At 45.1% G+C, this 72,089-nt stretch overlaps 1 long non-coding RNA gene across 1 annotated transcript; it reads right to left on the minus strand.

The window, feature by feature from the left end:
- Positions 1-22,910: 22,910 nt before the first annotated feature.
- Positions 22,911-52,945, minus strand: LOC121817988 (uncharacterized). Its single transcript, XR_006058093.2, has 4 exons — positions 52,881-52,945; positions 52,658-52,701; positions 24,621-24,700; positions 22,911-23,333 (listed from the first exon to the last, which is right to left on the minus strand). It is a non-coding gene; the product is annotated as an uncharacterized LOC121817988 (long non-coding RNA).
- Between the last annotated feature and the right edge of the window lie 19,144 nt (positions 52,946-72,089).

Consider the following 72,089-nt stretch of genomic DNA (forward strand, 5'->3'; position numbering starts at 1 on the left):
CTTTTCTCCTTTGCTTTTCACTTCTCTTCTTTTCACAAAGGCTTCCCTGGTGGCTCAGATGGTAAAGCGTCTGCCTGCAATGCGGGAGACTGGGGTTCGATTCCTGGGTTGGGACAATGCCCTGGAGAAGGAAATGGCAATCCACTCCAGCACCCTTGCCTGGAAAATCCCATGGACGGAGGAGCCTGATAGGCTACAGTCCATGGGGTTGCAAAGAGTTGGACATGACTAAGTGACTTCACTTTCTTTTACTTTCTCTTCTTTTCACAGCTATTTGTAAGGCCTCCTCAGACAGCCATTTTGCTTTTTTTGCTTTTCTTTTACATGGGGATGGTCTTGATCCCTGTCTCCTGTACAATGTCATGAGCCTCTGTCCATAGCTCATCAGGCACTCTATCTATCAGATCTAGTCCCTTAAATCTATTTCTCACTTCCACTGTATAATCATAAGGGATTTGATTTAGGTCATACCTTAATGGTCTAGTGATTTTCCCTACTTTTTTAAATTTAAGTCTGAATTTGGCAATAAGGAGTTCATGATCTGAGCCACAGTCAGCTCTCGGTCTTGTCTTTGCTGACTGTATAGAGCTTTTCCATTTTTGGCCACAAAGAATATAATCTGTCTGATTTTGGTGTTGACCATCTGGTGATGTCCACATGTAGAGTCTTTTCTTGTGTTGTTGGAAGAGGGTGTTTGCTATGACCAGTGTGTTCTCTTGGTAAAACTCTATTAGCCTTTGACCTGCTTCATTCCATATTCCAAGGCCAAATTTGCCTGTTACTCCAGGTATTTCTTGACTAAATCACTGCAGATGGTGATTGCAGCCATGAAATTAAAAGATGCTTGCTCCTTGGACGAAAAGTTATGATCAACCTAGACAGCATATTAAAAAGCAGAGATATTACTTTGCCAACAAAGATCCGTCTAGTCAAGGCTATGGTTTTTCCAGTGGTCATGTATGGATGTGAGAGTTGGACTGTGAAGAAAGCTGAGCACCAAAGAATTGATGCTTTTGAACTGTGGTGTTAGAGAAGACTCTTGAGAGTCCCTTGGACTGCAAGGAGATCCAACCAGTCCATCCTAAAAGAGACCAGTCCTGGGTGTTCATTGGAAGGACTGATGCTGAGGCTGAAACTCCAATACTTTGGCCACCTCATGCGAAGAGTTGACTCACTGGAAAAGAGTGATGCTGGGAAGGATTGGGGACAGGAGGAGAAGGGGACAACAGAGGATGAGATGGCTGGATGGCATCACTGACTCAATGCACATGAGTTTGCGTGAACTCCGGGAGTTGGTGATGGACAGGGAGGCCTAGCGTGCTGCAATTCATGGGGTCGCAAAGAGTTGGACACGACTGAGGGACTGAACTAACTGAACTGAACATCATATTGAGTTTACAACAATGCATTGCCTTTGGTTAGACACTATTGTAGTTTGGATTGTACTATTGTAGCTCTACAGACTTTTAATGCCTATTCAGTCGTTAGCTGTGTCTGTCATCTATTAATGTCTCTCTATATCTATCCATCTATCTTCATATCTATAGAATATATATGCTCGTCTGTAATTTGCTCTGAAATGATATACTTTCATATAAAACATAGTTATGCAATCTATAAGAAAGTTGAAGATTACACAGACTTACAGCCATGAGCCCTAAATTTAAGAATCTCTGAACCAACAAAATCTCCCACAGACTAAGTACCATAGAAACAACAGCATGGCTATGGGCCCAGCGTGCCCGCCCCAGCAAGTGTTGTCCTGGCCATTCTCCAAGTAGTTGCCAGACTACGACACACTGGAAGCTTTGCACAACCTGTGTTTTCTCACAGTAGAATCTGCACTGCAAGAGTCTAAGTGTGCCTGAAATGTAGCCGACCCACTGCTAACAAACCAACAAACAAAAAAGAAAAAAGAAGAAGAAAGCTCAAAAATCTAATCAGTGGAGAATAGCAATGATTCATAACCTACATAATTTTAGTTCTCAGTGATTCTACTGCAAGTGTGAATTGGACATTGTGATCCTACTCATCAAAAATAAGTAGAAGGACCTTGGGGACATTGTGCTAAGTTAAATAAGCCCGGTCACAAAAAATTAACAACACTACGTGATGTCAGTTACCTAGCTCATCCAGACTCACAGAGATAGAAGGCGGAGTGGGGGCTTCTGGGGGCTGAGGGAGGGGTCGGTACTTGCTGTTTCCTGGGTGTGCAGCTTCAGTTTTGCAAGATGAAACAAGTTTTGGAGACGGTATGCTCCAGAATGTAAATGTGCTCAACAGTACTGAACTGTATGCTTTCCAGTGTATGAGAGAGTAAATTTTATGTTATGTATGGTTTACCACCGTGAAGAAAAAGTTTTAATTAACACAAAGAGAATAACTGAAAGAGAAATAAATATTCCTTGCATGTTATGCTTCTCCGTATTTTCACTTGCCCATAGTTAGGATTACCATTTATCCCAGTTTTCTGAAGACAGTCCGGGTTCAGTCGTGTCCTTGTGCAATTAATTATTCATAGGTCTCCCTTTCTCCCTTGAAAGTGTTGTGGGTGAAAATTATTGCGCTTCTCTTATGCAGTATGCCTTTGGCAGCAGAGGACAGCCAGGGAGCTGGGAACTAGAAAGCCAGCACCTCCCTTTATCCATTTATTCCATTGCTCACTTTCATCAGAAAGACCTCTGCACCTTCCACCTGTTATCAGACTGGACCCTACATTTGTGTTCAGGTAACTTCCTTCCCAGATAGGCTGTAGGCTCCTCGAGGACAGGACGTATACCTAATTCACCCAGTGTCTCTTATCCCAGCCCAGTGCCGGGCACACATCGGGTTCCTAGCTGATGCTGGCCGAATTGCAAGATGTCCTGGTTCCAGCTGAAAGACAGCCGTGAGGAGCGTTGGCCTTCATTAGTGCTGAACCTCCAAACGAGCCTTTGTTCTGCGCTTGTTGGGGTGGTCCTGAAGGGTCTCCTTGGCTAGGTAGACAAGGGGAGGGCAAGAGCCTCAGCAGAAGTTTCTTTCTCACACGCTTCCCACTTTCAAGTGCCTTGATAGGGTGCTGTGCTTCCGGATCGTGCTGGCTTGCTTTCTCTCTTTCTTCAAAAAAACCCAAAAACTAGGAAGCATCTCCACTTGTCCTGAGACAGATGCTCACAGAACGCCAGTGCGTGCTCCATAAAGCTTGCACGTGTCCCTTCACTGTAAGCATTTATCTGTAAAGCCAAGCTTTGAAATTCTGCAGTGGCTCAGCGAGTCGGGCTAACTCTCTCAGCTCAGCGGCGAGCTTCGTAAAGCGGCTCTTAGTTTCTTCTTTCAAAGGCAGCACCGTCCTCAAGGTGCGTCTCAGCCAGCCACATCGCCTCCTCGAATGCCACGCGTCCGTCTCCAAGCGTGGGGTTAAGTTACACTCCTTGTTTGAGGTTTTTTTTTTTTTTTTTGGCTCTTCTCTGATCTCTAATGATCCGTGGCCATTTAGGGACTCAGGATTAGTGCCTCTATCTTCCAAGCTGCTGAAGATCTCCGATTCCAAGAAAGAATACGGTTTCACCTGCTTCACTCCTGTAGTTTCCTCCTCCTCCTCCTCAGGACACTGGATTTGAGGGCCTGTGACCCAGGGCCGTGGGAGGAGAGCCCTGGACAAGAGTGCTGAGTAAATGGTAATGGATCAGCAGGTTCAGGCTGCAATGCCTTTTAGGGATTTAAGACTTGTTTTCATAAAATCAGCCCAACATCTGGATGGCATTTGGCTTAAGAACCACCAAGAGCTTCCCACTTATCCCTGATCAATCTTTCCCGGTGTGCATCATTTTTTATTAGTCTTTTCCAAACAACTTTGATTTCATTATCCTCTTTAGCGTAATTTTTTTCTGTTTTATTACTTTCTGTTCTTCTCTTATTATTTCCTTCCTTCTACAAATGTTCCCAACTTACTACGAGACTTAGCTCCTTAAACCACGACTTTCTGGGATGTGTTTTTTCCCTTTCTTGGTGACTGCCATATTCATTAGTGTCTTTATTTATTTATTTTTGACACAATACATGGTCGTGTCTTGTGTACAATTGGCTGATGACTTAAAGATGAGATAATTAACCCCTGGTCTCAAGAGGGTTCTATTTAAGGACGGAGATAAGAAAGTACATGTTAAGTGACAAATTAATATCACCGTAGCACCAACCATGAGGTTTCAGCGTAATGCTTATCGGTGACAGTTGTGAGGAGGAGTAAGGGGACTAAGCTCAGACCCTGCAGGACAGGGTGGACAGGGAGTAGCTCAGAGGAAGCCCACCAAGGACAGTTTCATGATTTAGGGAAAGGGCACTCCCAAGGCACAGAGGCTGTGAGGTAAAAGGCCAGAGAAAGCAGTCAGGAGCATGGTGCATAGGACCCAGGGCATATTGACTCCCTGGAGCATTGTCTGTGCAGCAAGGAAACCTGGGATTGTCTCAGCAGCAACACTGTGGTCATCTAAGAGGACTTAGATGCTCTTAGTGGAGAGACAGTAGAAGCAGGGGACTGCACGAGGGAGGAATGGCTGGCAATGGCAAGATGGAAGAACTTTCCACCTGAGCTCCCGGGTGCGGGGGAGCTGGGGTGAGCAGGCGTCATTTGTGAAGCTCCTCCAAGTCAGACACAGAGAGGCCCACGTGTCAAAGAACACGTTGTCAACAAAGCCATGAGCCCCACTTTAGATGCGACGGAGGTGAGGCTTTGCCGGAGCTGTGGGCTCAAACCGGGCTGCACTGTTGCCTCTCGGCAGCCAGTGCTTGTTCTGGCAGCTGCCACCTCCTTCCGGGGTCTTTCGGCAGTAGCGGACAGGTATAATTGGGGCCTGTGTGGGTGGTGGGCTTGGCCTTCCTCCTCCCAGGTGCTTCTGATCCTGGCACTACCCTAAGCAGGTGGGTATGGTCCCCACGAAAGCAGATCCCAGGAGGAAAGTTCAAGGGTCACATCACTATGCTCAGCCTCCCCCTTTCCGAGAAAAACTTCTCACATGCCAGGCACAGGAGGGGACACACAGGGCAGTACCTTTCCTTGGGTTTCAGGGCACTGCCACCCTGCAGCCTCAGAACAGACCTTTAACGGCAGCACTTTTAAAATGCTGAGTCCTAGCAGGGGCTCGACCTGGGCAGGTGCATGTTGCCTGCGGAGAGCACAGTGCCCTCTTGTGCTGATGGGGGGTTGGCCAGGCTTCGACGTCCTGAGAAAAAAGAGCCCTTTCCTAGTGAGTCCTTAGGTGCAGCCCATCCCGCAGCCCCACCCTTCACAGCCAACCTCCAACCCTCATGCAGGGTAGGCAAAGAGCTTCCACTTCCAAGCTTGAGAACTTCCAGAAGATTCCTAGTCCCAAGGAAATGATATAGCTGTTTCCAGAATGTAAATGCTCAGGAAGCTCATCCACAGAAAAGGCACCTGCCTGACCCTCCCACAAACACCACATCTGACCTCTAATTTCCCGTCCACAAGCTCTGAGGTTTTCCCACACATCGCCGCCTCCTCCAGGATTCACTCCATTCCCCAGAGCTCATCTCCACCAAAATCAGAGTTTCTCTCAAGCCGACACAGGCATTTTGCCAGGAATTCACTCATTCATTCACCTACTCCCAAAGGACATGTTCCATTTGCACTGAACACCACAGAGGGAGCTGACACGTGAAACAATTGACTCAGCTCCTGCCTCATACATGAAGCTGACCCCATGCACCTTCCAGGACACTGCCCTCCCTCTGCTCAGCAGCAGATCCGCCCCAGCCGGGGGCCAAGCTTGTGGACCTTTGTCTCAGGGAGTCTCTCCAGGGCCCCATCTCTGCTTAGGAAGCGCTATGCAGTCTTGGATCATTTAGCCTCCAAGAGTATCTTTCAGGTAAAATTGTCATGTCTTCTAGTAAGTGCCTGGGATTTAAGGTGCCTTTGAAGGCCCTCCTGATTTGGGGTGCTAGAGACTCATCAGATGTAAGCTGATATGTTCCACTGTTTATGTTATATAGGCTGCTCCTCATTATTACTGAGTTCCGTTGGACTATTGTAATATTTACTTTGCCTTAGAAATTAAATCTGCTTAGTCCTGCTGGCAAGTACTATGGGGAAGAAAGAGGACTGCGGGTCCTTAGCCAGCACATACTGCGCCCATTGGCTTCATGATCGAAATGTGGTTTGGGTGGGTCTCAACAAGGCAGGCTGTGCAGCCTGGAGAAAGCTGAGGGCCCGCAGGCGCGTCTGTGTTGGGCCCGCAGGCGCGTCTGTGTTGGGCCCGCAGGCGCGTCTGTGTTGAACCGTGGAGCTTGGGCTCGTGGAGATCTTCTCTGACAACCAATCTTAAGCAGTCCCTTCACCTCGACCACTTTAGGTCATGTCATCTACTTTCTTTAGAGAAATTATCACGAACTGAGATTGTTTTATTTGCCCACGAGTTTGCAGTCTCTCTCAATTACAAGGTGGGCTACCCAAGGTGAATCACCAGAGCAATAATATAATAGTGTGCCTGGGGCAGAGGGGCCTTGAGGCACCGTTATGGAAATGAATAGACCCACCTTTACCCTCAGTGTCATTTGTCACTTTGGACCCAGGCTGCTGCTCTCGAGGGGCGCCGGCACGTTTCTGAAACACAGTGCTGTGAAGAGGAGAGGTGAGCTCAGTCTAGAGTCAGCCGCATATGGATTTTAAGATGGCTTCTGAGCAGTGGGAGAAAATTTCCCTCTTCAAAACAATACTGGGTGACTAAAACTCTTCTCAGCTGAGGGTTCTAGGTACAAAGCCTTCCCTGTTCTGGTGTAGTTTAGAAGTTACAGATGTCTATTTGTTACCAGCTGCACCTTGGTACCTCATCACTCTGAAAGAGGTAGGCAAACCCACACACAATGCTGGCATCCTGCGGAGCCGTGGGCCACCAGAACCAGTGATGCCAGCTGGCCCGACTCCAGCACCGTCACTCTCGTGACCTGGGGGACATTATCTAAGCTCTGTAGAAATGAATCTCTCATCTGAAACTCTGAGGAATATTAGCCTACTTCATAAGATCGTTTAAATGGCTGAATAAGGCAAGCCGTGCAAAACGCCGAGCATGCAGTGAGCGCTCAGTAAGGACCAGCTCTCCCTCTTTCTTCTCCTTCTTCCCCTTACTCTCTGCTTTTTCTCCCCCCTCCTTTCTCGTCCATCCTCCTGTTCCTCCCCCTTCTTAATGATAGTCTGAATAATTAATACACATCCTCCTACAATATAGGAAAGCCACAGTGTATGAGCCAAGAAGTGGTGTGCATAGGAGATGAGATAGTTTTTATATTAGCTCATCCATTTGAGCCACCTGGTACTCATAGGCCAGGCTTCCTTCCTAAAATGTGGGTACCAGGACTAAAGCATCTGCTGTGTGCTGAGTTGCTTCAGTTGTGTCCAGCTCTTTGCAACCCCATGGACTATAGTCCATCAGACTCCTCTGTCCATGAGATTCTCCAGGCAAGAATACTGGAGTGGGTGGCTGTGCCCTCCTTCAGGGATCTTTCTGATCCAAGGGTCAATATCCAGAACAGGAGAGACTACAGCATCACCCACTCGCCCAGGACCTACACCAGTTTTCCTGTAGAGTAACCCCAAATAGCATGCATGGGGGCATGTCTCAAGATCACTGGTTGACTCATACTGAGCCTCTTGAAAACCTATGTAATAATATGAATTATTCTAAAATAAAGAATAGAGATCAAGGCTGCAGAGGTCATGTTGCGCTAGCAAACCACCTCCATGACAAGGGGAAGGTCAAAAGCAGTTCCTATGGCAAATATTTGCCTGGTTTGTGCTCTTACCTCAAATCTTGCTTTGTTTATCTGGAGATCACGGAGCCTTTCAAGTTCCCATTTGACAAGCGGCTGGAGGCCTGGGCGGGCGACCACACAGCTTGGCAGATGTTAGGAAACTGGTCTGAGACACATTAGTTAGAGTGTCTGAGTAGATTCCCCAGAGCCAGGGTCTGGGAGGGAAGCAGCAAACTGCTTTTGAGACAGCTTGCCTTCTCTGCCCAGTCCCCAGTGCACAGCCCGCCATTGCCCACTGTGGCTGCCGTCTCCATGTGAGGCTCAAGTCATTGACCAGCTGTAGGACAGCAAGGCCTAGAACTATTTTGCTGGTAAGTGGGCACAGTTTCATAGTCAGCATCAATATTTTGTTCTGAAAATGCTATATTGCTCTATTTGTTCCCAGCAATATTTTGCAATATTTCTGGCTGGGATGAGAATGTAGCATTGGCCACATTTGCTGTGTGTTTTAATTCAAGGTCTGAGTGTTACCTCCGTACTGTAGGAGAGGATGCCCATAGCCTGTAGAACTACTGTAAATCTGAAAAGTACCACAGTTTTGTCTGGTGGAAGTGAGATCTCATGACAGTTGAACTCTTCCCAGAGCACCTTTCTAAGGGACATGGGGAATATGAAGAGAAGGAGGGAAGGGAAAGGTGCTGGTTTCTCAGTCGTGTCTGACTCTTTGCAGCCCCATAGACTCTAGCCCACCAGGCTCCTCTGGCCATGGAATTGTCCAGGCGAGAATACTGAAGTGGGTTGCCATTTCCTTCTCCAGGGGATCTTCCAGACGCAGGGATTGAACCTGGGTCTCAATCCTGCCTGCATTGCAGGCAGATTCTTTACCGTTAGAGCTGCCACAATCTGACTCTTCACAGAGAAGTGTTTCTAAGGAATATGGGGAATATGAAGAGAAGGAGGGAAGTAGCAACTTGACCCTGACCAACGTGAAGTTCAGTTTCCTTGTTTGTAATCTGGAGATAGTAACATAGATGAGATAGAAAGGATTCCAAGGGAGCTTACCAGCCCAGTAGAACCCAGGACTACCAGCGAAGATAAGAACAGTGAGTTAGGCTTCCGGGCAAGAATAGCCCCGAGGGAACAGGTGTCTGGATGGAGCGCCCTCTAGCGATATGCCTGCGGGTGGTGATCGGTCTCCAGCTGGGATGACAGAGTCCGGCCCTTCCTTGACTGCAGGTGTTGTACGTGACAAAGCAGAGTCAAAGCCAAGTGAGACCAGGCCGAACTTAGACCAGCACCAAACCCTGAGCCTGGAAGAAGAGCTGCTCCCAGTCTGGCCCTCTGCCGCACGCACACATAAGGGCCCCTTGCGGGTCTCAAGCCTCTCCACCCTCAACAAAGAAGAGTAAGGCCCTACGGGAGTGAGAGCTCTCCCCCAGCAGTTGCTGGAGTGACGAGTGATAAGGGATAAGCCTCCAGCAGCTGCAGTTACAGTTTGGAATTAATTTTCTTTTCTTTTTTAAAAAATCCATTTAAATCTGTGTAGGGGTAACCATCATGGAAGTCAAATAAGCCATCGCTGGCTAATATTGCTCATTAAATCCTTTGCATTTATTTCTGTGTTTTTATGTATCTTTACGCCACCGTTCAGAAAAATGAGACTGAGGCTGTTAGGCTGTCAAAATAAATTTGGTTCAGTTTGTAATGTGCTCACAAATTTTTTGGACTTTAATATTTTCTAATTTCAATCAGAACGTGCCACAACACAAATGAAGTCTGGGCATTTGTGTCTTTTGTGATGAAAATGCTATGATTGGCATGTAATCGTATTTAGCATCATTTCTTCCCTCTTTTTAATCAATGTTCACTCTTCGGTGAGCCCCAGCCAGGCATGACTGTGTAGTATTTTAGACACTTGAGATTTTATTAATAGATGTGTTTTTGCTGAAAATGTCCTAATCGTTTTGACTTACTCCCCCTCCTTCCGCGTGTCCCTTAGTATCATCCTCGTAAATAAATTACGCACAGAAACAGCGGGAGTTTTGTTTTCTTTATTCACACCTTTGGCCTCCCTGGGGGCTCAGAGGGTAAGGAGTCTGCCTGCAACGCGGGAGACCCGGGTTTGATCCCTGGGTTGGGAAGGTCCCCTGGAGAAGGAAATGGCGACCCACTGCAGTATTCTTGCCTGGAAATTCCCATGGACGGAGGAGCCTGGCGGGCTACAAATTCATGGGGTTGCAAAGAGTTGGACACGACTGAGTGACTTCACTTCTTCACTTTGTTTCCAGACCTCCAGGAAAGGAATATGTTCCAGGAAAAGTATATATAACACTTCGGCGCTAGGCATTGTAAGAAACACTTTTAGGTATTAAACTCTTCGAATTTTCATAACATTGAAGTAGGTTCTTTTATCTTTCCAATTTTACAGATGATAAAACAGACAATGAAGTTAAGTAACTTGTCCAAGTTTGCAAATTCTAAATGACTGTAACAAGCCCCAGGGCCAGAGTCAAGTTCCTGAATACTTATACCATTGCAAATTAGGGAAATTTTTAGCCACTCTTTCTTCAAATATTTTTTCTGGCCCTTTTTCTCTTACTGGGACCCCCATAATGGAAATGTTATTATGCTTGATGTTGTTCCAGAAGTTCCTCACGGCATCTCCACTCTTAAAGAGTCTTCTTTCATTTGCTCCTGTCTGGGTGAGTTCTCTTGTTCAGTCTTCCAGCTCTCTGATTAATTCTGCTGCCTCCTCCAGCCTGCTGTTGAACCTCTCTAGTGTATTTTGCATTTCAGTTGTAACTTCTTTTGGGTACTCTAAAAAATATTTTCCATTATTCTCTTGTGTTCAGTGAGTATTTGCAACCATTACTTTGAACTCTTTATCAGGCAGATTCTTTTTTTTAAATTTTTAATATAAATTTATTTATTTTAATTGGAGGCTAATTACTTTACAATATTGTATTGGTTTTTCCATACATTGACGTGAATCCGCCACAGGTGTACACCTGTTCCCCATCCTGAACCCCCTTCCCACTTCCCTCCCCATCCCACCCCTCTGGGTCATCCCAGTGCTCCAGCCCCGAGCACCCTGTCTCACGCATCGGACCTGGACTGGCAATCTGTTTCACATATGATAATATGTATGTTTCAATGCCATTCTCCCACACGCAGATTCGAATCTCTGTTTCATTTTTTTTTTTAAGTTTTGTCTTGTCATATCTATTGGAACATAATTTTCTCTTCCTCATTTTGCCTAATTTTCTGTATTTTTTTTCTTAGATATTAAGTAAATCAGCTATCTCTCCCAATCTTGAAAGTGTTATCATATTTAGGAGATATTCTGTGCAGCTCAGAGGCACCGTCCCACCTGGGCACGAAGTCAGGCGCTCCTGTGTGGGCTGAGCGGGCTGTGTGGACTCTCCTGTTGTGACGCGGCTGCGGCTTTCAGCTGCAGCATGCTAGAGGCTGGGGTTCTCTCTCCGCCAGTGGAGAGATATGGAGCCACGCCCAGCCAAGCTGCAAGGACAAGCTGAGCTCTTAGCAGTGCATACCTTCTGACACTAACACGTTAGAAAGGAGTTTAAAAAATGGCACCTGCCAGCAGGGCATTAGCAAAGTAATGACTCTCACCAGTGTCTCAGTCCCCAGAGGGGATCCCCAATTGTCCTGCCTCGACTGCAGCTCTGTCAAGATTAGTAAGGGGTCCCCTTCACCCATGGTCTGGTCCTTTTTATTCCAGTGTTTTTTGTACTGGTTTTCAGGTTGATGAGTTGGTATGTGGGTCCTCTAAGAGTGGCCATGCCTGGTGATTTTTTCCCTCTGACTCCTTCCAAGATTTTTTCTTTATCCTTGATTTTTTGTAGTTTGAAAATGGTGTCCCTTGGTGGAATTTTCGTTTGCTCATTTGTTTGCTTGTTTCCTTCATCACTTATCCTGCTCGGTGTTTTCTGAGGTTCCTGAAGCTGTGGTTTGGTGTCTGACATTAATTTGGGGGAAATCTCATTCGTTATTGTTTCCAGCATGCTCTCTATTCCTTTATCTCTTCCTTCTCCTCGGATATTCCCCTTACACATGTATTCTGCCTTTTGCAGTTGCTGCGCCGTTCTTGGATATGCTATTCTTTTTACTTTAGCTTTTATCCTCTTTGCATTTGGTTTCGAAAAGTTCTATTGATATTCCCTCTAGCACAGAGATTCTTTCTTCAGTCATGGCTGGTCTACTAATAATCCTGTCAAAGGCGATCTTCATTTGGGTTACAGTGATTTTGATCTCTAGCATTTCCTTTTGGTTCTTTCTTGGGATTTCCACCTTGCTGCTTGCATCTAGTCACGCTTGCTGTCTACCGAGCCATTAGAGTCCTCAGCATAGTAATCTTGGTTGCTTTAAATTTCTGATCTGATCAGTGTCTCCGCCAAGTCTGGCTCTCTTGCTGGGGAAGGGGAGGCCTTCTATAGCCCTGGCACTGAGGCCTTTGTGTTTAGTGAGCCTGCGCCTCCGTGAACTTCACAAGGCTTCTCGGTTCTATATCCTGGTTGAGATAGGATGACTGGAGTGGGCTGGAGCTGGGTATTCACCTTCTCCAGGCCAGTTAATTCTTGATAATACCCCAGCAGGTTAAGCTCTGGTTAACTAATCTCCCTGGAGGTGAACGTGAAAGTCGCTCAGTCCTGTCCGACTCTTTGCAACTGTATAGTCCATGGAATTCTCCAGGCCAGAATTCTGGAGTGGGTAGTCTTTCCCTTCTCCAGGGGATCTTCCCAACCCAGGGGTCAGACCCAGGTCTCCTGCACTGCAGGCAGATTCTTTACCAGCTGAGGCACAAGAGAAGCCCCAGAATAGTGGGGTGGGTAGCCTATCTCTTCTCCAGTGGGTCTTTCTGACCCAGGAATCGAACCAGGGTCTCCTGCATTGCAGGTGGATTCTTTACCAACTGAGCTATCAGGGAAGCTTCCTCCCTGGAGGTGATGCTTTATTAAAAGAACAAAGTGCTCTGGTATATTCCCAAAATGGCTCATTTTCCCCTTTCCTCTGCCAGAAGCATGAGATTTTTCTCTGATTTACGGTGGGAACTTGGGCAAGCTCCTGGAGGTAAATCTCACAATGTTATGGGAGTCCTCCTATGTCTGGGTACTCCAGGAGTTTTTTTAGCTTGCAGGCTTGTCTGCACTGAGCCTGTAGCAATTCATCAACTACAGTTAGATTTTCCTAGCCCACCACTAGTTCCCAAGGCTGCTGCCTCTTGCGAGTCTCGGCTTTGGTCGGCTGTGCCTCTATATCAGGCTGTTTGTCTCTCCAGCCCTAGGAGCAGTGATTTGCCCCGTGTCCTTGACTCTTTTATGGATCAAGAAGAGTTGTTGATTTTTCAGTTTATTTAGCTTCCCCTCCCTTCCCATTATTGCTTTGGCAAATACTTCGAGGGAAACCCACCGAGTGTTGAGCTTATTCGATGTGGTTTACCTCTCTCAGGCATTTTTGCCACTTAATTCATAGCCATGCTGGTATCTATTCAATGTTCTCAATAACTGTTTATTTTGCATTATATCTGGATTTTAAAATTTTTCTTGGCAGAAGTGTTGGTCTACTTCAAGCTACTCTATTTTGGTCAGACCTCGAAACCCCTTCACATTTTTACTTTATGAGAGACAGGCTAACACATAGCCACAGCTCTAGAAATAGGGAGGTCTGTGACCCATTTTTGGCTCTGTTATTCACTAATTTTGAGAACTGGAACCTGTTTCTTAACCTCTTAGTGACCAAATTTACAAAGTCATGATTTTCTTTAACGGAGCTTACTTTTTAATGGAGGAAAATAATTAATAAGAATAAAATATAATTAATGGTGTAAAAAAGTATAATTATATATCATTCAGTTCAGTTCAGTTCAGTCACCCAGTTGTGTCCGACTCTTTGCGACCCCATGAATCGCAGCACGCAAGGCCTCCCTGTCCATCACCATCTCCCGGAGTTCACTCAGACTCATGTCCAGAGTCCACGATGCCATCCAGCCATCTCATCCTCTGTCGTCCCCTTCTCCTCCTGTGCCCAATCCCTCCCAGCATCAGAGTCTTTTCCAATGAGTCAACTCTTCGCATGAGGTGGCCAAAGTACTGGAGTTTCAGCTTTAGCATCATTCCTTCCAAAGAAATCCTAGGATTGATCTCCTTCAGAATGGACTGGTTGGATCTCCTTGCAGTCCAAGGGACTCTCAAGAGTCTCCTCCAACACCACAGTTCAAAAGCATCAATTCTTCAGCGCTCAGCCTTCTTCACAGTCCAACTCTCACATCCATACACGACCACAGGAAAAACCATAGCCTTGACTAGACGGACCTTAGTTGGCAAAGTAATGTCTCTGCTTTTTAATATACTATCTAGGTTGCTCATAACTTTCTTCCAAGGAGTAAGCGTCTTTTAATTTCATGGCTGGAATCACCATCTGCAGTGATTTTGGAGCCCAAGAAAATAAAGTCTGCCACTGTTTCCACTGTTTCCCCATCTATTTCCCATGAAGTGATGGGACCGGATGCCATGATCTTAGTTTTCTGAATGTTGAGCTTTTAGCCAACTTTTTCATTCTCCTCTTTCACTTTCATCAAGAGGCTTTTTAGTTCTTCACTTTCTGCCATGAGGGTGGTGTCATCTGCATATCTGAGGTTATTGATATTTCTCCTGGCCCTATAAATATTAGTTGATGATATGGGACTGGATAGCATCCTTTATGGAAACAGGATAAAGGAGCAAAGATATTCCAAAATAAAGTTCTGAGTAATTATATCAACATTTTAAAATTGGGTAGAGAAAGAAATTTGAGAATAAATAGTAGGTGAAAAATTGTGGGTATGTTTCATCACAAAAGATGGGCGAGGAATGTTGCGAGCATAAGAGGCAGACAGCGCTGTCGAACACTGCTGTGGTGTAAAGTAGGATGAGGGCAAAACCCCGGTCACTGTATTTGATATGTGAAAATTGTCGGAAACTTTACCAAGAGCTATTTCAATAGATTTTTGTAGACAAAACCAGAGAGAGATGAGCTGGAAAATAAAGCAGAGGTTTAAACAAGATGGACAGCCTGTTTAGACAACTTTGTCAAGAAGTTTAGTTTGAAGAGAAGGCAGGTCGTGGAGTTACACTTATAAAATCTCGGTAGAGGGCTTTTTAAGATCCACCCCTTTTCATCTCATGTAGAACTCAGCCTTGGTACTGGTTTGTCTCTCTCTCATCTTTCTCAACAAGCCCTTGTTTTTTTTTTTTTTGCCCATTCACAAGGCTTTTCTTTCTCCTTTCCTTTGCTTCGTGGTACAACCAATAGTTAGCCTTTCATTTCTAACTAAGGGTGAGTTCTCTTTTGTATTTTTAATTACTGTTTCAGATTATGGTTACATTAGATAAATTAGTTGGTAGTTAGTACCTTGTATTTATTTAAGCTTTTCAAAATAGCACAGTCATTTGTCCTAAAACTAACTATTAAATTGCAGAGTTCCTATAGCAGGTTTAAAAGATAGATTGCAGCCAAGTATAGGGTAGAGTAGAAAATTCACAGGATTCTGAGCCAGAAAACTCTGAGTTCATGTCCAACTGCTGTATGTCAGCTTCAGCAATTGATTAGTCTTAATTTTATAGATTTTATATAGAGAGATATATATAGATTTATCCATATAGAGAGATTATAAGCAAACTCTCTCTCTCTCTATGTAAAATACATAATCTAAACGCATCCATAACCCTTCACTCTTTCTTTATGCACCTATATGTATACATGTGCATACCTATGCGTAAGTCTGCAGTCTATAACTTCTCCTCAGAGACCTCGTGGGATGCCTTGATGAGATGCTTGAATACTTGCCATACAGAAAGCAGTAGTCCCTGTTTCCTTTTCCCTCAGCTCTCCATTCTTTTAAATAACCAGCAACACAGCTTTTAAGAAGGTGTATCCATCTTTTTCCTTTTCCAAGTTTCTCTTGTTATTGACATTATCCCTTGCTATTGTCTTTCCCATCTCCTAGGTATCATTCATTTTAGTAAAATCAATTTGAAAACTTTACTTTGCAACATCTTGGGTCACAGACTAGACTATTTTTGACACTCATTCTCTCCTTTCATTTCACAGGCTATTTATCGAGCCGTAGTTCCACAACCTGTTCCTTTACCAATACTGCTAAAATTATGTCAAGAAACATTTAATAGAACCAGCTTTCCTTCCCCACACTCACCTAATTCCTACTTCTCTCCCCTAATTTCCATCCAAACTCTGCCAAGTCTCTCTGTATTTTCATACTATGGTCTGAATCCCTTGCTGCTTGGTCTTCACTTTTCAGAATTAGAATAGTCTGCCTTCTCTCAAGTCCTGTCCTCAGGGCTGGCTACATAACTTGCGGGGCTGGGAAAAAATAAAAATAGGGGCCCCTTATTCAGAAAACAGGAAAAGGAGTACAGTTAAAAATGAAAAACTGTAAAATAGTTCATTACTTATAAAATGCAACAAGGCAGTAGTGACATTATTTAATTACAGTATGACATAGTATAACATAACCTAAAAAGAACAGGGATTCCTGCAGGCAAGGCCTCCGTGCTCTCCTGAAGCCTTCACCACTATCACCAGCATTGTTGCTTTTCATACAGCCATCACCACCAATCTGGGCCCAGGTCCCCAGAAATAGCAGCCCCTTTAGGGCCCCGAGTGTCCCGCATGCCCCAGGCACACGCCCGTGCTGGGCAGCCAAGCCGAGGCTGGGCAGCTGTGTGTGCGCGTGGCACTGCTGGGCGCATTTACCCTGCTCCCGCACGCGCCCAGGGCACATCCGGCTTCACCACAAGGTGCGGTCCAAAGGTGAAACTCTTGGGAAGTTTGAGATGGCCACAGAAGAACATCAACCGAATGTGGGGCCCTGCTAAGAAGGAGGCCAGGTGATGCGACTGCGTGTATGTCCATGAAGCTGGCCCTGCCTGGGGCATCTGTTCCTCTGCTGCGGGCTCCCATGAGACTGGGGGAGAGTCTAGTGAAGACTGAACGGGAGGCTCGCCAGCTGGCTTAGGCCCACGGGAACGTCTCTCTAAAACATCAGCCTCCAGCGAGACGAAGGCGACCGATGATGGCTGGGTTCTTTCTGGTTCCCCCAGCTCTGTATTCTACAGGGAGTCCATCCAGTCAGGGGTTTCTAAAAAAAAAAAAAAGAAAAAAAAAAAGGTGGAATCTCGCAGGACTTTGTCTGGGCTCAGGGGACCACCCTGTCACTGTGAATACCCAGGGCTCGGTGTGTTCTCCACAGTCCCTGTCTGACTGACTATATTGCCAAATCCTCTCGCCTGTGAGTAATCAGCTAAGAGATCTGGTTCTGCCTGGAATGCAGATTCCTGGGGCTAATAACCGTGTGCGACAGCTCCTAGATCCCAGTGGGAAGGGCAATTCCTTCGCACCCTGCCAGATGGGGCGCAGGAGGGTTCATCCTGCAAGCCCGCACTGAAGGGTGTGGAGAGAAGAGGACGTGCTTTGGAGTCGCACTAACTCAGGATCCACCACTTAGGAATCATGACTTTGGCCAAAACGTTCAACTTCTTTCAGCCATGTTTCTTTTCCATTTGCAAGATGTGAATGATAATGTTTTCCTTTTGGCACCATATAAAGGTTAACTGTAATGCATGCAGGGATTCCTAGCAGAGAGGCTGGCACGTGGATGGGAACTGATAAATGGCAGCTGCTATTTTTTCATTCAAAGAAGTAAACAAGTGATCACAGGAATGTGAAGAATCACATTGTCTCATCTTCACACTCTATTTTTTTCCCTCACACATGGATGCTGAGTTCCATAATCTCCATATTGTAACTACTAAAAATATTTTGTCTGTTTTCTTTTCTTTGTAAGAAGTGAAGAGAATTTAAGAGACAAGGGTTACGAATTTAATTAATAATTAAATTATTAAATTTAATTAAGAATTAAAGAGACAAGGGTTCAAAAAGAAAGGAGAGCTCTTCCACTGAAAACCATGTGAGAAATAGAGGCTGAGGAGAAACCCTCCTTGGAGCCCAGTGTGATAGTGATCATGAGTAATGGTCCGAAGTTCTCTTGCCAAATGAGAAGTTGTTGGGGCACGCTGAAATATCAGAGAAAAGTATGAAATGGAAACTAGAAAGGATTATTCATTGCCCTGTCCGGTGACCGTCTGGTTTACTGCTACCTTTGAGCTATTTTAGAATTGTGAAAAACTGCTAAGAAGGCAAATGATTCTTGTGTATAGAAATACAGATTAACTGTGCTCAGTGGAATGCAATTATTGCCCAATCAATATGCCCATTTTGTATATAAGTTAATTTATCATCTCTTTCCTGCTTATGAATGAGCAGTACTTGAAGCTCACCTTTGAACCAACTGAAAGAAACATCTCACACACACTCGTTGCATTATTATTATTCAAACAGTACTGTAATTATAGAGGCTTCCCTACTGGCTCAGATGGTAAAGAATCTGCCTGCAATGCAGGAGACCCCGGTTCAATTCCTGGGTCAGGAAGATCCCCTGGAGGAGGGCATGGCAACCCACCCCAGTATTCTTGCCTGGAGAATCCCTGTGGACAGAGGGCTACAGTCCATGAGATCACAGAGAGTAAGAACACTTGTCAAGTACTAAATAAAAATACAATCTTGACAAGTGTCCCTTTTATATCTGCATGAGAGACATGGTTATAGCCTCAATAAAACGATCTTTGTACAGTTTGGGACCTCGTTCACTGGGATGCCCAGTAGACTCATCGGACAGAGGCAGGTAAAATGCCTCTGGGTTGCCCCAGGTTTGAATCCCATTCCCATCCAGTGGCTAGAGAGCATCCTCAATGCTTCTTGGAGACATGGAAGGATTTCTTGCCCAAGCATGAACGCAGAATGTCCGCCTTCCCCTCCTCTGCCCTTCCTGTCCTCTGGTGCCCTACTCGTGGGAGGAGCGAGAGGAGAGAGAAAAGGACGCCGTGCATCTCTCAGTTCACCTGGACCTTTGATGTCCACAGGAGCTAACTGAGGTCACTGCACACACATTCACGAGGAGACCCATGATACTCATTAAAGGCTGTTGGCACATCACTGGGGTGAGGTAGATGGAAGGTAGGTTAGTGATACTGAAGAACGCTTTCTTTGGAGAAGGTGTAAACCAGGCCCCCAGAGCCAAACACATGCCCCCACTGACTCCTCTTGAGGATATACAGGGGGCGGACTGCTCTCCATCACCGTTAATACTGAGCTCAGAGGGGAGAACAGGGCTATGTCCCCAGCCTTCCTCAGCAAGAGAATGGGGTCACAGGGGTGGGTGGCTGCTGTTCCCCTACTAAGAGATCCAGGGCCAGGGACTACTCCCTACTGATGTACTCAGGACCTAGCTACCTCCAAACCTTCATGTTGCACCTTTTTCGCCATATGAAGATTCTTGCCTCTTGCCTTCCCTGTAGAAAAAGTGGGAAATTTCTGGTCCTATTAGGTCTGTTTAACACAACCTCTCAGCTCCCAGGCTCACATACAACTATATAAAGTTCAAAACATGAGGGAACAGGGGTACAGACGGACTGAACCGGGCCCTAGGGTTTATTTCTCACTTGGACACGCTGTTGAATATTTGTGTAGCAGTTTTCCTATCATTTCCCCTCAACGGAAGTTAGTGAAAGATCTTAGCTATTTCACAACTAGGTTGCCTTAGAAGGTGGAGATGAAGGGGCCTTGGGTGGTGGGGGTGCTTATTAAGCGCATCTCACCTCCATCCAGCTGCCAGAGAACCCTCTGAAAGCCTAATCACACACCGAGTCCAGCTGGAAGCTGCCCTCTTCCTTCTCGGAGCCTGAGCCCCTGGCATGCTCTGAGCCTGGACCTCAATGTGGTGCAGACAGAGGACGCCTCTCTCCTTCATGTTCCTTTTGGAAGGAACAGATGCTCTTGCAAAGACCAAATCTTCTTGGTCATGAGAAGCAGAGCTCATTCTCCGCAGAAGGTATTAGTATAAGGCCTAATGGAGTTTCTGAGACTGGATGGACGCATTTCTTGGATTGAAATTTCCTGCACAGGAGAGGGCGGAGGGGGCTCTCTGGTAGCCCCTGAGGCACATGCCCAAGAGAGAGCCTGGGGCTGCCCCAGCATCTGTGCTGTCCCCCGGCAGGTCCTGGAGGGGCTCCAGATCCTTAGCGTGTGGGAGGAGGAGTCCTCGACCGCAGCTGTTGATTCTGGGGTCTCACAGTTTCCCTGGCCCGGCTCTGCCGTTTATGACTCTTTCTACTCCACGCCCAACTCAGATGCAAGCACCGGAGCCTGCATGAATGTGGCACTTATCTTTTCTTGGTTCAGGGGTGAACCAGCTACAGGAGTTTTCATGTGGGAGACCCAGAAGTCGGGAACAGCTTCCCTGGTGGCTCAGAGGTTAAAGGGTCTGCCTCCAATGCGGGAGAACTGGGTTCGATCCCTGGGTCGGGAAGATCCCCTGAAGAAGGAAATGGCAACCCACTCCAGTATTCTTGCCTGGAGAATCCCATGGATGGAGGAGCCTGGCAGGCTACAGTCCACGGGGCCGCAAAGAGCTGGACACGACTGAGCGACTTCACCTTCAAGTATCAAAAGACCCGGAAGTCACATGATTAACACCAGGCGTCGGGAAGGAAACCACAGAAAGGGAGAGAGAAGGCAGCAGCCGTGCTTATTCCACTGGAGCGCCCAGCCCCAGGCCCTGCTCTCACCCCAGCCTTTTCATCACAGCTCGCCCTATGGGCATCCATTGCCAGAGCTGACCCAGAACCGCAAGGCTGGCACAGGAACACCCCCAGTCAGTCACAAGCTCTAAGTTTTCCTCACTTCAGGGCGAGTCCAGTTAATCTGCACCATAAGCTAAGGGAACGGTGGTGATACCCTTGAATGGAGACTTGACGTCCTGCTGCGGAGGCTGCGATGGCCCCAGAGAACTCAGCGCACTGCTGGGGTCTCCTCAGTGGCTCTTCTGGGCAAGCTGCAGCCGCGCTTTCTCACTCACACTTAACTTCATTTTGTCAAGGTTAATGTTCATTTCCTTATTAGTTTATGCATTTACACTTAACATCGTATCCTGCCGTATATGTGCCTGGTGCCATTCTAAGCGGTTTGGAAAAGTTAACTCGGTAAATTTCCCTGTACCCACTTGACATAGGCGCTGTCCTTGTCCGTCCTTTAGGTCTGAGCAAACTGTAGCACCCACAGGTCGAAGGCCCTGCTGGACTGAGTACCCGGCACACAACTGGCTCCCACGGCCCGTGCTCTCCAGGGCCCTGCCAGCCCCTCGCTCTCTGCCCCCAGCCCCGCTCAGTGAGCCCTCGCTCATCCCTGCTCTCTGTATTCCCTCCACAAACCCTCCTTTCTCTGCCCAGACTGCCACTAACTCCTTTGATTTATTGTGTGGATGACAGGCCCTGTGTTCAAACTGGGGACCCCACTTTGAGCTGTTCTGACAGTTGATGGCTGGTGAGCTCACTGTCCAGAGAAAAGACAGATAAGTACTCAGCTGTCACCATCCCCTGAGGTACATTCAGCCCGTAGGGAGCCCACGGCACCCCCATCAGAATTAGATCAAGGGGTCCTTTGCCATCGCTGCGATTTTTTTTTTTTTTTTGCTATTGAGTTGTATCAGTTCTTTATGTATTTTGGATATTCACCCCTTATCAGAGATCTGGTTTGCAGACAGTCCTCCCTTTCCGGAAGGTGCCTTTCTGTTTCATCCATGGCCCCCTGTGCTGTGCAGAAGCCTTCTAGCCCCGTGCGGCCCCACTTGTTTATCATTGATTTTTCTTGAGCTGTAGGTGTCATATCAAAGAAACCATTGCTAAAACCCACGTCAGGGAGTTTTTCCCTTATGTTTTCTTCTGGGAGTTTTATGGTTTCAGGCCTGACGTTTAAGTTTTTAATTCATTTCGAGTTAATCTTTATGAGAAGATATTTTCCAAAGAAGATATTCAAATGGCCAACAGGTACATGAAAAGGTGCTTGACATTACTGATTATCAAGAAAAAAAAAGTCTAAACCATAATAAGATATCACCTCACACCTGTTAGAAGGGTTTTTATCAAAAAGATAAGAAAGAAATACTGGCGAGGATATGGAGAAGAGGGAATCCTGTGCACTGTCGGTGGAGTGAAAATTGGTGCAGCCCTTAGGAAAGCAGTATGGAGGCTCCTCAAAAGATTAAGAATAGAACCACCATCAGTTCAGTTCAGTTCAGTTCAGTTCAGTCACTCACTTGTGTCCGACTCTTTGCGACCCCATGAATCGCAGCACGCCAGGCCTCCCTGTCCATTACCAACTCCCGGAGTTCACTCAGACTCACGTCCATCGAGTCCGTGATGCCATCCAGCCATCTCATCCTCGGTCGTCCCCTTCTCCTCCTGCCCCCAATCCCTCCCAGCATCAGAGTCTTTTCCAATGAGTCAGCTCTTCGCATGAGGTGGCCAAAGTACTGGAGTTTCAGCTTTAGCATCAGTCCTTCCAAAGAAATCCCAGGGCTGATCTCCTTCAGAATGGACTGGTTGGACCACCATATGATCCAACAATTCCATTCTGGGTATATATCTGATGGAAATAAAATCAATATGTCAAAGAGATATCTGCAACCATACGTTCACGGCAGCATTATTTATAATAGCCAAGGCATGGGAACAATGTAAATATCCACTGTCAGATGAATGGATAAAGCCGTAAAAAGAAGGAGATCCTGCCACTTGCAACAACGCAGATGGGCCTCGAGGACGCTGTGTGAAGTGAAATAAGTCAGACACAGACACAAATACCACATGATCTCACTTGTATGTGGAGTTAAAAAAAAATTAAACTCATAGAAAAGAGATCTGGTTGGTGGTCACCAGAGGTGGGGGATGCAGTGTGGGAGAATCAGATGAAGATGGTCACAGGCACAAGCGTTCAGTTATAAGACACGTAAATACTGGAGACATAACTTGAAACACGATGGCTGTAGCTAACACTGTTGCATGGTGTATCCGGGCCTTCCCTGGTGGCTCGGTGGTGAGAAATCTGCCTGCAGTGCAAGAGGTACAGGTTTGAGTCTTGGGCTGGGAAGATCCCCTGAGAAGGAAATAGCAGCCCACTCTAATACTCTCGCCTGGGAAACGCCACGGACAGAGGCATGTGTCTATAGTCCATGGGGCCACGAAAGAGTCAGACACAACTTAGCAACTAAACAGCAACAATGGTGTATTTGAAAGTTGCTGAGAGAATAGATCCCAACAGGTCTCATCACAAGGGAAAAAACATATATACATATACACACACTTCCTGTAAATCTACGAGGTGATGGACATTAGCTAAATTATTGTGGCGGTCATTTTGCAGTATATATGTCATTATGTTACACACCTTAGATTCTTATACATAGAAGACCGTGTGTCAATCACATCTCAGTAAAACAGAGGAGGGGTGAGAAGTCACCACCACCACCAAGATGCCCCTTGCTCCAGACACAGGCATCCGTGGAAACTGCCGTCCAGGGGAAAGAGCTGCGCCTTGTTCCGGACACGGGCATCCGTGGAAGCTGCCGTCCAGGGGAAAGAGCTGCCCCTTGCTCCGGACACGGGCATCTGTATCTGTGGAAACTGCCATCCAGGGGAAAGAGCTGTATTACAATAGGCATCTACGATGACTCTGAATGTGAGCGCTGTTCTGTGCTCAACCTCCACCCAGATGTGGTGATGCCAGGAAAAGATGTGGGGTCAGAGAGGCTCATCTACACCCAGAAGGGCCCGCAAGACTTTTCCCTGGAGGCTGAGATCCGAAGGTGGAGTGGGAGTGATCAAGGACATTTATGGGGAGAGAGGCCCCAGCAGAGGAAGAGCAGGTGAGGAGAGGGTCAGGGCTCTGTCCGGGGCAACTTAACTATTCCCTCATCTTAACCACGACTGAGCACACAAGGGCTTGAAGAGACGATGGTCAATAAGCAGCCTTTTAATGTGAGTATGGCCAGGTGACGACTCTTCATGACAGAGTCCATAGGGCTCAGGGCCCAGGTTCCAATCCCTGGGCCACTAAAGGAGGATGTTTCTGGAGCTGGGCCTGAAACTGGAAGGAGAGGTCTATCTGTCTCCAAAATCATCAGGTTACTCTGCCTTCCGGTCTTTCAGGATGTGCTGGTTTCAAAAGTCAACACACTAGACTCTTTCAAGCTTTTAAAGCGATGTTAGCTATTTCCTGTCCCAAAGTGCTAACCACCACCATCCTTCACCACACGCTTACCATTCCTAAACACCTGGCTAGAATGACCTAGAGAACCCCCAAAGAGCTGTACCCTGGAACCTACCACCCTGGGTACCCCAGGAGCATCCCCCAGCAGTCAGAGGAAATCCTCTCTCAGGCTGACGGGGGCTTGTGCTGGGGGCACATGCAGGATTGCAGGGGAGAGGGGGGACGGCACAGCCCCTCCTGGGTAGCCACCTTCCTCCTTGGCCCCAGGACTCTGACTGGTCCTTTCAGGACCTGGGCATACAGTCTCGCGCGGCTCCCCTCTCCCCTCTGCTCACACCCCTTCTCTCTACGCTCACTTCATGCTAGTTCCTACGCCTGTGTGTCAGTCACTCAGGCGTGTCCGACTCTTTGCGACCCCATGGACTGTAGCCTGCCAGCCTTCTTGTGTCCATGGGATTCTCCAGGCAAGAATACTGGAGCGGGTTGCTGTGGGTTGCCATGCCCCTCTCCAGGGGATCTTCCTGACCCCAGGGATTGAACCCGGGTCTCATGCGTTGCAGGGGGACTCTCCATCATCTGAGTCACCAGGAAAGCCCTCGGCTCCCATGCCTTACAGAGCTCTGACGTTTTTCGCCTCCCATCACCGCTGACTCTCTCCTCTATCTCTCACAGGAGAGGGGAAGGTGGGTCAGCACACTCACCCCTCTCTTCACGGTGACTCTCTGCAGTGACGAGCGCGTGCAGGGAAGCGCTGGGAGGATTCTGACTCCAGCACAGATGACTATAGGGAAACACGAGAACCTGATTGTTCAAGCTCTTATTTCATATTGCCTGATTTTCAATTCAGAAAAAAATCTAGAGCTATAAAAGGCACACAAGATTACCTGCTAGACTCCTCCCAACCCCCATGTTTACAGATGAAGAGATAAAATTGAGACCAGAGAAAGGACCCCATCCCCCCACACTGCTCCATTACAGTCTGAATTGTGTCCCTCCCTCCAAAACTCATGTTGAAATCCTAACCCCCAGTACTTCAGATTGTAAAGACAGAGTCTTTACAGAGGCAGTTAAGTTAAAAAGAGTTCATGAGGGTGGACCCTAACCCAGTCCACCCGGCGCCCTCACGAGAAGGTGAAATTCGGACCCTGACGGCACAGGGGCAGAGCGTGTGAAGATGCGGGGAGAAAACGTCCTCCTACAAACCAAGGGGAGTAGCCTCAGAAGAGACTGAACTGCCACCGCCGTGATCTCAGACTTCCAGGAAAGTGAGAAAGTGAAGCTCTGCCGTCTACATCTCCCAGTCCCTGCCACGTTGTTGGGGCAGCCCCAGCTCACTAAGGCACGCCCCCATATTACTCAGCAGGGGGTGGCAGGTGGGGATGTCCCAGCTCTCTGCTCTGCCCGCTCAGAGGCTTCTCTGCCTACTCAGTCTCCTTCTCACTCTGATGAGTTTCTCTCCTCTTCCAGGGGGAGCACCTGGCATTTAGATAGATAGATACAGATACAGATGTAGCTATATGTTTGGATACTGAAAGCTGAGTGTGTAGTTATTCAGGGAAAGAAAAGGTGATTAGAACCAGTTGGAAGAGACCCTACGAAAAATTTGGGAAGTGTCTGGAGATCAGGGTTGGGCACCAGGCTAGAGAATCTGGTCTCCCAGGTAAGGATCTCCCACTTTATTGTATGAAAAAAGGACGCCCTGAAAGACTTTAGACAGCCAGTGACATGGTCGGATTCTCAGACGGTTTGCTCTGGCAAGAGAGCGCACCTGGATTGTTGGATGGGGATCAACTCAGGAAACCACAGGGGGCCCGCACCAGTGGCTGCTGAGGAGAACGCTGGTGTTCTGCAGGCCTGGACATATGCCACAGGAAGGAGAGCAAGCTTTAATGACTGCCTGTGGCCCTTCCGCTTCTCTGATGCCCCCAGAACTCCAAGGGGAGAGGTCTGAGGCAGGGCCAGTGTGTTTTGCAGCCACTCAGGGCAGGAGGGGGAGCCCAACCTTGGGGCTATTTAATAATGCTCAAATCTAAAACACAAAGCTGTTTGCAAAGTTTTAAGAGCATATGACCCAACAACCCTACTTAAGGGTGTTTACCCAAAGAAAATGGAGACAGGGCATTGAAAGGATACTGCACTGCTGCGTCTATACACCAGTGTTTGCAATAGCCAGGATACAAACCCATCCACTGATGGATGAACAAAGAAGATGCGAGAACGTGTCTATGTGTAATCTCCGGAAGGCATCTTGCTGAGTGAGATGATCGTACAGAGAAGGACAAAGACTGCATAATAATCACTTATATGTGTAATCTAAAAAAAAGCTAAACTTACAGAAATGGAGAGTCTTAGAATGGTGCTTACCAAGAGCTTGAGGATGGGTATTGAGATGTTGTTGAAGGATACAAATACGCAACTAAAGACAATTACATCCTGGAGGATGGAATACACAGCATATGGATTACAGACAACAAAATACTGTCCTATACGCTTTAAATATGAAACCAGTTCATAATTGTTCCCACCACAAAATACGAATTACAATTGTGTGACATGATTGAGGCATTATCTAATACTATGGTGATAATCATATTACAATGTATAAATGAATCAAATCAACACACTGTGGAACTTAAACCTACAATATAATATATCAATTAATCTCAATAAAAAGACAGAAGTTTGAAGAGCAGTTGAGCATTTAAAGCCATCCTGTACTAAACACACCGAGATGTTACAGAAACTATAAGGAAGCAGCAGCTTCCCTGTTGACAAGAGTCCAACAAATCAAATCCACGTTATTTACATTTGTTTGGCTCAGGGAACTTTTAGCTCCCAAGAGCTATCAAGATAGAGAAATAACTGTTAGTGACATGATTTCATCTGAACCATGTTCCAAATTCTCAAGCTAAGAGGTGACTATTTAAGAGCTTGAGAAGCTTGGAAGTAGATGGGAGAGGCAGCAGAGAGAAGTGCCTTCGCAGCAAGATCACAAAAACCGGAGGGCTTTCCTGCTCTTCAATAATGTGATAACAGTCCTATAAATGTAATTCATAGCCAGACTCCTGGCAAAGCTGGGAAGCTGAGCCTGTGGGTTTTCCAGAAGAACCCACAAGCTCCAGCCGGGAATTGAGTTTGTGTTTCATGGTTGAGGTTGCTGTTCTCAGATTTCAAAACTGTAATGTAGTAGACACCAAGCCGGTCACAAACCCTGTGAATCAGGAAGGAATCTAGAGAATTTCCACATCCCCAAGTCCAGAAGTGTGCAGGCGCAGGGGATGCTCTGTGAGTTTTGTGTTCGCTGAAGTGACATTGTCATGGGGGGGTGGCGGGACCTGGGGTATAGGACTGTAGGAAATGGAAGCTGGCAGGCCCTGCAGCTGGTGTCTGCTTTCATTCACGGGCAGAAATGGAACCAGGGAGTCACTCTGCAAATGAGATGAAGTGGAAAGAGCAAACCTCATCTTTTATTTTATTAAGGCAACGCTGGGATTCCAAATTAGTAAGGGGACTGAAGTTTGTGGCCGACATAGAGGATCGGATCTGGCCTGGGACTGAGGGAAGGAAAGCCTCCTCAGGTTGTAACATTTACTTAAGGCCTACAGATCTAGACGCACATAGGAGTTTGGGGGAGTGTTTGCCAGGCACAAGATCTGCACATGCAAAGTTCCTGAAGCAGAAAGGAGTTCGGCTGGTTCCAGAAGAGAGCAGCCTGTGGCGGCTAAAGCTTAGTGAGTGAGAGCCCCGAGGCAGAGACTGCAGCCGAGAATCGGTCTAGAGCCTCCCCATTCAGGGTTCTCTGCCGTGGGGTGGGCACATCACAGACAGTGGCAGAGATGGACTGTCTCTTCAGAGGCCACAGAATGTTGGGAAAGCCCTAGCAGGCTTAAGGACGGGGCCATTAGAAACGGAAGCTCTCTCCTCTTTAGGTCTCAGCTTCGCTCCCAGCAGCGATGTGCTGTACATCACTGGACTCCAGTGGACAGACTGGGTGGAAGACCTCCAGTGACCTACTCACCAGTGCAGCCCAGACCCACTCTAACCCTGGAGAGCATGGTTTCCTCCCATATTTTCGCTCCTTCCTTTCTTTCCTCCCTCAGTTTTTCTCTTCCTCTTGACCCTCTATCTCAATTTCTCCTTCTCTTTTAACGCCTATATTGGGATATTATTCACAAAACATAGACTGCGCATGCTGATCTACACCTACGCTCTTGGAGCCGTCACTGCAGCGAGTTTGATGGGCACGCGCGTCGCCCCCAGCAAAGTTTCCTCCGCCCGTTTGTAGCCCATCCCCCTGCTCTGCCTCAAGCCCCAGCAACTCTCTCTCTCTTTGATGATTAGTTTGCCATTCCTGGGTTCTGTAAGAATGGGGTGCTACGCTGTGCACTATTTCTGACCTGGCTTCTGCCACTCATGTAATCTTTTGAGATTCGCCCCTGTAGCCAGGAGCAGTAGCTCATACTCGTATTGCTGAGTGGATTTCTGTATGGATCCGCTGCCACGTGTGTGTCCATTGGCGTGCTGATGGACGCTAGGGTTGTTCCCATTACAAATAAAGCTGTGTGAGCATTCATGTGCCAGGTCTTTTCATGGACACAGGTTTTCATTTCTTCTGGGTGAATATCTAGGAATGAAATGGCTGGATCATTTGGTAGGTATATGTTTAATTTTTTTTTTAAGAAACTGACAAACTGTTTTCCAAAGTGGTTGAATCATTCCATGTCCTCCTTCCCGCTGCCTGCAGTGTCTGAAAGCTCCATTTTCTCAGCATCCTCACCAACATCTGGTATGGGCACTCTTCTTCAATGAGCCATTCTAATAGACCTGAAGGTCATCTCACTGTGGCTTTAACTTGCAGGTTTTGAATAGCAAATGGTGTTGAGCATCTTTTCTTGCCTTTTCTGCTCCTGGGTGAAGCACCTCTTCAAATCTTTCACCTGTTCTTTTACTGAGTTGTTTGCTTTCTCATGATTAACTTCTGAGAGTCCGTTATATAAGTCCTTCATCAGTTATCGGCTCCGCAATTATTTCCACCCAGTAGTGGTTTATCTTTTTTTTCCTCTCACAGCATTTTTCAAATAAGTGTTTGTAATATTTATGAAATCCAATCCATTAGTTTTTTTCAAAAAGTACCCTTTTGGTGTCAGAGCTAAGAAATATTTGCCTAACACAAGATCACAAAGGTTTTCTTCTTATACAGACATTTTATCATTTAGACTTTACACTTAGATCTGTTTTAAATGAGTTTCTGTATATGCATCTAAATTCATTATTTTTACATATAGCAATCCAGTTGTCCCTGCAACAGTTGTTGAATGACCCTCTCTCTCCACTGAACTGCCGCTGCACTCTTGTGAAAACCTTAGCCGTCCCGCGTGGGCGCCAGTCCGTCTCCAGACTGGACTCTAGACTCTACGCTGACATACTTCCCCACCATTACGCCAATTCCACACTGTTCTGATCAGCATAACTTTCTAAGCCCTAAAATTAGCTTTCACTGGTCTTCTACTTTGCTCTTCTATTTCAAAGGTGTTTTGGCAATTCCTGCCCCGCTATGTTTCCACGTGAATTATTATAACCAGCCTGTAAATTTCAGTTAAGACAGTCTGCTGGGATTTTGATCAGGATTACATTGAATTCATAGATACATTTTGGGAGAATTGACATCATAATAATACTGCATCTTCTGATCCACAAACAAGGTATAGCTCTCCACGTACTTAGGTCTACTTAAATTTCCCTCAGCAACATATTTTAGAAATTTTTTCATGGTACAGATTTTTCACACCCTTGTCAGATTTGTCACTGAGTAGTTAATATTTTTGACGCTATTATAAATATTGCTATTTTAAAACATTTTATTGTTCATTACTAGTATATAGAAGTACAGTTAGTTTTGATTTTTTGTATTATCTTATTCTATAAATGTGTTTAACTCAGTTATTAATGCTAGTAGCTTTTCCTGCTGATTCCATCAAATTTTCTACAGAGGCAGTGATGTCATCTGCAAAGGAAAACCATTTTGCTTCTTCCTTTCCAATCTGGATGCACTGCCTAGAAGTTTCATTACAATACTGAATAGAAGCTGTGAGACTGGACATCTGCATCTTTTTCTTGATCTCAGCAGAAAAGCATTCAGTTTTTCACCAACTGGTATGATATAATCTTAGGGCTTTTGTAAATGTTCTTTATTAGGTTGAAGAAGTTCCATTCTGTCCCTAGTTTGCTAAAAGTTTATCAGCAAAGGATGTTAGATTTTGTCAAAATGATATCATGCTTTTTTTCTTTCTAGTTTATCAGTATGGTAAGTTATACTGATAGATTTTCAAATGCTAAATCAATCCTAAATTCCTGAGGGAAACCTCTTTTGACCGTGACATGTCATCCTTTTGCGTACTTTGTATGTTTTGATTTTTCTAAAAATTTTAAGAACCCTTGCATTGTTTCATAAAAGATATTGGAATGTAGTTTTTTATTTCTTTTTTTGTCATGTCTCTGAATTGGTGTCAGGGCAACACTGGCCTCTGAGGGTAAGTTAGGAAGTGTCCCCTCCTCTTTAACTTTCTGGAAGTGTTTGTATCATTTTCTCTTTGGTAGATTTCACTAAGGGAGCTCTCTGAAATGGCGGAGTTTTATGGGAAGGTTTTTCATGACAAATTTAACTTGTAGAATAGATACAAGAGCCTTCAGATGATCCATTTCTTCTGGAGGGAGGCTTGGAAGTTGCTGCACCATGAGACTCTGTGACAACTCGGATCAGGGAAGAATGGGTGAATGAAAAAGTGAAGGGACAAGCAATTGACTTTGTGGAGAGACTGATTACGCACATATCTGGACAGAAGTGCGGAATCATTCTGGACTTGCCAGGTGGCGCTAGTAGTGAAGAGCCCATCAGCAAGTGCAGGAGACGTTAAGAGATGTGGGTTTGTTCCTTGGGTGGGAAGATCCTCTGGAGAAGGAAATGGCAACGCACTCCAGTGTTTTGCCTGGAAAATCCCATGGACAGAGGAGCCTTGTGGGCTACAGAGCAAAGGGTCGCAAAGAGTCAGACACGACTGACGCAACTCAGCAAGCTGAATCTTGCTAATGCGGAAAAAGAAATCTGGCTGCTGCTGTTCCCTGCGCTAAAAGCTGGTCCCTCCTGGAGAAATCAGGGGGTCAGAGTTGGAAGTGTTTGGAGGTCCTTCACCACTGGACCCCGTCCCATTCCTTAGGAACCCTGCACCCAGCCTCAGACAGGATGCCCCTTAAGCTATTTGGAATATTCATCTGGTGCTCAGGCCATGATAACCAAAGGTCTCATGGGCACAGTGACCCCATCACCCTAGAGGTTGTGGAGTCTCTTAGAGTGTCAGGATTCTCTATCTTGTGCAGAAACCGTCTCTCTAGGGAGTAAATTAGCCTCCCCAACCTTGTCATCTGCCTGCTAAATTTTCCTTCCACAATTAAGCCTCTGGTGATGGGTAATACAGATAGAGAGCTGCCCAAATAAGACAACCAATGCTGTATTTGTCTCTGGTCCTAAAGGTACCCTGCTTTTCTGGCATCAAGATGGAGTGGAGAGGACAGTATGGGTGAGGAGTGTCTGTGTGTGTGTGTGTGTGTGTGTGTGTGCGTGTGTCTGTGCACGTGTATCTGTGTGTGCATCTGCTGGTAAGTGTGTCGTGATGGTGGGGGAGGGGGTTCCTCTTCCAATCCAAGGAGCTAGCAGATAACCAACAGCTCAGCCTGGTCTGGATGTGAAATTCTTGGGTCCAAGGTTCTTATTAAGGAGGGAGGCTTCCTGGCCAAGACTCCGTCTGAATACTAGATCAAGTCTGTTAATGCTGAGATGCACAATCGCCAAAATTGTCGTTGTTTAAAGAAACTACTTGGTAATGGATTTCTGAAATGGTTACAACCAGCTTTTTATTATTAAAGAAACCAAAGCCAACAGTTACCCTTTATAACGTGTATGGAGAAGGGAACACTTAAAAAACAGCTCCCCACTGAGACATTGCCTCAAAATAAGGTTCATTCTGTACCCCTACACACCTGGATGAGAGCTGAAGGAAAGGACGCCAACAAGGATGTGTCTATTTCTGTGCCGCTCTGCCCTGCCTACTGCAGGGAATAAATGGATTTCTGGGCTCTGGCATTCTCTTTAAAAGACAAAGCCACAGACCTGGAGCCAGGGTTTGAAATGGGAAACTCAACTCGCGTAATCCTTGGAAGAAACTATGGGATCATCAGCCGGGCTTGCAGACGCTTTCCCGTCTTGCAACATACAATCCTAGTTTCGCCAGAATTATTGTCCCCCGTATTCTTTGAAAGTATCTCTTCCCATGGACAGAAAAGAAGACAGTCTGTGTGCTAAGGTTTCCCTCCATCTGTGTCACCAACAGTGGAACTGAATCCCAAACGTCCTGTCAGAGCTTGACGTGCAATTAGTTTAACATAAGGATCAAACCAACACTGAGAAACATACATGAGTGAGGATTTCAAAGCCACAGAGTCTCTTATGTAAATATTTGAAAATGTTTTCTTTCCTTGTGCCTCCTTCCTATCCGTAAATAAATGGCATCACAAGTGAAGGGCTGAATTCAGTGGGGCTTTACAATGGATGGGCTCTGAGGGGCCTCTTTCTCCTGCCTCAAATGCCCTTTCCCCTCATGTCTGCACGAATCAAGGGTCTTACTCATCAGCTCATTTCCTCTCATGTTCAACATCGTGCCTGACACACAGGAGGGGCTGAGCACAGGTAAGCGCAGCCTGACCTCAATTAATAAACACACTGATTGTTTTTTTCTCTTTTACCTTTTGAGACAACCAAGACCCAGAACATAGTGTCAGGTGACCTGGATTCATGATAAGTTCTAAACAGGCTAAAGGAGCCCTCTTACTGCCCCACCACAAGCGTTTGTTTGAGTACCAGAACCATCCCTCTGGCACCACGTTTATTTGGGTCATCTTTCTATGCAATCGTTTCTTCTTCTGTCGAATGGAAAGGCCCCCTCTCCCTGTGAAACGTGGAAAGAGCACAAAAATGTGACCGTGCTAGATTTATCTAGGATGAATGCTTTAGAGAGAAGGGTCCAAAGGAGAGGGCTCTGGCCCCTTTCATCGCATCTCAGGTGTCGTCCTGGAGCTGCACTCTGCCTCCTCCCTTTCCTGCCTCTTTATCAACCTTTCCTCTTCTTCCCTCCCTCCCGCCTTCATTCCTTGCTCCCCTTTTCCTTTCCTGGTCGCTCGCCACCCTGCAGGTTCGCCACTGTAGCACCGAGCTCTGTAACCCTGGTCTCCTGCATGACCCCCTGGCAGAATCTCCTCTTCCCCTCACCCTCTTACCTGACATTGAAAGTTTCCAGCTGGGCATACGAGTCCTTCCGCTACATTTCAACTCATCCTCTTTTAGAGGTGAGTGGGGTTGGGAGGTTCAGGGTGTCTTCACATCAAAGCATATGAGGAAATCACATATAAAGCGTGGGTGTGGTGGTGGGAGGGGGGGTGTTGTAGGCCTGTCGAAGAAAGATGCCAAAGAGAGCTAGGTGGCAAACCACACCAACTCAAGGGCTCCCAGTTCCCCTGCTCCTTCCCTACCCTTCCTGGGCTCTGGCCATCCGAACTCTCCTTATTCCTGACTGTCCCCAGCACGTCAAGTCTTGATCTGTCTGCATTCCTGCCCATGAGATGTTCTCCCCACTTCCTAGAGTAAACCTTCCTTCGCTCACTCCTGATGGAGACCCCATCAGCAGTCAAGATGCGGTTCAGATTTCTTCCTCTGAACCACAGTCACATTCCTCAATCTCTTCTGTTCCAATTCAAGCGAGCACAGTGATGACTCATGCTGTGCGGTGCGGGAGTGGGCTCTCGTGCAGGAGGCGGATGAAACAGGGAGTGTGGGGCAGAGACGTGTGAAACCACGGAGCCAGGTGGTGTGGGATCAGAGGAAGGTGGTATTCACAGCCCTAAGCGCTGCATCACTCACCACTCACCCTCCCACCTACCATGAATTTGGAAGGGGCTGATTGAGACTGAGCAGTGAATTTACACAGGAATGAGTGTGGCGTCTGTCATAGCAGCCGAAACTATCCTGCTCCTAAGAACTGTATGGATTGCTTTTGCAGAACTCATATGAATGCCAGAACTCATATGAATGAACAGATCTGACTGTAGAGACCATGGGGACGCTGAATCGCAGGGCAGCTCTGAGCCAGGCTCTATGGCCAGGGCTTCAAGCTCTCCCAGGATTAGCTGATGACACGGGCAAGGTCTTCACCCTTCCTGTGCCTCAGTCGGTTTGTAGTGGGGATTAAGTGATTACGTAGATGCTCAGGGTAATTACTGCTGAAGAGGAGACACACTCCAAATATCAGTCACCTCTCTGTATTAGATCAGATCCAAAGCCATTGGCGTCCAGCTGAGCCATGCTGACCCCTTCAAAGCCTGGTTGGAGCCCTTTCCTCTTGTTCTGTGAAACTCGACCAAACGTAAGCAAAGTCACATGGAGCAACAGGGCCCCTGGAAATACTTTTGCTTTGACTTGCTGCAAAGCATTCTGTGGTGCCAGCCAAGTTCACAGAAACAATTGCTAGGGGAGCCTGTTTTCTTAACTTCAAAATAATAGTTCTGCATCATCCAGGGGAATGTTATTCACAGTTGAAAATTTAAGGTTTGTGAAACAATCTGCCTTAATGGAATTTGAAAATTCAGCAAGTTTTTAGCTTTGGGCCCAGTTTTTTAAGTTTAAAAATTTCCTTCAGCATCATACAAAGCGAATTCTTGTATCTAAATATTGCAAATAGCTCAGGGCAGTAAATAACTTTCCAATCATTAGATCTTTAAAATGTAGCTCCGAGCTTGGGAGAATCACACATATTCTCTGTGTCTTGATGTTGTCAACTCAAGTTGGGGAAACGAAACTCATATAAACATTTTTATAAATCCTAAAAGACATTGAAAAGTACATGCTATCCTTGTGTTAAGATAAAAGGCTGAAAAAAATGAGTGGATACTGCTTTGGGGGTGGCTGGATGTTCCCATGTGCTATGCACTTTATATATGCCCACGAGATTTTGGACTGTTCAAGAGCAGAAACCTTGAAGAAACAGAAATTTAGGCAGAAAGCCAGGTGGAGAATGGGAGAAGTGTTTAAAATGGGCTGAAGGAAAAGACACAATACAAGGATAAGGATGAAGAGTATCAAGTGGAGAATATTGAGATCAACACTGAGAAAGTCTCTTAGATCTGTTACATGTGACTTTGGCAACATTATATCGGCTTAAGGTAAATTGGCCTAAAGTAAATTGGCCCACATTCTGGTTGGAAAACAGGACTCTTTGGTCAAACAACATCTGGGTCAAAAAGAAAAAATCTAACTACTAGGTCATTTTGAACACATTTCACTAAGTAATTTCGTAAATCATAATTTTCAGAAACTTTTTCTAGTGTCTTTAAATGTGACTCAATATAAGCTTGTTGCTCTCCTGTAGAACTTAAAGCAGTGAAAAGACAGAGCAAGTGATGTCCAACAGGAGATTATCTGGGAAGGTTTCTCAGAGATATGAGTGAGCTACGCAATTTGGTTTTCATGGAAAAGGCTTGTAGAAACACGCTCTGCAGTGGGCGGAGTGGTGCCCCCTGTGCTGGGAGATTGTTGTTAGTGGCATTCTTTTGCTTTTCTGTATTTTCTAAAGTTTTTAGTGAACTTGAACATTAGAAGTTCAAGTTCATCAAGAAGTGAACTTTTTAGTTTCCTTTTATAGTTAAAAAAAAGACTAAACATTTGAGAAAAAGATCTGGAACACTCAGAGATATTTAAAGAACATTTTCTTTAAAGAATATTTTCACTTCATTTGAAGTTAATGTTATATGGCTCTTAGGAGGAAATCCCAGAATTCAGAGCAAATAAAAAGAAAAAATAGCAAAGAAAAAATGGCCAGTGGATGAAGTCTGAAAAAGACACGAAGGCCTCTGGTGTGCTCATTTCTCCCTCCTCTCCTTCCTCCTCAGTCATTTGGTGAAAGTCGTTGTCACTGGTGAATATCCAAAGATCTGGGTTCGCGTTATAGGATTTATACACGTGCCTTTCCACCGTTCAAACCTGAGCGCTCCCAGAGGGGTTGCCTGCTTCCTCTCTGGGTGCCTGCACGGCAAAAAGATGAAGGAAGGAAACTTCACGACTTTTGTAGTATTTTGTCATCAAGTTTTTCCAGAAAGAGCAGGCGACTAGTACTTCCTCCCATAAGAACCATTCATAGGGAAGTACAGTAACAAGATTTGAGTCTACAAAAATTTCACCAAATGAAGACGTAGGTGGAAGAATTGGCTGTCGTGTATATTTGGTACATAACACATGGCATGTCTTCATGGCAAAGCTGCTACGCATGATGTATAAACAAAACAGAAACATCACATTCTCAATGTGTTTCTTGCTACAGCAGATTTTTTCCCCTCAGCAGAAATGTGGTAATTAGTCACTGATTTTGATTTGGATTAGTGCAGATTCAAGCTCTAAAGACAAATGAAGACATTTCTTCCACTGAATACGTTCAAGAGTGGCGTCTTCTCTGTTAAACTCAGTTACTGCTTAATTCCACAAGACTCTGAACTCTTCAGTGGGGCAATGCCTTAATTATTGAATTACCAAAGTGCACACCATAGCTGAATGAAACGTGTGTCTGAACTTTTAGCTCCGATGGATTTGGCAATACTGGCATTTTCCTCTTTCTCAACTCTCCTAGCCTTTTGGCTAAAGCATCTGTGCCTGCATCTGCTCCTCATTAGAACGCTGTGTCTCATTTAGGTTGGAGTTCTCAGTGCCTTCGACAGAACTAAGAAAAAGAATTTTTTTTCTTGCACCATCAGGGTACTTTGCCAGAGCTGTTCAAGAAAGGCAAAACGGGTCAAGATCTCTGTAAAACTGATAAAATCCACTTTATGGGGTCGGGGGCAGGGGCATGGGAGGGGGTGGAGCATGTGGAGTTTGACAAGGACTGAGTCAGATGGGCTTTTGGAAACAGGGCCAGCTGCACTCCGAGCGTCAGTAGCTTGCCACAGCACGGGAACCATCAGAGACAAATGGCTCTGAGAAATAATTCTGAAGCACAGAGATCAGTGTGAACATGGAAAGGAAACTCTCACCGGAAGCACTACTGTGGCCTCAGTCAAGTAGCAGCGATGCTATTTAGAAGGTTTGCAGCAACAGCTCTGAAACGGGATTGGGTCGGATCCGTCAGGCAGACTTGCAATTACCGAGATTCGTTAAAGTCTCCCTAGGTCTGTACCACCGGTTATCTGTGCACAAAACTGGGCCATAAAGATTGGATCTTACCACTTGGAGCTATGCAAGCGAGGCCCAGATCCCTGGACCTCAACGAGAACACAGGAATATAGTGAGAAAAAAGACTTGTTAGCATGTCAGGCGCCATAACAAAATACCACCGTCTCAGTGGCTTAAACAACAGAAATGTATTTCTTACATTTCTAGAAGCTTGAAGTCGAAGATCACAGTGCCGGCAGGACTGGTTTCTTCTGAAGCCTCTCTCCTTGGCTTGCAAGGGCTGTCTTCTCACGTGTGTTCATGTGGTCGTCTGTCTGGGTGTGGATATTTCTGGTCTCTCTCTGTATCCTAATCTCCTCTTGTTATAGGCACACCAGTCATGTAGTAGAGCCCACCCTACTAATTATTTTAACTTAATTATCCCTTTAAAGGCCTCAAAGACAGTCATATTCTGGGGTCCTAGCACTTATGACTTCAACATATGAATTTGGAGGAGGGATGGCTCAACATATAACAATGAGTAAAAAGGAATTCGGCACCACTTAGTCTTTCTTGATGAAGAAAGGGCTAGGATTCCCAACTTTATCTTCCAATGTTGCTGCTAAGTCACTTCAGTCGTGTCCGACTCTGTGCAACCCCATAGACAGCAGCCCACCAGGCTCCTCCACCCATGGGATTTTCCAGGCAAGAGAACTGGAGTGGGGTGCCATTGCCTTCTCCGCTTCCAATGTTAGGTATCATATTTGAATATAACACTAGGAAGCCACTGAGATTAACATGGCCCCCAATTAAAACATCTTTGACTTTCACTTAAGGAGTAATAACTATAACTTTATTTTTGTCTTCATATCTCAGTGAAGTGGCTGGGACTTCCAGAAAAATGGTATATAATAATAGATATCCTTTCCTTGTATCTGATTTTCAAAGCAATGCTGCAAGCATTTTCTCATCATGATGAATGATGTCTTTTGGATTCCAGTAGATTTCTTTTGTCATTCTCCTTACTGTTTTGCCTACAGTTTTCATAAGAATGTATGTTGAAATTTATCCAATGATAAATTTTTCATTTTTTAAAATGAACCTGTATCATTTTCCCTTTGGCCAATTTAAGTAACCTCCTAATAGACGTATTTTCAACCTATCAGAAATACATTCCTAAGGAAAACTTAGACAGGGTCTTTCAATATACTGTTGAATTTTATTTGTGAGTCTTCGATTTAGAATCTTTATCTTCCTATCCGTAAATGAGCTCAACCTAGAGTTTTCATTTTTGGTTTAGTGTCTTCAAATTCGAACACCACTGCTATGCCAAGAGGGCTTCCCGGGCGTGCAGCGGGAGAGAGTCTGCCTGTCAATGCAAGAGACCAGGAGATGCGGTTTCAGTCCCTGGGCCGGGACAGTCTCCTGAAGAAGGAGATGGCAACGCACTCCAGGACGCTTGCCTCAAAAATTCCACGGACAGGGGAGCCTGGCGGGCTATCCATGGGGCTGCAAAGAGTTGGACAGGACTGAGCATTCGCGCCCATTATACTAACATGAAAAGTAATTTGGGAAATTTTCCACATTTCGATATTCTCTGGGACAGTTCACCTAATGTAAAGATTGTCTGAATGTTGCAAGCTTTAAAAAAATATCAATGTTATCCCCACAGAAACATCCAGCCATGTTCCTTCCACGTTTATCTCTGTGACTATGACTTTGTTCAAGCTTTATGCTCCTTCGGTTCATCTTGGCCATTTCTTTTCCCTGGGAAATAGTGACTTTCATAGATATTTTTAAACACAATGTGATTTCACTCTTCATGCTGTCTTATAAAATTTGAAGTCCACACCTGGGGGCAGATACTTAGTTTTTCATATTTATACTCTCCCTGTTTTTTTTTATCTTTCATTTTTACTTGACAAGTATGTCCATATAATTGTGGTTGATTTTTTTCACCTCTGAAGTGTCTGCTCTTGCATCTATCTAAGCACTTATAAAGCTCTGACATAGGAGTGATGGTGAGAGAATTGTCAACATGAGTCTGGAGAGAAAGAAACAATGGGGCCACTTCTTCATGGCTTAAGGCTGTGAGCTCAATTTTGGAGGCTTCCTGGGGTGATGACATTGCCCATCTCCATAAATAACCTGTCACCCGTTGCTTATGTCTCACACAACCCTGAGTCTCAAAGAATCTGTTACTCTAAATCTGGGACACATTAAGATAAAGTCATAAATTAGTGCTAAAACCATGCCCATTCTAGACAGTTAGTGACTTTTTAATTGTCCTCATCTGATGAAATTAAGAAGAGGAAATGGAAAACAACCCCCTCCCCCAACACACACACTGAATGTTCTTCATGAATCAAAGGAAAGAAAGAGGGAAAAATCATTGAGGTCAACCTTTGGGGAGTTTGCTTTCAATTTTTGGTGAAAAGAAAAGTGAAATGATAAACACGGAAGAAGAGCGCTATAATAATAGCTGCTGTACTGAATGACTGTCGTCTAGTGCGTCAGCCAGACTTCCATGACGGGGAAAGACTTGAAAACAGAAAGACCCAGCTTTCCTTTGGGAAAGCACTCTGAAGTAGATGTCCTGGCAGTTCAGTTGCCCGGGGCTCATCTGCAACGCATCATCTCCCAGCAAATGCTACCCAGTGCCCCCCCAAGTGCCACGCATGCTGCCGGAAGCTGATGGTGTCGAGACGCACAGACCCAGGCTCCAGACGCTGACTCGTGTGCACGGCGCTGCACCAGCTTTGGGGAGCATGTCGCTTTCTCACCGTGTCCCCCTCTCCAGCATACGTCGGCTGAGGAGTATGTCGCTTTCTCACCGTGTCCCCCACTCCAGCATACGTCGGCTGGACTCAGTGTCTCCAGCCCGCGTCTGTGTCAGCACCTGCCTGCTCCTCCTCCTGGGCACATGCCCCGTGTCCCATCCAGCTTTTCTGCCCTGTGCTCTTGACTCATGAGTCAAGTCTGCTCATCACCAAGCTACAAGGGGACTCTCGCCCACCCAGCCTCGATTCTCCTCCCTTCCTGCCGAGTGCTAGCGCGTGACACTCCCTCCAAACTTCAGTTCTCTCACCCCTCTCTGGGCGTCTGGAGTACATCGCACGTGGTTTTGTGGCGCAGCAATGTTTCAACTGGCATATACCATGACAAAATGAATGGCTGCCTTCAGCTGGTAAAGTCCTGCCAGATAAGGCTCAGGGTGAAAAGCCCACCCAAACTGGAGCTTTGATGAGAACTGACTCTATTTCATGCAGACAGTGTGGTTTATGGACTCAGGGGTGTAGAGAATATAGATTTCTATTTTTTTCAAGTCCTTTTTTTAAAAAAAAAATTTTTATTTTACACTGGGGTATAGATGAACAATGCTGTGACTGTTTCAAATGAACAACAAAGGGACTCAGCCATACACATACATCTATCAATTCTCTCCCAAACAGCCCTCCCATCCAGGCTGCCACATAACATTGAGCAGAGTTCCCTGCGCCCTGGACAATAGGTCCTTGTTGGCTACCCACGTTAAATACAGCAGTGCATACACGCCTATCCCGAACTCCCTGTCTCTTCCCCCAGTCCTTCTCCCTGGCGACCATGAGTTGGTTCTCCATGTCTGAGTCTGTTTCTGCCTTGCTCATTTGTCTCACTTCTGTTTAAATTCCATGTATAAGGGACATCATATGATATTTCAGAATAGAGACTCCTGTTGATGAAGAATCTGATCATGGGAGTGTGTGTAACAATGTCCAGCTACATAGGTTTGGGAGCTATTTCCCAGCTGGATTCAAGATTCCAAGTGCACTAGTAAAAACGTGAATATGTTCTCTGACACGCGTGGCGTCAGTGCTGGAACGGTGACTCAGCTTCATCTCTGCAGGCCTGGCTCTTGGAGCAAATAGACATCTACAAATGGAATAAACTTATTTCGGTCTGTGATATCTCTGAAGCATTTTTGTCTTTAATCTCACAAATCTGGGAAAATGAGGTGACAATCTGTAAGATGAGATGGACCTCACCTAACGCAGTATCAAGATCAGAATGAGGAAAGTGATTATGATGGTGCACCATAAATTGTTTGTAAACTGCTGAGAACATGTGAGGAACATTTGTTACCTCATTTGCAGGAAAACATCCCAACTATACAACTGCTCCTAACCCCAAACTAATATGGACACTGAGACAACTCTCTTTGTTGTATCTGAGCTATAAATCTCTGAACTTCAGGCCTAAGTGGAATTCCATCTCTCACATTTTTTAATGAAATCAAAATAAATACAATTACTGAACAGAAGCCAAAGATCACAGGAGGTTAGAAGTGGGGCGAGGATATGGCCAATACAGTTTGTTTGCATTCTGGCTCTGTTTTCTTGGTGAATATTTCATTAATGGGAGGGCTTACAAGGGGGCAAGGATGGCCCCTCCTTCCTTCTGATGGGTGTCTGCTGCTGATTAAATCTGAGCTGGGGTAGCCTTGTGGTGCCCGTGAAATTTGAGATCCTAATGAGGACATAGTCCTGTAAAATGTGAGATTGAAACCATAAGATATTAAAATCCTCCCAAGTAGGAGCTTTTCCAAAAGACTAGGCATTTGCTCTTGAAATCATGTTCAGGAATACACTAACATACTCTTATATTTCTGTATTTTGTCCTTGAATTCATCCTCTAAAGACCTTGAGACCCAATTTTTTTTTCTTTTTCACCCAAGTAAAAGTAAACGTGAGTAACTTATTCTTACGGAAGATCCATTATTTAATTAAAGGTGCGGCTTACAATTAATATGCTGGTTTGTGATTAAATCTGCTGTTTATTCCTCATAATAGACCCAGAGATACTTGGTGAATGCAATATTAATATAATTGCATTTTCTGCAGAATAATAACAGCTACTAAAATGTAAAGGAGTAAAATATCTGAGCAACACAGAAAAAACAAGTAATTATCCAAAGCCCATTTCAATAAATGTCAGTTTCTTAAAGAAACTGTCTTGTTAGACCATGAGTAATTTCTGCTGGTGCAAATCCCCATTTACCCTTATTAAGCCATATTGTATACTCACATAAATGATCTTGGTTTCTCCTCCCAGAGGTTTCTGTCAATATCTGTATTCAGCTGCAACGAGGTATAGTAAGTGCCCCGGATCAGAGAAATTCAAAGAAGGCTAACAAATCAGGGCCACGATTCACTAATGCAAGCACATTTTGTTTAACTTACATCATGGCTCTGAGATATTTCTGAACTCTTTCTCAAACTCATAATTTCTCTTCAGAGCAGAGAGTGGTGTTGCTCAAAAGAAACACACAGTGAGTTCAGCTAATATTTTTCTTCACCAGAATTGCAAACATCAAGCTGCTGTTATCTTGCAAATTACCATTACTTACCCCAAACGCAGACACTAATCAGTGGACAAGTGATAGATTTTGACCTACTGTTTCCAACGAGACCAGGGTGGTCTTTCAATCTCAAAGGAGGCATAGCCACTGCCTTCTGTTTGTCTATGCCTAACTTAAATTTACCTTTGGGAATATGTGTATGTGAGAGAGTCCTTCACATGCATGGACTGTTTATATTCGTGTGAGGCGGTAGGAAAGATTGCTATCCCAGGTCATCCTGTCCAGTGTGTCCAAATAGATGCAATAGAGTGAGGGAGATATTTTTTGTTGATTGCATTACTAAAACTTTTTCTTCTCTACTTCACTAAGTACAGCTTCAGACCAACTGTTGACTTAAGCGGGAGCTGAGCAGGCGTGTCCAGTGCCCTTAGGCATGTTTGTTCACTTCGGCCACTCTCCACAGTCACTGAAAGACGATGAGCCAAGGCCACCAGTAGTTGAGAATTGCTGTAGTGGGTTAGACTGACATTTATAGTACATCCATCTAATTCTGGACTGAGTCCCAAATCTTTCCATCCTTCTCAATGGGCTTTTGCTCACAAAGGGAAATGATAACGTAGAAATCTTTAGGAAACCAGCTTCTAAAGTGGTTCAAAATCCCACCTCCCACCTTTTTAAAATTAAAATACTTTAGAACCAACAGAGAGTTTAAATAACGTATATTGGGCTTCCGTGCAAGGAAGAATGAGTGAGTAAAAGATTTTACAAAGGAGAATGCCTGGCTGGCTACCTGTTAATACATACATTTTGAATTGGGTTCCTTCAGGCAACACATTCAGGTTAGATTCCCTTCTCTTAATTAATAACAGAATGACTCTCTTTGAAAAGTGAGGTAGTTATGTCACTAAATAACCACAATTGAGCAGTCGCACTTTCCGATGTCTTGTGTAACATTCCTGCTTCAGACACAGAGGCCAGATGGCCGCCTGTGAGTAATTACGGGAGTAGTTGATGGAAGTAGAGAGTTGGGGGTAGAAGAAAGCATTTAGAGCAGAGGTTGTGAACTAGTTTTATTTGGCCCAACACGTATTCACTGGAAGGGCTGATGCTAAAGCTGAAGCTCCAATACTTTGGCCACTTGATGCAAAGAGACTCATTAGAATAGACCCTGATGCTGGGAAAGATTGAGGGAAAGAGAAGTGGGTGACAGAGGATAAGATGGTTGAATGGCATCACCGACTCAATGGACATGAGTCTGAGAAAACTCTGTGAGATAGTGAAGGACAGGGAAGCCTGGCATTCTGCAGTTCTTAGGGTCGCAAAGAGTCAGGCACAACTTAGCAACTGAACAACAAGTGCCTGGTGTTTAGAGAAATGTGGTTTTCCAATTAATTACTAATACTTGAACAAGAAGTTTCACATACAAATCCAAATGTCTGCCATCTCTTGGAAGAATCCCTTGCTTTCACTCTGGTGTGACACCAGTCAGAGACGGACCATCCCCCTTAACTAGCCTGAATCCACCGTCTTTCTATATGTAGGTACCGGAGACTTAAACTCATTCCTACGGATCTTTATAACCTACCCCTCTTATTCATCTGGTAGAGTTATGCTCTCGTTGAACATGTGCAATGAATGAGAGAATGCTCCAGGAGAGTATCAGAAACTTGAAAAGATATGCTCTCAGTCTAAAACCTCCCATGAGTATGAGACTCCCCCTCGAATTCTAATCCCATGTTCATTTCCAAGGCAAACCATTCGATATCATGGTAATCCAAGCCTATGCCCCAACCAGTAACGCTGAAGAAGCTGAAGTTGAATGGTTCTATGAAGATCTACAAGATTATTTAGAAATAACCCCCCCCGAAAGATGTCCTTTTCATTATAAGGGACTGGAATGTTAAAGTAGGAAGCCAAGAAACACCTGGAGTAACAGGCAAATTTGGCCTTGGAGCACAGAATGAAGCAGGGCAAAGGCTAATAGAGATTTGCCAAGAGAATGCACTGGTCATAGCAAACACCCTCTTCCAACAACACAAGAAAAGACTCTGCACATGGACATCACCAGATCAGATGGTCAACACCAAAATCAGATTGACTAAATTCTTTGCAGCCAAAGATGGAGAAGCTTTAAACAGTCAGCAAAAACAAGATCAGGAGCTGACTGTGGCTCAGATCATGAACTCCTTATTGCCAAATTCAGAATGAAATTGGAGAAAGTGGAGACAACCACTAGACCATTCAGGTATGACCTAAATCAAATCCCTGATGATTATACAGTGGAAGTGAGAAATAGATTTAAGGGACTAGATCTGATAGATAGAGTGCCTGATGAACTACGGATGGAGGTTCATGACATTGTACAGGAGACAGGGATCAAGATGATCACCAAGAAAAAGAAATGCGAAAAAGCAAAATGGCTGTCTGAGGAGGCCTTACAAACAGCTCTAAAAGAAGAGAAGTGAAAGGCAAAGGAGAAAAGGAAAGATATAAGCATCTGAATGCAGAGTTCCAGAAAATAGCAAGGAGAGATAAAAAAGCCTTCCTCAGCGATCAATGCAAAGAAATAGAGGAAAAGAATAGAGCGGGAAAGACTAGAAATCTCTTCCAGGAAATTAGAGATACCAAGGGAATATTTCATGCAAAGATGGGCTCAATAAAGGACAGAAATGGTATGGACCTAACAGAAGCAGAAGATATTAAGAAGAGGTAGCAACAATACACAGAAGAATTGTCCAAAAATTTCTTCACAACCCAGACAATCACGATAGTGTGATCACTCACCTAGAGCCAGACATCCTGGAATTTGAAGTCAAGTGGGCCTTAGGAAGCATTGCTACAAACAAAGCCAGTGGAGGTGATGGAATTCCAGTTGAGCTATTATTTCAAAACCTGAAAGATGAGGCTGTGACAGTGCTGCACTCAATATGCCAGCAAATTTGGAAAACTCAGCTGTGGCCACAGGACTGGAAAAAGTCAGTTTTCATTCCAATCCCAAAGAAAGTCAATGCCAAATAATGCTCAAACTACTGCACAATTGCACTCATCTCACACACTAGCAAAGTAATGCTCAAAATTCTATAAGCCAGGCTTCAGCAATATGTGAACCATGAACTTCCAGATGTTCAAGCTGATTTTAGAAAAGGCAGAGGAACCAGAGAGCAAATTACTAACATCTGCTGGGTCATCGAAAAAGCAAGAGAGTTCTAGAAAAACATCTATTTCTGCTTTATTGACTATGCCAAAGCCTTTGAGAGTGTGGATCACAATAAACTGTGGAAAATTCTGAAAGAGATGGGAATACCAGACCACCTGACCTGCCTCTTGAGAAACCTGTATGCAGGTCAGGAAGCAACAGTTAGAACTGGACATGGAACAAGAGACTGGTTCCAAATAGGAAAAGGAGTATGTCAAGGCTGTATATTGTCACCCTGCTTATTTAACTTCTATGCAGAGTACATCATGAGAAATGCTGGGCTGGAAGAAGCACAACCTGGAATCAAGATTACCAGAAGAAATATCAATAATCTCAGACATGCAGATGACACCACCCTTATGACAGAATGTGAAGAACCAGAGAGCCTCTTGATGAGAGTGAAAGAGTAGAGTGCAAAAGTTGGCCTAAAGCTCAACATTCAGAAAATGAAGATCATGGCGTCTGGTCCCATCACTTCATGGGAAATAGATGGGGAAACAGTGGAAAGAGTGTCAGACTTTATTTTGGGGGGCTCCAAAATCACTGCAGATGGTGATTTCAGCCATGAAATTAAAAGATGCTTACTCCTTGGAAGGAAAGTTATGACCAACCTAGATAGCATATTAAAAAGCAGAGATATCACTTTGCCAGCAAAGGTCCATCTAGTCAAGGCTATGGTTTTTTCAGTAGTCATGTATGGATGTGAGAGTTGGACTATAAAGAAAGCTGAGTGAAGAATTGATGCTTTTGAACTGTGGTGTTGGAGAAGACTCTTGAGAGTCCCTTGGACTGCAAGGAGATCCAACCAATCCATCCTATAGGAGATCAGTCCTGAGTGTTCATTGGTAGGACTGATGTTGAAGATGAAACTCCAATACTTTGGCCACCTGATGTGAAGAGCTGACTCATTGGAAAAGACCCTGATGCTGGGAGGGATTGAGGGCAGGAAGAGAAGGGGACGACAGAGGATGAGATGGCTGGATGGCATCACCGACTCAATGGATATGAGTTTGGGTAAACTCCGGGAGTTGGTGATGGACAGGGAGGCCTGGTGTGCTGCGTTTCATGGGTTCGCAAAGAGTCTGACACGACTAAGCGACTGAACTGAAATGTGCTTTGTATTTAAAGGATCGGCTCACATAAATGGGATTCCCAGGTGGCTCAGTGGTTGAGAGTAGGAGATACAAGAGGTGCATCCCTGGGACAGGAAGATCCCCTAGAGCAACTCACTCCAGTATTCTTGCTGGGAAAATCCCATGGACCAGAGAAGCTTGGCAGCCTACAGTTCATGAGATCACAAAGAGCTGGACATGACTGAGCAACTGAGTAGACACACTCACATTAATATCTGTCCCTCAAGATTCTGAACCACCCCAGGTAGGCACTGTTTACCAAATCCCACACAGAACGATGACCAAGTATCCAGGCTAATGACCGTGTGTTTGTCAATGATATCTTTATAAGATTTGTAACACTGATATTCCTCAGCTCTTAGCTTTAACTTTTAGAAGAAACTCATAGAAATTCATTCAGTCCTAATATTTGGGAAAGTCATAACAAGCTGAGAGTTGATTTGGAATTATTTAAGTTATTCCAAGACCTCCCCTGAGAAAGAACTAAACCTCAGAATAATAAAGGAGTTTGGAAACTGGTGATTCTAAATGTCCCTTTGTCCACAATCCATTTTATTTAGGGAATAAAATAACTAAATCTGGTTAAACTCGAAAATTACACCAGCACCAAAAATGAGTCAGTTTTCTCAGATAGTAATCTCACAAAATTAACTAATTTATAGATTTTTAGCCAAAGTTAGTTTGTAATTATTAAATGTTATGCAGTTAAATTCTGGCTAAAAATTTACCTTAATTTTTTATGCTTAAAAAAAAAAACTTTGTCAGTATGTGAAAGAATGAAGAAATAATGGACTCTGCTTCATAATAAATGAGTTTGCCCTTGGGCACAACCCCTGCCCGCTCATGATCTCATTAATCATTAAGCATCGAGGCTTCACTGGGCAGACAGATGTGCAGCAACGAAATTTGATCCCCATTTCACAGATGGGGAGGTCAAGGCAGCAAGAGGTTAAGTGAATTTTGGAGACCACACAATAAGAGGGTGGGAGAGTGGGGCCTGGCCACTGCCCTGAGCTCCCCTGGTGGTCTCCAGGAGCCCGCTCATGAGGAGGTGCAGGGCTTGCAAGAAGGCCCAACAGGAGCACCCACGACTCAGGCGGCGTCACAGGAGGAGCCCCACAGGACTGCCTTTAAAACGCCTCTCCCAATTCATGGGCTATGACCTTGGCCAAGGTGCTTCTCTGAGTGGAAAGCGCTTCTCTGAGTGATTCCCTTGCTGTTAAAATAGTCACAGCGATTCTCACGATTGTGTCTGCAGTGAGCTCACTCAGAATTCATGTATGAAGAATCTCTAGAACATTATGAACATTCAGTAATGTCTCCCTTTGACCCTGCAACTTGTTCACATGTGGAAACCTGCTATTTTCTCCCATTTCTGGACTAAAAGCCCTGTGTCCACCATGCCATTCATCATGAGGACTGGGAAGGGTGGAGAAGGCCAGCCTAGGCTGCCTACCATCCTGTAGGGAAGGGCCTTTGGGATATCAGCTGTATCTTATTATCTATGGCATTCACACTCCTTTTACAACACTGAGAAATCACTAAGATTATAGACGTCATCTTCTCCAACCTCTCGCCACAGATGCTTGTCACTTACAAGTATGCTTTAGCCCTCCCCACACTAATGAGAAGTCTTTACTTCCTTTTTAAAGAGGCCTCCCACCGTTTATGTAGCAGATAAATGGTGTAAACATTCTACCGCTACTTGTTTATGTAACATTACCTTGCAGGGGTAAACACTGGAACCAAACCAAACATGAATTTCCTTTCAAGATTATCCATAATGGTGAGTTAATAATTATGAATCAGCTATGCTTGGTGTTGCCTACTTAAAAGGGAGATATTGAAATAGTAGGAGATAGTAAATAGTGAATAGGCCGTGAAATGTATTATAAAATTTGTGCGGCTATAAGGCTGGAAGGCTTATATGCGCCGAACAGGCATCCCTGCTCCCTGGCCAGACGCATGGAAGTCATCCCTTATCCTCTTCCCTTTCCCTACGGAAACCACGTTCTGTGCGCCACCTGCCCTCCAGCCCTTCGCAGGGCTCTCTCCTTTCTTCACTCCCCTGGTTCCCACCCTCATCATCCCCCTCATGCCTGAACTGTGGTGACAGTCTGCTAGTTCATGCCCTGATTCTGTTTATATCCACTTCCCGTCCATCCCTTACACAGAACAGGGGTTCAAGTTTTGCCCTGTCTTTGCCATGCTTAAAATCCTTAGTGACCCTCCTGGGCGTCTCGGGAAGAACGCACAGTTCTCTCGCAGCAAGTTCTGCCTCTCTCTGCAGCTCTCCCTCTTGCCACGACCGCCTTCCATCCTTCGATCCCACACTAACTGCCTCCTTTTCCCCTGAGCCTGCCGAGTTGGTCCCTGCTTCAGCATCCTATCACCTGGTTCTATTTGGATCGCACATTTCCCCATTGGGCTTCTCAGGAGGCGGTATTGCTAAAGAATCTGCCTGTGAATGTAAAAGAGACATGGGTTCAATTCCTGGGCTGGGAAGATCTGCTGGAGGAGGAAATGGCAACCCACTCCAGTGTTCTTGCCTGGAGAATCCCACGGACAGAGGAGCCTGTGAGCAAGAGCTGGGCACGACTGAAGTGACCGAGTGTGCATTCACGCCTCGCCCCTCAGGTCTCTAGAGCAGCCTCGTTGCTCAGCCCGTCTCTGACACGCTTGCGGCACCCTCTTCTCCTGTGCCTGAGGCCCCTCCTCAGCAACTAGTCTATAAATGTCCTCCCCACGTGCATAGTGGGCTGCAGTATTGAAACCCCACGGACTATAGCCCGGCAGGCTCCTCTGTCCATGGAATTCTCTAGGAAAGAATACTGAAGTGGGTAGCCATCCCCTTCTCCAAGGGATTTTCCTGACCCAGGGATGGAACCCAGATGTCTCACCTGCAGGCAGATTCTTTACTGTCTGAACCAGCAGGGAAGCCCGTCTCTTTAGGCAGGCTTAGTGTTAGCCTCTTGCAGAGAGCTTGACAATCTCAAGTGCGTACATACTATGTCCGTGTTTGCCCTGTCCTCTGATTCTTTCTCATAGTTGATAGCTGTCTCATGTAGTTTGCAATTCCTGTTTTAAAGTTTGTCTACTATGGGATTTACTGATACGTGAGCACTGGGCTCTCTGGACTGTGGAAAGCCCCTTACAGAGAGGCTGTGCCTTTGCTTCTGCAGGGGACCTGATTAGGTCCAGTTTCACACCCTTTCCTTAGGGCTTCTCACAGCATGTGGAAATAATGCCCTTGAACACCACACCACCCCCTGCGTGGCGTGGACTGGAGGTTTTGGTGCCGCAGAGGTTCCCTTTCTCCCCACTGATATCTGCTCAGAGCCCCAGGTGCTCACACAGTAGGTTCCATATTGCTTCCACGTTTTGAATGGCCCTTTATGGAAACACAACCTTTTCAGATTCCTAGCTCTGTGCCAACTTGGATGCAACTTCCAGCTTTCCGCAGATCCCCCACTCCCTCCCTCATCCTGGTTGGGTATCCAGTCCCCGTCCCCAGCCAGTGGACCTACACCCAGATTCCACTCCTTTGCTGGCCTTAAGCATCTGACCGCAAGCTACTTATTCTAGCCTCCACTTTCTTTTTCATTTCTGACATGTGGGAATTTTCCCTTTTTTTCTATTAAGCTCAGCTATGTGTTTTAAAATACTTTATTCTGGTTACACGTATCCAGTATTTTTTTTTTTTTTTTTTTGCTTTTATAACTGGAAAGGTAGCGCACATTAACTCTGTCTTCCTGTTTTATGAACTAGAATCTTCCCTCTGGACTCTGCTGACCTTGAATTAGGGCATGCGGTTTATTGAGCATTCAGCAAATGCCTGCAACATAGAAGACACTTAGACTTTTTGGCTACTGAACAAATAAGACCTGAGACGAATCTCACCTTCTCCACCTAGAAACCAGACCTTAGAGAAGCCATGAAATCCCTCTAGGCTTCGTGTTCTTCATTGTCAAGCCACGTGAAAATCATTTCTCCCTTGTTGCCTCACAGAAAGAAAGTCAATGCAATACTACTATGAACAAACTTTAAAAAGCCATCAGCCCTAGCTAAGTGAAAGATGCTAAGGGAAATTAATACTCTATTGAGCGACCATCCATTCATTTCTTTCCAGCCAGTGCAGGGAGAACTAGGGAGGCCTGAGTCCCTCTGGCATCTGTTAGTTGGCGTCAGCTCTTAAAGTGACAGAAGCAAAGCAGGACAGATCCTTTGGATACTCACACATTTTGCCTCAAATACGAGCCCTTTTCCATAGTCTTGTATTTGAATATTACACTATTAAGGTTGAAGTTCTCTCTTGAACCTTGGTTCTGTCACGTGTCCTGTCTTTGCCCAGTGTTGGGAGAATCGTGACTACCAACGGTTTTGGCCTCCCTGGCACGCATGCCACTGAGCTTAGGTCCCCATATGACTCTCACTATTTCCATTTATCTAGTGGTTTAGTTGGCAAACACTTATTGAATGCCAACTATGTAATGATAAACATGAAAGGCGTTATATTTTCCTTTCCCTTTGGGGCTTAAATGTTCAAATTAAGTGGGTAGAAGAGGAAGCTCAATCATTTGAAGCATTTGCTGTGAGTCTTTTTCCTAGCTTCTATCATTCTAGATCTAATCAAACACTTCTCACCACGTCAGTAGATCTCTGCTCCTAGCACCGGGTCCATCTTGCCAGCCTCGCCTCCCGTTCCTCTCCCACGCATGCTGTAGTTACCTGTTAGAGCACTCTGCACACTAGATGCTGGACACACGCTATGGTTCCAGCACCCATGCCTCTGGGTGCTGCTCCTTCCTGCTGCAAACTCAGCTCCCCTCCTGAAGCCTCGTCTGGCCCCGAGGCTGAGCGCCTGAGCTGCACCGCAGTCTGAGCCCCACCGTCGGCTGAGCAAGCGTTCTTCTCTCACATCAACGGGCCAGGCTGCTTCCGCCCCCCCCTCACAGCCCTTAGCACGTTCTGGTGGGCTTTGCATTCGACTGTCCGCAGCTAGAAGGTGTCTGTGAAGCGCCTCTAAGTGGTTGTTTACTTACTGTGGCAGTTCCACAGTACCAAGCGCAATATCTCACCTCAAATTAGTGCTGGTAAACATGTACGGAAAGTGGTTTAATTTGAATGAGTTTTCAGTGCATGTCTAGAAGAGACACGCTTTATGTTCAAAGACTAAAAGAGGTCAAACACTAGAAGATATGAAGAGAGATGGCATGTAAACAGTCCCCAGAAGAGAGCTAGAGTGGCTGCATTAACAGAGAAAGCAGGCCTTCCTTAAGACAGAGATTGCTATAGAGACAAAGACGGACACTTCATGGGGGTAAAATGCCATCCCATTAAGAAGATGTAAGCACAGGTGTGCCTAAAACAGAGCCCCAGCTACTCGAAACAAAGCTTAGAAATGTGACTGGAGAAACAGACAAGTCAGTAACAATTGAGATTCCAACAGCATACCTTCAACAATGAACAGAGCAAAAGACAGCAGGTCAAAGAGGAAGTAGGGGACCTGAGCAGCGCTGTGCGCCAGCTGGACCTGGTAGCTGGCCATAGACTCTGCCCAACAGCGGGAGATACAGACCCTCAGCGTTCTCCAGGATGGACGCTACGCTAGGCCATAAGACAGCCTCGTTAAGCGGTAAAGGATGAAACCGTGCAAAGTATGTTCCGTAGTCACCGTGGAATAAAATTAGAAATCAAAGCAGAAAGAAGCGGGGAATTCACAAAAATGTAGAAGTTAAACAGCACGCTCCTAAATAACAAATAGGCAAAGAAGGGCTTAGGAGGGAAGCTAGAAAAGGCCTTGAGATGGATGGATGTGAAGCACCACTTACCAAGTCTGTGGGATGGAGTCAGGGCAAGCCTCAGAGGGAAATGCCTGTGTCACACAAGAAGGAATTTCAAATCAGTAACCGAAACTTCTACCTTAAGAAGTTAAAGAAAAAAGTAAACTAAACCCAAAGAAAGAAGAAGGGAGAGAAACAATGACTAGAATGGAAATAAACGAAATAGAGAATAGAAAATCATTAAAGAAAATCAATGAAGTCAGACGCTCACTCTTTGAAAAGATCTCTCCTGGGTTTTTAGTCTGGCCACTCTGCAAATTTTAAACTAACCAGACTCCGTAATCACATAAGCAAATTCCTTATAATAAAATCTGTTTATACACACACACACACGTGCTCTGGAGAGCCACGGGTGCAAAAGGCAGAGTATCATGTAATGATTAACGCCGGCTCCGGAGCCAGACTGCTTACTCTCAGATCATGGCTGTTACAGACGGACTCTGTACGTCTCGGGACAAGTCAGGTCACTTCCCTTCACTTCAGTTTTCTCAATTGGAAGTTAGGAATGACGATAGTACTCTATTTTGTAGGGTTTCTATAAAAAAAGACATTAGTTAATGAACCAAAAGTTTATTATGGTACACTTGGCATATAGTTTGTATGCAAAAAATATTAGCTCTTATGATTTTGCTGGGATTTCCCCTAAAGTTTTATTTTAAAAGATTAGTCACTACTAAAAATGTATGCAAACCGCTGGACTTGGTTCAGGCTACAGTTCTGCTCTGGTCTGCTTCCTTCCCTTGCTGTTATACGAACCAGGGCTGCCGGTGTCCAGTGGCCGAAACAGAAGGAAGACGTTCTGACCACTCAGAGTCACAGTTGTTTCACTTTTGTAAGTCAGTTCAGTCAGTGAATTTAAGCACACTGAACGTATATAAAACATGATATATATGCATCTACATCATACATACATAGCACTTACGCGCATGATAAGAAATTCAGAGGCAGTCTAATATAGAATATGTGCGTATTAGTCCAGGCTCTTCACTTGGTGATATTAAGAACAATGGCTTTCCATTTGACTCAACGCATTTGGCCTGCTAGGACAGAAACCACAGACTGTGTGGCTTAAATACCAATTTCTCACGGTTCTGAAAACTTGGAAGTTCACGGTTAAGGAGCCTTCAGATCCCGTGTCTGGTCAGGCCACGTCCTGCTTTCAAGTTATCCATCTTCTCATTGTGTCTTCACATGGTTGATGGAGTGAGAGAGATCACCTTTCTCACGTCTCTTCTCAGAAAGGCACTAATCCTGTTCATGCGGGCTCCACCCTCATGGACTGATTGCCTTCCAGAAGGCCCCACTTCCAAATACCAATGCATTCATGATTGGCTTTCAGACGCGAACTTGCAGTTCACAAACATTCATTCCTCAGCACCACTAACCGGAATCCCATAAGAGGAGGGGTCAAGTTATTACGATTAAACTAGCACTCCTTGAAGGCCAGTATGGGTGAGCAAGAGCCAGGCCCTACTTTCTGGTTGCTCACAACCTGAGGCCTAAGAAACTAGACATCTAAGTTGCTTTGCAGTTGACAGAGTGAGAGCAGGATACGTAAGGCACGTAGCTCTCTCTGTTCTAAATTAATGCCTGAATTAATAGATTCAGCAAGTGCTTCACTGTGTCCCATGCACGGGTTGTGTCCCAGGCTCTAAATGAGGAAGGCCTAAAATATTAGGGGAAACTGTAAGGGCTCTTTTGTACGCAACCAAGAGGTAAATTTCAATTGCTTGCCAACGACTCCATTTTAATTAATGTGTGTATTCACGGCTGCCTGGGTCTCCGTTGCTGCCCGCAGGCTTCCTCTAGCTGCCGAGTGCAGGGCTGCTGTGTGGCTGCAGAGTGCAGGCTCCTCACTGTGGCGGCTTCTCTCGTTGCAGAGCCTGGGCTCTAGGGCGCATGGGACCCGTAGTTGCGGTGCAGGAGCTTAGCTGCCCTGTGCATGCAGAATCCCCCTGAACCAGGGATTGAACCTGGGGTCCCTGCATTGACAGGCAGATTCTTAACCACTGGACCACCAGGGAGGTCCCTAATTCTTGCCTCCAAACTCACTTCACCTCATTCTGTCTTGCAGGGTGTGGCTCCTTCAAGCCTTGGCGGCCTGTGTCACAGGGCCTGCCCTAAATTAATCCAGGCCATATTAATACTGCCCAGTGAGTCTCTCTAACCATGAAATGCTTATTTGAAAGAGGTCAGGTCCATATTTCCCTTGGGCTTTCTCCTTGAATACAACCCATTTATCCCCCAGATTGTGACCTTCATAAAGTCTGGGATGGAATTTCTTTAGACTTCCTTTACACACACTGGATGCTTGATATTTGCTATGAATGTGGTTAATTGATGAGCACTTTGCATGGCACCCCACTCCAGTCCTCTTGCCTGGAGAATCCCATGGGCGGAGGAGCCTGGTGGGCTGCAGTCCATGGGGTCGCTGAGGGTTGGACACGACTGAGCGACTTCACTTTCACTTTCCACTTTCATGCACTGGAGAGGGCAATGGCCCCCACTCCAGTCCTCTTGCCTGGAAAATCCCATGGATGGAGGAGCCTGGTGGGCTGCAGTCCATGGGGTCGCTGAGGGTCGGACACAGCTGAGCGACTTCACTTTCACTTTTCACTTTCATGCATTGGAGAAGGAAATGGCAACCCACTCCAGTGTTCTTGCCTGGAGAATCCCTAGGACGGGGAGCCTGGTGGGCTGCCGTATAAGGGGTCGCACAGAGTCGGACACGACTGAAGTGACTTAGCAGGTTGCATGCCCTTAAGCAAAAGATTTAGTGTCTTCACCTGAGAAAGGGGGGATTTGAAATATAAATTATATAAGAGAATGGGTCACCTCATAAAATAGTTTATTTATAATCTCTGGTAATAAAAGTCACTCACTGTTTTGATGACACTTGTCATCTATATATGGTGAAAATTCCGTTCCCAGTTTTACTGAATGGGATTTGCCAAGATCACAGCAACATTTGCACCAGTTTCTGTTAATCAGGAATGCAGACTATAACATGGTTTTTGCGATGATAAATTCAAATTTTCTGTATACAGCTTTTATCTTCCCAGGATACTTCCCAAGGTGGTCAAAATGAAGTAGAGATCCTGAGAGATAGAATGATGCAGAGGATAATAGGCAAAGCAGAGATGTTTCCTTCTGGGAAAAATTTCCATTTGCGTTCAACAATGGGCTGGAAGAAAATCCTCATGGGAAGCCCCTGGATCAGATGCTGGATATCGTGGTCCAAGCAGACTTGCCAATCACAAGCCTGAGTATAGGAATTTATAGACAGAGATTTCTTCAAAGGCCCTGTGAAGAAAGTGGGGTTTACAAGGGAATAATATCTGAATTCTACCATTATACAAATTCACCCAAGCATTAGCATATATGCTTTTTCCTAAAGGGAAAAGGTACTTAAGAATCTAATAAGAACAAAGAACATATACATCTATCATAAGTTGCCTTCAAACTAGCTCAGATAACAGAATATTAAAGAGTGCATTTTGGTTAACACATAAAAAAATACTGATTCACCAAACCTGGAATCACCCCCATGATATGTTTCACTGGGTGAAACATCAACGTGCATGAGCATGCAGGCGAGCAGGTGTGACCAGACAAGGAAGCCTTTGGAAAAAGCTGTGGGCCACCTACGTCAGATGCAGGCCATGCTGTCCTCTGTCGTGGTTTTGTTTCTCCCTGAATTGAGTGAGTGGTATCGATGGTGCTTGATTCCCGCCCGTCACGTTTCTGCATTCGAGGAGACCATACCTAGATCAGGTACTACGAGGCATCATGATTTTGCCTGTGGGAAATCATTTTTTTTTAAAAAGGAGATCCAAGAAAGGGAAGACCAGCCAAGAATGTTCTCATTCTTCAAGTAGTGAAATCATGGCTGTGGTTTGGCACCCGTCAAATTTTGCAAGACCCTCAGCCATTCTTATTTCAGAATTCCCCCTGCTCCGTGGTTTCCTTCCCTTTCAGTGTTCTAGTGTTTGTGTATTACGCTTTTTGAAATTTCCCTGCAAGTCTTGGATGCCCTATTTTATCTTTTCAATGTGTTTCATCTTTGTACTTCATTTAGGAAGTTCTGATTGATCTGTCTTCAATAGAGAAATTCGTCTTTCCTCAGCTGTATTCAGTCACTGATGAGCCCATAAAAAATATTCTTCATTTTCATTATAATACTTTAGATATCTAGCCCTTTCTTTTACTATCCTTAGAATTTCCATCTCTCTGTTTACATTTCCCATCTGTTCCTGCTTGTGGTTGACCTTTTCCATTCAGTTCAGTTCAGTTCAGTCGCTCAGTCATGTCCGACTCTTTGCGACACCATGAACCGCAGCACGCCAGGCCTCCCTGTCCATCACCAACTCCCAGAGTCCACCCAAACCAATGTCCATTGAGTCGGTGATGCCATCCAGCCATCTCATCCTCTGTCATCCCCTTCTCCTCCTGCCCTCAATCTTTCCCAGAATCAGGGTCTTTTCAAATGAGTCAGCTCTTCACATCAGGTGGCCAAAGTATTGGAGTTTCATCTTCAGCATCAGTCCTTCCAATGAATATTCAGAGTTGATTTCCTTTAGGATTGACTGATTTCATCTCTTTGCTGTCCAAGGGACTCTCAAGAGTCTTCTCCAACACCACAGTTCAAAAGCATCCATTCTTCCATGTTCAGCCAGGTCAGTTATCCTTTCGTTAAGTATAGTAGGTATGACAGGGTGTAAGGCCCATGATGTTAACGTCCCACAAAAGTGGTTTTATTTTCTTTTAGAAACAGAAGACAATGAGTGTAATAATAAATATATACTAATGAACCTAGCCTGGATTTCACTCATCTTTCTACCAAGGCAGTTAGAAAATGTTATATATATATATATATATATATATATATTGTATATACATATATTTAATTGGAGGGATTCACAAAGAGAAAGTGCTTAGGGTCAACCACAGTCAGAATGAGGTGGGAAATGGGGTAGAGACGACTATAGTGTAGATGTCAGCAAAGTTTTGGTTTTCATGTTGGATAGTAGCTCATGGTGCCCTTATCACATTATCAAAAATACATTAACTATGTGAGTCTATGAACAAAAGTAGGCCATGCATTGATCAATAATGATAGCCTCATGAACCAAAAACTATATGTGCACTTGAGGTGAGAGAGAGAGAGAAGGGGAGAGAGAGAAGGGGAGAGAGAAGGGGAGAGAGAGAAGGGGAGAGAGAGAAGGGGAGAGAGAAGGGGAGAGAGAGAAGGGGAGAGAGAGAAGGGGAGAGAGAGAAGGGGAGGGAGAGAGAAGGGGAGAGAGAGAAGGGGAGAGAGAGAAGGGGAGAGAGAGAAGGGGAGAGAGAGAGGGGGAGAGAGAAGGGGAGGGAGAGAGAGGGGGAGAGAGAGGGGGTGAGAGAGAGAGGGGGAGAGAGAGAGGGGGAGAGAGAGAAGGGGAGAGAGAGAAGGGGAGGGAGAGAGAAGGGGAGAGAGAGAAGGGGAGAGAGAGAAGGGCAGAGAGAGAAGGGGAGAGAGAGAAGGGGAGAGAGAGAAGGGGAGAGAGAGAAGGGGAGAGAGAGAAGGGGAGAGAGAGAAGGGGAGAGAGAGAAGGGGAGAGAGAAGGGGAGGGAGAGAAGGGGAGAGAGAGAAGGGGAGAGAGAAGGGGAGAGAGAAGGGGAGAGAGAGAAGGGGAGAGAGAGAGGGGGGGAGAGAGAAGGGGAGAGAGAGAAGGGGAGGGAGAGAGAAGGGGAGAGAGAAGGGGAGAGAGAAGGGGAGAGAGAAGGGGAGAGAGAGAAGGGGAGAGAGAGAAGGGGAGGGAGAGAGAAGGAGAGAGAGAAGGGGAGAGAGAGAAGGAGAGGAGAGAGAAGGAGAGAGAGAAGGAGGGAGAGAGAAGGGGAGAGAGAGAAGGGGAGAGAGAAGGGGAGAGAGAGAAGGGGAGAGAGAGAAGGGGAGAGAGAAGGGGAGGGAGAGAGAAGGGGAGAGAGAGAAGGGGAGAGAGAGAAGGGGAGAGAGAAGGGGAGAGAGAGAAGGGGAGAGAGAGAAGGGGAGAGAGAGAAGGGGAGAGAGAGAGAAGGGGAGAGAGAGAAGGAGAGAGAGAAGGGGAGAGAGAGAGGGGAGAGAGAGAGGGGAGAGAGAAGGGGAGAGAGAGAGGGGAGAGAGAGAAGGGGAGAGAGAGAAGGAGAGAGAAGGGGAGGGAGAGAAGGGGAGGGAGAGAGAAGGGGAGAGAGAGAAGGAGAGAGAGGAGAGAGAGAGAAGGAGGGAGAGAGGGGAGGGAGAGAGGAGGGAGAGAGAGAGGAGAGAGAGAGAGAAGGGGAGAGAGAGAGGGGGAGAGAGAGAGAGAGAGAGGAGGGAGAAGGGAGAGAGAGAGAAGGGGAGAGAGAGAGAAGGGGAGAGAGAGAGAAGGGGAGAGAGAAGGGGAGAGAGAGAAGGGGAGAGAGAAGGGGAGAGAGAGAGAAGGGGAGAGAGAGAAGGGGAGAGAGAAGGGGAGGGAGAGAAGGGGAGGGAGAGAGAAGGGGAGAGAGAGAAGGGGAGGGAGAAGGGGAGGGAGAGAAGGGGAGGGAGAGAGAAGGGGAGAGAGAGAAGGGGAGAGAGAGAGAGAAAGGGAGAGAGAAGGGGAGAGAGAGAAGGGGAGAGAGAGAAGGGGAGAGAGAAGGGGAGGGAGAGAGACTCAGATGCTGGGGACACTGACTGAGTGGGAGGATGGGCTGTGCTGCGCTAAGTCTCGTCAGCTGCGTCTGACTCTGTGCACCCCTGCGGCCTGTAGCCCACCAGGTTCCTCTGTCCCTGGGACTCTCTGGGCAGGAATCCTGGTGGCTGCCGCGCCCTTCTCCGGGGCATCTTCCGGCCCGAGGACTGAGCCTGCATCTCTGAAGTCTCTTGCCCTGACCCGCAGGCTCTTCACCACTAGCACCACCTGGGGAGTCCCCAGACAAAGGCTACATTATGTGAATGAAGGAGGCGTTCTAATTTTCTCCCTGTCTGCTGTGGCTGAGTCCACCCTACCCTAAAACGCTAAGAAGGCTGTTCTCAAGCCCACTCTGAGCCCATTCTGGGGCAACCCTAACATTGGGAACCTCTTGCTTCATTTGTCTGTATCTGGCTTCTCGGCCTGTCCTCTGTCAGAAAGATCCAATTGAAAAAGAACATTGTTCTCCGAAGACCGCCACACCTGTTACCTTGAGGGTTGTGATAATCTACACTGCAGAGGGGCCATGGGGTGAGCCGAGAGGGGTCTTGGCGCATCCCAGTGGGTACTGCACGGATACTCCGTGGAAGGAGGGAAGACGTTTAGGCCGGGATTCGCAAGCGCGAGGTCTGGCGCCTGCGCGTCCGAGTCCGACTCCTGGCTCCGCCGCTTACAGCTGTGTGGTCACAGCAGCAGGTCGTTTGCCCTTGGGTTCCTTAGTCCCCTTGTCTAGCAGATGGTGATAACAGCAACCCAGAGTATTCTGCAAGAGTCACAAAGGCCTTAGGTTAACATGCATAGCACCCTCAGAACAGCACTGGTGCAAAGTAAGCGTGGCATGCGCCTCTGCGATTCGAATTGCCTGTTTTCCCTTCTCCCACCTGTTTACGCTTCAGCAAGCAGTGGGTGCCGGGTTCTGTGAATCTTTGTTGCTCTGTCAGAGCTCATCCACTGTTTTCTCAGATGTGGCTGTAATTGTATCCCCCGCACGATTTGGGCAAGAAAGGTCTTTGGGAGGGAGGGAAGCTTTGTTCTCTTTCGCGGCGTGCTGTGCAGCCTCTTCTGAATGCTCAGTGAAAACTAGGTTCTATCCAGCTATCTCACAGCGTCTCCGCTGAGCTGCCTGTAGGGGTAGCAAATGTTGAGTCCTCACAGAGTGATGCCTGAGGTGCCTCAGAACACACCCAGCCCATTTGGATCAGACCTTGAGGAAAGCAGTTTCCAAATGTGAAACCAGCCGGACCTCACTGCTACTATCACTATACATTTCAGAGAATCAGAAAGCATTCAACAATTTCAAGCATCCCCAAAGGTCTGATAAGCCTCTGCCACAGGCTAAGGAGAATTAAGGCTGAGATCCCTCCAGAGACAACTGGCTTGAACTCAAATAGCTCAGAGTGTTTTTTTAAAACATCTTGTTCTTGACAAAGACCAGGATTTTGCCAACACATTCTTCCCCTTTAAAATCCCTAGGTCCATTCTTTGTGGTTCTGGTTCCTTCTTCCTTGGCTCCATCTGAGGTTATACAAGGGCCATGAGATTATTTTATGTCCGTGAACCTTTGACTCATTCTGAACCCATGTCATCATGATTCTCCCAAGTGGGTTTCACAGTGTGGCCCAGCCCCTCTCACCCACCCCCAGTGCATGCTTGCCCAAGGTCAGCCAGATGCCCACACCTTGTGGTTTTGCAGTTCAAGGTGTCATGACCTCCTACAAGTGCCCCACCATGCTCTCTGCCTAGAGTTCCGTGAAAAACTCTGGGTCTTTGGCAAATACAAAACCACAAACAGAACTGAAGTTCATGGACACAATCAGCTCAAAGGGGATTTCCTCAATGTGCATTCTTTTCTGAGAACCTCACTGATTGTTCTCCTGAGGCCATTGTGGAAAAAAATTCTGAACTCATCCCTTTTGGGTAGCCCACGGACTTCATTAAGAAGAAATTAGCAATAAACAAGCTGAGATGAGGTTGACATCTGAGGACAACCTCAGATGTCCTGCAACTGAAAGCCTTCTAGCACAGCTTTGTAGTTGCTAAAGAGCATATTTTAGAGGGAACAATGATAGCCAAGTCTCCTGACTTTCAGAGTCTACAGGGAGATACAAAGACCAGGAGAACTGGGAGCTCTGTGCTGGGTGACTGAGACTTACGATCAGTGTGCTTATGTTTAATCACAATTATAATTAAAGTGACACATGGACATGATCAAGAATCAAGGCTCCCACCCCCGCAAATGACTTGCAGTGAAAATACATGTATATATTTTGCCTCTGTCCTACTCCCCAAGGACAAATTTGGGCTTAAATAAATCCAGGTTGGAGTTATTCCCCTCTCTTCTGTTTTCTGGATGAAATTTTGTAGAATCAATATTATCTCTTCTTTAAATATATTTCAGAATTTTCCTGTTTGTACCTGGACATTTCTTTTTGAGAAGAATTTGAGCTACAAAGTCAATTTGCTTTATAGAGGTTATCTATTCAATTTAGAATGGATTTCAGTAATCTGTGATTTTTAAGGAACTGACCCATCTTTGCTTGCTTTTAATTGAGGTACAGTTGATTTGCAATATTCTATGTTTCAGGTGTACAACATAGGGAGCCACAATTTTTAAAAATTATACTCCATTTATATTTATAAAGTGTTGAACATGTTCCCTGTGCTGTACAACACATCCTTGCAGTTTATTTATTTCATATGCAGTAGCTTTTACCTTCTTATCCCCCTCACTATGTTCTGCCCCTTCTCACTTCCCTCTCCCCACTGTTAATAATTCATTTTTTTACATTGTCAAAATTATGAGCACAAAGTAATTCATATTACTCTCATTAATTTTTCATTTCTGCAGTATCTGTAGCAAGACCGCCTTCTTTTATTCCTGATATTAACAACCTGTGTTTTCTCTCGTCTCATCTTTGTCAGTCTTTCTAGAGGTTTATTTTTCTTTTTTTAAAGAACAAGCTTTTGGTTTTATTGATTTCCTCCACTGTTTTTCTGTTTTAAAGTTCACTGACTTCCGGCCGCACCTCTCTTATTTTCTTCCATTTGCTTGCTTTGAAATGATTTTGCTCCATAGTGCTTTTCCCTAGAGCATTAACATGGAAGCTTAGATTATTTATTTGAAATTTTCTTGTTTTGCGACATAAACACTTAATTCTATAAATTTCCCTGATGGCACTCCTTTGCTCCTTTACCTGCTACAAATATGTTTCTATTTTTGTTCAGTTCAAGTATTTTCTACTTTCTTCTGAAGTCTGTGTTCTGCTGCTTATGTGAACAATTCTGTAAATAGAAGTTGGATCCACTTAGCTGATAGTGTCATCCTTTCTTCTATATCCTTACTGACTTTCTTCCTGTTAGTTCTGTCCATTACGAAGTGTACTGAGCGTTGTTCCTAAGTGACGGAGTGGTGAAGTCTCCAGCTGAGATTATGGGTTTGTTTATTAATCCTTTCAGATCTGCCAGCTTTCTGATTATGCACTTTGAAGCTCTTATTTTAGGTTCTACACATTTATGATTGTTATCTCTTTGGGGGAGTAATTTTCTCTTTTATCATTACATACTGTTCCTCCTTGTGCCTGGAATATTTCTTTGGTCTGAAGTTAATTTTTTTTTTTAATATAACCATTCCCACATTAGTGCTTGCATGGAATATATTCTCCCATCCTTTACTTTTTAACCTACCTGTACCCTTACCATTTGGGACGATCCCCTGGAGACGGGAATGGCAGCCCACTCCAGTGTTCTTGCCTGGAGAATCCCAGGGATGGAGGAGCCTGGACAGTTACAGTCCGTGTGGTCGCAGAGAGTCGGGCACGGCTGAGCTAGCCGACGCAGGCTTCCACTTCAGCATCACCGCTCTAGACGGCTCGTAGCCGGATTACGCACTGGTTTATGCATTCCAGCAAAGTCTGCTTCTAAATGGGTGTGTTTAGACAATTTGTGCTCAATGTAATTACTGGTATGTTTATATTTAGTTTCACATTTTGTATTTTATCTCTGTTATTATCTGTTTTCTATTTTGTTGTTTCCTCTTTTTGCCTCCTTTTGTTATATCTGAACATTTTTTTAGTATTCTATTTCCTTTTATCTTTTGTGTCTTGACTGTATCTCTCTGTATAGATTGTTTGATTTGTCTGTTTGTTTTATCGGTTGCTCTGAGGATTATAATAAACATATTAAACTTAAAAATATAGAGGGGATGCTCTACATCTTCAAGAGGAAGACATAGACCTCATCAACATACAGGTCCCTTCACCTCTCCCTTCTATGTGGTAGTTCTGTGAAGTATTACATCCATGCACAGTGAAACTCACTGCTAATGATATAATATTTGCTTTCAGTCATTTGACATATTTTAAAGAACCGAAATGGAAAAAAGTAGTCTATCATATCTACCCAGATATATACTATCTCTGTTGCTCTTCCCTCATCCTTGATGTTCCAAGTTCCCTTCTTATATAATTTCACTTCTATTGAAAGAATTTACTATAGCAGTTCTTTAAGAGCAAGTCTGCTAGCAACAAATTCTCTTAATTTTCCTTCATCTGTGAACATCTTTATTGTACCTTTATTCATGAAAGATGTTTTCACTGAACATAGTATTACAGACTGACAGTTCTTTGCTTTTAGCCCTTTACAAATGTTATGTGACTTCCTTAAAGCTTCCATGGTTTGTGATTAGAAATCTACCCTCATTCAGATCATTATGTCTTTTTCTCCTGCTATTCTCAAGTTTTTTTGTCTTTAATGTTCATTAATTTTGTTATGTTGGGTTTAGCTTGGGTTTCTGTGGGTTTACCCTGATTGTGATTTGCTGACCTTTTATTAAATTTTTATGGGATTTGGAAAATATTTAGCCTTTATTTCTTAAAGCTTCTCCCCTGTTCGTTCACATCCCAGACCACAGCAGCTCAAAGGCACCTAAAACACACCACGGACCTGAAACTGTCATCTGGAGAAATCCTGACCACAGAAGCCCCATGTCGCTTTTTCCCTTCCCCTGTTGTCTTGCATCTTGACCCTGCATGGGGAGCAGCTGCAGGAATTCTGTGTCAGAGCAGGGTGAATGGAGCCAGATTTTCTGGCTGTGTTATGATCAGGAGGAGAGCCCTGGGAAGTTAGGAGTAGCGCAGGGATGGTCGCTGTAGCTTTCTTTTTTATATTTTGATATTTTATGCTGACTCGGTTTCATGGTGGGAAACTGTCTTGGCACTCCTCATGCTCAACGAAGTGAGCAAATTTCTTTCTTCCTGCTTCCTTCTCAAACATGAGCAATATTATTCCTTTTTGGTGCCAGTCCACATTCAAAATCTTTCTTAACGCTTTCCCATCGTCACATATATTCAAGATTCCAGTCCTATTTGACCTTGTATCTTATGTGCAAGAATACTAGAGTGGGGAGCCATTCCCTTCTCCGGGGACCTCCTGGCCCAGGGACAGAACCTGGGTCTCCTGCGTTGCAGGCAGATGCTTTACCAGCTGGGCCACCAGAGAAGCCCATTACATGTGCCCCATCACTTCTGTGTGACATTGTCCTGGAGGCTGTAGGCAAGGCAGTCAGACAAGTAAAAGAGACAAACGGCATTCGTACTGGTAGGGATGAAACCACCTTTCATAAATAACATGTACAATAAAAAGAGATAGTAAAACTGTCTCTATTTGCAGATGACATCTGTATACAGAAAACCCTAAAGAATGCACTGAAAACAAGCAGAGCTAATAAGACACTGCAGCAAGCTTGCATTCTACAACGCAACACAGAAATTGTGTGTCTATACACTTGCAGTGGACAACCAGAAACTTGTATTTAAAATTACCTACATTGTATCTTATTTCATTATTTAAAGTTGCAAACTTATAATCTGAAAACTACAGACATTGCCGAAAGAGATTGAAGGCGACCTAAATGAGATTCAGTTCAATCCCTCTCAAAATCCCAGTTGACTGTTTCTCAGAAATTGACAAGCTTATTCTAAAATATCACAATGCAAGAAACCCAGAACAGCCGAAACATCCTTGAAAAAGGAGAACAGAGTTGAAGGACTCACAGTTCCCAATTTCAAAACTTACTACAAAGTTATAGTAATCAAGACAGTATGGTACTAGCATAAAGATATACACAGAGGTCAGAGAGAAAGAACTGAGAGCCAAGAAATAAACTTTCACTTCGATGGCCAACCAGTTTTAGCAAGGGTGCTAATACAATTCAATCGGGAGACAGTAATCTTCCCAGGAAACACGTATGGACACGGGGGTGGTGGGGAAGGAGAGGCTGGGACAAATGGAGAGAGTAGCATGGACTCATGCACTCTGCTATGTGTGAGACAGCCAGCCAGTGGGAACCTGCTACAGACTCGGGGAACTCAGACTGGGGCTCTGCGACAGCCTAGAAGGGCAGGTGCGGTGGGGGTGGGAGGGTCGTTGTAGAGGAGTTCTTTTGTTAAAAAAATTGTGCTTGACAACAGGATACTCAATGCAAAAGAAGAACTTTGGACCCCTACCTCACACTGTATGCAAAAATTAACTTATAATGGAATAAACAGCCAAATATAAGACCCAATCCTATAAAACCTTAGAGCAAAGCATAAGTACAAATGTTTGTGACCTTTATCAGGCAAAGGCTCATTAGATAAAGGTCCTAAAGCAAGTGTGACAGAAGAAAAATAGGTAAACTGGACTCTGATGAAACTAAAACCTGTTGGTTTCAGAGCGTCGCTAGAAGGGGAAATGCAGTCCATGGAACGGAAGGAAATATTTGCAAACCACATATCTGATGGGTGATTTCTATCTAGAGTATGTAGAGAACTCTTAAAAGTGAACAATGAAAAGACAAGCCAACCGTAAAGTGAGCAAAGGATCTGAATAAACGTTTCTTTAAGGGAGATCCAGAAACGGTCAATAACCTTATGAAAGCATGTGAAACATATTATCTATCAGGAAAATGCGAGTCAAAATCCCAGTGAGAGACCACTTTACCTTTATTAGGATAGCTGTAGCCAAAAAGTCAGAGAATAATAAAAGTCAGACAAGGACGTGAAGAGTTTGAAACTTCCGTACGCTGCTGGTAGGAATGAATGGAAAATGTTACAACCACTTTGCAAAACAGTCTGGCAGTGCCTCAGATGGCTGAACACAGGCACCATCTGACTCAGAAGTTTCATTCCGAAGGTTATACCCAGAAGGAATGAAAGCATATGTCCACACAAAGACTCGGCTGTCCACAGCAGCATTATTCGTAGAAGCCAGAAAGCAGAGCCAGCCAAACACCCACCGGTTTATAAACGAACATACATCATACGCTCTATCCTTAATGGGACACGACTTGACAATAAAAAGTGAGGAAGTATTGATACCTGCTATAATGTGCACGATTTTAAAAACATGAGAGCCACAAAATACCGCATATCGCATAATCCCACTTAGATGAGGTTTCCAGGGCTCAGACACACACACACACAAGTAAGTGAGTGGAGGGAAGAAGGAAGGCAATGGGAGGTGACCGTTAATAGGTGTGGTTTCTCTTACTGTGGAAAAGGAAACGTTCTAAATTTGATTGTGGTGCTAAGTGCATAATTCTGTGAAGACACTAAAACCCACTGAACTGTACACTTTAAATGGGTGAATTTTCTGATGTGCAAGCTATAGCTGAATAAAACTGATATATATATATATTTTTCAACTGATTAAAAAAACAAGTGCCCTTAATACAACTGTGCTTTAGGGACTATATTTACAATTAAAGGACATACTAGCTCTCATTTAGCAAAAATGATGGCATACATCTATTTTTTCCCATCAGATTCACTGAATTCAGTTCAAGATTCACTGCTTCAGAGCAACTGTTCTCAAACTCTAGCATACACCAAGGGCTTCTTATTTTCTTTTCCAATTTAAATTTTATTTTTTTACTTTACAATACTGTATTGGTTTTGCCATACACTGACATGAATCAGCCATGGGTGTACATGAGTTCCCAACCCTGAACCCCCCTCCCACCACCCTCCCCATATCATCTCTCTGGGTCATCCCAGTGCACCAGCCCCAAGCATCCTGTATCCTGTATCGAACCTAGACTAGTGATTCGTTTCGTACATGATAGTATACATGTTTCAATGCCGTTCTCCCAAATCATCCCACCCTCTCCCTCTCCCACAGAGTCCAAAAGCGTACTCTTCACATCTGTGTCTCTTTTGCTGTCTCGCATACAGGGTCATTGTTACCATCTTTCTAAATTCCATATATACGTGTTAGTATACTGTATTGGTGTTTTTCTTTCTGGCTTACTTCACTCTGTATAATCAGCTCCAGTTTCATCCATCTCATTAGAACTGATTCAAATGTATTCTTTTTAATGGCTGAGGAATACTCCATTGTGTATATATACCACAGCTTTCTTATCCATTCATCTGCTGATGGACATCTAGGTTGCTTCCACGTCCTGACTATTATAAACAGTGCTGTGATGAACACTGGGGTACACGTGTCTCTTTCAGTTCTGGTTTCCTCAGTGTGTATGCCCAGCAGTGGGATTGCTGGGTCATAAGGCAGTTCTATTTGCAATTTTTCAAGGAATCTCCACACTGTTCTCCATAGTGGCTGTACTAGTTTGCATTCCCACCAACAGTGTAAGAGGGTTTCAAGGGCTTCTTATAATGCAGATGTCTGGGCCCCATACCGAGAATTTCTAATTCAGTATGCCTGGGATGGAACACAGTGATCTGTATTTCCGACAAGTTCTAGGTGATCCTGGTGCTGCTGGTTAACGATCCACACTTCAAAAACCAACCCTTTAAAGGAAAGGTGAGGAGGAAACATATTTAACCTTCATTTGCTATGGAAAGCTTTTCAAAGGAGACCATCCCATTTTGAAATACTGGCTTTGCCTGGCTTTCATCTCTCAAAAACCACCCCCCTACCACTTTTTTTTTTTTTTCTGTTTGTCTATTTTATTTAAAGGATCATGAACACAGACTGCCAGAATGGATGAAATTAGCCCATCAGCCTTTCTGCGAAGTCAGTGAAAATTAACAACCTCCCTTAACATTGAGAAGTATACCGGTACTATGGAATTTCCATAGTTTAGTTCACACAGTTAGATATGAACTTTCATATTCAGCCAAGATTTAAAGGATTCTTAGGCTTCATTTATCCTGCTTTGATCAAGGAAATCACACAGAAACACACACACACATGCACAAACACGCAACTTATCATTCCGAATGACTTCTGCCAAAGAGCTTCTCATCAGTTACCAGGTGCAGCCTGCTGTCTGGATCTCCCTAGCCTCTGCACAACTCCCCACCCCAATCCACACACACCGAAGCAGGAGCGATACGAGAAAGCAGCTGGCAGAGAGGGTTTGCGTCGTCCAACCCCAGCATGATAAACAGAACAAACACAAGCGGACGCTTCTCTTTGCCCTTTTCTGGGTCTGTTCTCATCTCCAGCGACCTTAACCATCTCCCCCAGTGGAGGCAATCTTTCTCTTTTTCTCTTGCTCCTTCATCTTCCCTTCTGGTTTTGTCTCTGTAGGAACATCAGATTCCTCTCTCTCTCGTTTATTAAGCAGAGTTTTGTGTTTTTTTTTCCTTCCTTATGGAAACTAGGCACCAGCCCAAGACCCAGGTCCTAGAAACTTGGTTTTATCCCCTCAATAGGCTTATAAAACAAATTTCCCAAAAAGGCCAAGCCCCTACTGAGTAACGAATTCTTGTAATATGCCCTGAGAAGAGAAAACATTTCTTCACTTTATGACATGTGAGTCTCAGAAGAGACATTTGTTTTCAAGTTCCAGTTTTCCTGTAGTCCTCAGTGTTCTATCAGAAGTGAAAGCCCAGTGCAGCAAATTCCACAGGAGTGTGGAGTGTGTTAGAAGCGCTGTTTCCTCTAAAGGGCGTGTGGCGTTCCCTGTGGTCTGTCCTCCCTCCACTCACTGGGAAGAGCACATTGCCCTCTGCGGACTATGCAGAGTCCCAGGCCAGCCCCTCCTTTCCCAGCTTCTCCAGTGAGACATCCGTGGGAGCAGTCAGCCCTTTAACTGAGATGGACAAATTGCAGGCTTGCACAACTTCAGCCAACTTCCATCCTCAACAATTCGAAAGGTTCCTCCCTAAGGTTACTCACTGCCAGTAGGCTGAGGGCACAAAGCACCTGTATCTCAGGGAGCTCAGCAAGTAGCTGCAGGAAAACCACGGCGGGCCTGGGGAGAGCTGTGGCGGTGGGCACGCCCTGTGCCTCACTGCCCATCTCGCAAGCCTCGTCCCTGCAGCACTCTGTCCTGTCCAACTGGCTTCCCTGCGGCCTTCTCTGCTGTGACTCTGACCTCCTGCCCCCACCCCCAATCCCTGTGGCTTCAGCTCATGGAACGGGGAGTGTGTCCTCAGTCTTTTCTGATTTCTTCCACTAACTCCCTGGTTCTTCATCCCATGTGAGGACTGACGTCCTGTTCCACTCTTACAGGGCTAAATGGCTGGGATGAGGCATTGACTGGGAGGTCTTTCTATCCCCAGATGTTAACAAATGGTGTAAGCTTTACAGGGGAGAACAAGGGTGTTCAAGCCCATGTTCACGGCAGTCCTGGTCCTTGACTCAAGACCACCGCTGTCATTCATTGTCACCTGTTTGTATGCTACAATTACCAAATAATTATTACTGTTATTACCTTACACAATTGTATTTTATATAAATTAAACATAAGAAAGATTAAAGACGCCATCCTACCTCTGCTTATTCCCTCCGCAACACTCTTCTTTATGTAGGCCAGTTTCCTCCCTGCGTCATATTTCCTTTTATCTGGAGAGTGAACATTATTTACAGGACAGATCTGCTGGTGATGAGTTTCTCAGATTTTTGTTTTTCTGAGAAAGTTTTTATTTCTCCTTCTCTTTGGGAGCATGATTTTTCAAGATACGGATGGTAAGAGACAGCTTTTTCACTAGTGGGGTGTCCGTTAACAGACTGTCTGGGGAAAGAGATCACAGTGTTCCATGCTGGAATGGATTGGAGCTGGGGAAATAGTAGGGATTCGTGTTTAGATTAATATAAATATAGACCATTATGCATAAGCATGTGTGGAACATATATATATATATATACACACATATGTACAGGCATACATAGGTATGGGTCAGTATATACACAGATATTTCTGTATTCCCTCAGAGGACCTGGAAACAAGGGCATTTGGAATATGTCAATGAGGTCGTCCCATGGAGTGTAAACAAATATATTTTATTATTTCTGATACCTATATAAGTATATAACACAAACTTGCCTAAATGTACCTTGTTTCTGCTATTTTCAATTAAATATTATTTGGAACACTTTTTGTTATTCAACATAGTTTTATAATTTTAGAGGTTAGACAAAACTTCATTGCACTGAAGTACCATAATTTATTAACCTCTAGTGTTGGGCATTTAGGTTATTTCCAATTTCCCTTGGATTTAAGTGCCAATTTGCGAAGCACTGGGTTTGTAGCACTGTGCACCATCTCAAACTGGCAACAAAATGAAGCCCAAATTTTCACGTTAAGAATGAAAGGACATACTAACATCTCTCAGTGGTGAAGTTTCCATATATGGCTCTTTGTCAGACCCAGAAGCTCAAGTCACAGCAAAGAGCTAGTGTGTGACACTTTTCCCATCTGCCTCTTTATCACCTCTATATTCAATTTATCTAAACTTTTATTCCACGCATACTGTGTTCTATGCACTCTTCTGGGCTCCAATGATATGGGTAGAATGCCGCCTCTGACCTCGTGGGACATAATATCGTAAGGGATACAGACAGCACAGCAGTAAACGAGAATACGTGAGGCAGCGTGCGTGCGGAAGGAGGCTTCAGCTGTGTTTAAGCTAGTTACTACGTATCTACTCTGAGAAAGTTGCTTAACCTCTCTGTAATTTGGTAAATAGAGAACACTTAACGTGTAAAATACTTTAAAAAGCCCTTGGTGGACGTTAAGGACGCAACGCATTTTAGCTGTTATTGCTGTTTGGGTTAATTGTGCATTGCTACATAGCAAATTAACCCAAAGTTTAACAGAGAAAATCCACAAGCATTTGTCGTCTCACATAGATTCTGATCCGGGATCTAGAAGCAGTTTAGCTGGGTGGTTCTGACTGAGGGTCGTGCATGAGGCTGCAGTTATTTGCCAGCTTGCCTGGAGCTGGAGGGTTCTTGGCAGGAGGCCTCAGTTCCTCATCGTCTGGATTTCTCTACAGGGCTGCTTGACAGTCCTAACACGATGACAGCTTTCCCTGGAGCAAGTGATCCCAGAGAGAGGGAAAGGACGCTATGCCTTTCATGACCCAGTCTAGAAGTCCTACACACCACCAACTCTACCCAAACCTGTTTCTCAAAGGTGAGTCATGAAGCCTGCTTTCACTGAAGGAGACTAGAAATAGAGTCCACTTTTTGAACAGCGTCAAAGTGTTTGTGGAAACACCACTCAGATGCAGAAGGACCAGCTGGTGCCGGACAGGCAGAAAGGGTCCTCTCTCTCACCTCTGCTGACTCTCTCAGTACGATGGTGTAGTCGGCTCAGCTGCTCCATAATGTTCACTTACTGAGATGGGTTTTGTAAACCTTTTACTATTGTACAAATCCAGGTCATCTTCATCACCATTTACACATAGTAACTCTTTTGGTCTGATTTTGTGTTACATCAAAACAATGGCTCTTTCAAATCTAAGCAAGCTCCAATTTCTTTCAATACATATCTCTTAAATTTCTTTATTTTAGTCAAGAAG

Source organism: Ovis aries, chromosome 25 (genome assembly GCF_016772045.2).
Source record: "Ovis aries strain OAR_USU_Benz2616 breed Rambouillet chromosome 25, ARS-UI_Ramb_v3.0, whole genome shotgun sequence".
Taxonomy (NCBI): Eukaryota; Metazoa; Chordata; class Mammalia; order Artiodactyla; family Bovidae; genus Ovis; species Ovis aries.